This window comes from Oncorhynchus nerka, linkage group LG21, assembly GCF_034236695.1.
Source record: "Oncorhynchus nerka isolate Pitt River linkage group LG21, Oner_Uvic_2.0, whole genome shotgun sequence".
In the NCBI taxonomy this organism is placed as follows: Eukaryota; Metazoa; Chordata; class Actinopteri; order Salmoniformes; family Salmonidae; genus Oncorhynchus; species Oncorhynchus nerka.
Genome location: NC_088416.1, coordinates 14,412,692 through 14,484,780, shown reverse-complemented (window position 1 = coordinate 14,484,780; position 72,089 = coordinate 14,412,692). Strand labels below are relative to the sequence as shown.

The 72,089-nt window shown below is 41.0% G+C and overlaps 2 protein-coding genes across 2 annotated transcripts; both read left to right on the top strand.

Moving 5' to 3' along the window:
- The first annotated feature begins 21,302 nt into the window (after window positions 1-21,302).
- On the top strand, window positions 21,303-27,331 carry LOC115115870 (zinc finger protein 501-like). Its single transcript, XM_029644351.2, has 2 exons — window positions 21,303-21,857; window positions 23,885-27,331. The coding sequence occupies exons 1-2, from the start codon at window positions 21,527-21,529 to the stop codon at window positions 25,087-25,089; spliced, it is 1,536 nt and encodes a 511-aa protein (XP_029500211.2). The 5' UTR covers window positions 21,303-21,526; the 3' UTR covers window positions 25,090-27,331.
- An 8,633-nt stretch (window positions 27,332-35,964) lies between these two features.
- Window positions 35,965-70,431, top strand: LOC135563559 (zinc finger protein 572-like). Its single transcript, XM_065006354.1, has 2 exons — window positions 35,965-36,518; window positions 66,930-70,431. Exons 1-2 carry the CDS (start codon window positions 36,233-36,235, stop codon window positions 67,994-67,996), a joined length of 1,353 nt encoding a protein of 450 aa, XP_064862426.1. The 5' UTR covers window positions 35,965-36,232; the 3' UTR covers window positions 67,997-70,431.
- The last annotated feature ends 1,658 nt before the right edge of the window (window positions 70,432-72,089 follow it).

The window sequence follows — 72,089 nt, the reverse complement described above, 5'->3', positions numbered from 1 at the left end:
CATTGTTCATGGGCAGAAGAACATTTTTACCTTGTCAGCTCTAACCACTAGGCTACCTGCCACCCTCTTGCAAAACCAATGAGCACATATCTTGGTCCATCTTAGTATGAAAAACAGTATCAATTCAGTATATCCTCTACTATGTCAAAATAGTGCCTGGTATGTATCACTTCAGTTCTGAAATCAACAATTCTTTAAAGGATTCGACAACTGAAAACTGAAACAAACAATTGGATCAAACAGATCAATCCCATTGGACATTAGGTTTGATTCAGACCTTGCAGGGCTTAGATTAAGCCAGGACTAGTTAAACTAGGACATTTAAGTAGCTTTCCTGAACATGGCTTAAATTTGTCTTAGTTAGTCGGAGACTGGAGTCAGGTAAGTAAGCCTAAATGATAACACCTGGGTTAATCCTGATTAGGTTCAGTATGAACACCTGGGTTAATCCTGATTAGGTTCAGTATGAACACCTGGGTTAATCCTGACTAGGTTCAGTATGAACACCTGGGTTAAAACTTGTTGGGGATAGGGGGCAGTATTTTCACTTTGGATGAATTGCGTGCCCATAGTGAACTGCATCCTACTCTGTCCTAGATTGCTAATATATGCATATTATTATTACTATTGGATAGAAAACACTCTGAAGTTTCTAAAACTGTTTGAATTATGTCTGAGTACAACAGAACTCATAGGGCAGGCAATCTTCCAAACATGAAGTGAAATTCTGAATGTGTGTCTAATTTCAAGTCATCACCTATTCACTTCCAAATAAGATATGGATCTGGTAGCACTTCCTACGCCTTCCACTAGATGTCCTCGTTCAGTAGAACGTGGAATGGAGCTTTTGGTGTGAACTTTGACCGAATGGGAGGGGAAACTGTCTTGGCAGAATGCAATTTCCCTGTGGAGCATTTGTCTGTGGATGTCACCATCGTTCCATTTGGCTGCAGATGAAAACGTATGCTCCGGTTGGAACATTATTGGATATATATGAAAATAACATCCTGAAGATTGATTCTCTACTTAGTTTGACCAGTTTATTCGACCTGGAATATATATTTTTGAAGTTTTCGTCCGAGTTCTCCTGGAACAAAAAAATATATATAAAATGACAAAAGCATGATTTTTTTTTAAATCAATCACTAACCTCTTGAAAATCTTCATCAGATGACAGTCATATGACATGTTACACAGTACATTTATGTTTTGTTCGATAATATGCATTTTATATCCATAAATCTCGGTTTACATTGACGCCATGTTCAGAAAATACTCCAAAATATCCGGAGGAATTATAGAAAGCTACGCCAGATAACAGAAATACTCATCATAAACTTTGACTAAAGATACATGTTCTACATATAATTAAAGATACACAGGTTCTTAATGCAACCGCTGTGTCACATTTGTTTTTTACGTTACGGAAAAAGCCTAACATTGCAATAATCTGAGACGGCGCTCAGACAGTAACAATATTTCTCTGTCATGTTGGAGTCAACAGAAATACAAATTACAACATAAATATTCCCTTACCTTTGATGATCTTCCATCAGAATGTAGTAAAAGGAGTCCTAGTTCAACAATGTTGTTTCATAATGTTCAATTCTAGTGTCCAAGTAGCAGCATTTGCTACCACGTTCAGCTCAAATGCCGAAAAAATGACTTCTGGTCCAGGATAACTTTGCATCAAAACTTCCAAATTACATATTACAGGTCGACGAAACTGGTCAAACTAAGTACAGAATCAATCTTCAGGATGTTATAATCATATAGAACCAATAGCATTCCAACCGGACCATTCATTTTCATCTGGGGCTGATTGGAACAGCCGAAGCACTCAAAACGCAAACACGCCTCAAGCACATGGAAATCTTTTGCAACACTTACTACTTTCCTTCCCATTAGGTCAAAGTTCACAGCAAATGCTCCATTACACTTTCTACTGAACAAGGACCTCTATGGGAAGTGTTTCCAGATCCATAACTTGTTGGGAAGGGAGGGGGCGATGACGTCAAAGTTGCCCCAACTTTCAGGATTTCAAAACTAGTTTGGAAGATTGCCTGCCCTGTGAGTTCTGTTATACTCACAGACATAATTCAAACGGGTTTAGAAACATCAGAGTGTTTTCTATCCAATATTAATAATAATATGCATATATTAGCAATTTAGGACAGATTTTGATGCAGTTCACTATGGGCACACAATTCATCCAAAGGGGAAATACTGCCCCCTATCTCTATCTCTTGTAATTACTTCGCTACTATGACCTATTTATTGCCTTACCTCTGTACTCCATTTGCACACACTGTATATAGATTTTTCTATTATGTTATTGACTATATGTTTGTTCACAGTTGTAAATGAGAATTTGTTCTCAACTGGCCTACCTGGTTAATTAAATAAAGGTGAAATAAAAAATAAAATAATAAACTAACACCGAAATGGATACTGTCATTAACGCGGATCTTCAATAATTACACATAATTCTTAATACTGTAGTTGTTTTGTTATAGTCACATGTTCAACTATCATCAGCTGATCCAGGAAATCATTTTCTGAATGACAGTCAAATGACAAACATCACGACATGCAAAAACAACCAAAGTGCTTCTTCATTCATTACTCTGGTAAAGACAGTTATGCCATGTTCCGCGTTGGATGCAACGTCCCAAACAAATTGATGTTTATAATGTTATTGTCTGCTTGATTTACTGTAGGGTCTCGTTATGATACTTAGCTCATAATGTGTAGAGAACTGTTTCTTGATGGATAGACTATTGAACAACACACACACAGCTATTTTCCTATATTTGTTCTTAGGTGAAGTTATGGGTCCTACAGTAGGTCTATGTTGTTGTTAGGTGAAGTTATGGGTCCTACAGTAGGTCTATGTTATTGTTAGGTGAAGTTATGAGTCCTACAGTAGGTCTATGTTGTTGTAAGGTGAAGTTATGGTTCCTACAGTAGGTCTATGTTGTTATGGGTCCTAGAGTACACTATGTATGTCATGCAACAACAACCGAAGTGCTTCTTCGTTCATTACAGGTATTGTGCTGCCATCCTGTTAGAAGGTAACAGATTATTTTATTACAACGGTTAAAATGTATTTTCATTGTGTTCCATGGTGTTATTTGCCCCCTAGTGGAGCTTTCTGGAATTTAGAAAGACTACGCAAACAGGAAGTAGAGAATTTGTTCTGCACGCAAAGAAGCAGCTAAAAACAACGCTATGGTGCAGGTCTTTCAGTGTAGTTATTTCTCGTCACGCTTCAGCCTTGGAAAATATTTGTTTGTAAATTCGATTCAAGTATTTAGCTAATGATGATAATCTTGTTATTGATAGTTGCTTACATATCAATGTTGGTTGGTTGCATTTACTCACACAAATTGCAATGCCTTTCATGTATATCGTTAGCTGTATTACTTTACTCGTGCGTCAATGCAAACGAATTGTAAAATATACAATACTGTAGTTTTGTTACTGTTTCTATTGTATTATGCTTTGTTATTCTACATAGATGGTTGTACATTATTAGAGTAATGAAAGGAATTTCAATTACCATATGAGTAACAATTAGCTATATGGTTTGGCATCATGCCAAATGCATGGTACCTTAGCACGTGCTTTGTATTTATGCAACTTCAAATGTATAATGTACAGCTACAGGATGTCGGTGTGAATTGAATACTAAAGTATATTCTTTTCTGTATTTTGCAGTTTCACAACATAAACGTTTTCAATATATTCATTCAAGAAAAGTCACGGCCTTGGGAGTTTTATTGAAGACTTAGTTGTTAGCTATCTGTCTAGTTTTGCATGAGAACGCAACTCAAGGGCAGAATAGGTATATTTGTTGTTAGGTGAAGTTATGGGCCAAACAGTGTACAAACCCTCATTGTCATGTTGATGGAAAAGCTAGACAAAGAGCCTTTTACTGGTTGAAGTGTTTTTTAAATACAAAGCGGTTGATTTGCGATGATGAACACAAACATTATATTAAGCAGGACATTCAAACTATCCTTATAATGATAATCCAAAGTAGTGTGAAATGCATTCATAAGCAACCTGGAAATGGAGGTTACTCCCCTGAGTTTCCCCTTTCACATTCAGAATACATTGTGAAAAACTAAAATCTTTGCTCACCATTTTTGCTCCTGGCAGATATACTACCTCCATAACTAGTGGTTTCATCATTAGCAGATATACTACATCCATAACTAGTGGTTTCCTCATTACCAGATATACTACATCCATAACTAGTGGTTTCATCATTAGCATGGAGGAGTTTCTGCAATCAAATTGCCCTCGTGCCGCAATTTTATTAAACACTGAAAAGGGGCCTGTATTGGAGACCAAAAATCTTCTGGCACACTGCTTAGAGTTTCAACAACATGAATAACTTATTCATAGTCTACAATCTTAGATGTTACTACTAATGTTAAAACAAGGCAAAATATGACTTCTTGCTCATTTTAAGACAATTGTCAAATCATTTTAACATTCATTACAGACATCAATTGTTGTACAACATCATGGCTATGCTGTTGGCATCACCTTTTACACTGGATTACCGCTGTTGTGGGCGTTTAATCATCTGTCTGACTTTGTTGTTCACACAGGAGAGATGCGGGACTACCGTGGATCCTGTGGGGAGCCTCAACAACCTAATGATGCTGATGAGGCAGAGAAGTCTCTCCAGATCAGAACACCTGCAGAGATCCACAGGGAAGAGAACTCACTGCTGCTCTGACTGTGGGAAGAGATTAATCTCCTCAGCAGGCATTAAAATTCATCAGAGAATCCATACAGGAGAGAAACCTTATAGCTGTGTTCAATGTGGGACGAGTTTTACTCAGTCAACCATCCTGGTGTCACACCAGAGAACACACACAGGAGAGAAATCTTATAGCTGTGGTCAATGTGGGAAGAGTTTTGGTCAATTTGGCCATCTGACTCAACACCAGAGAATACACACAGGAGAGAGACCTTGTAGCTGTGGTCAATGTGGGAAGAGTTTTACTACATCTAAAACTCTGACTCTATACCAGAGAATACACACAGGAGAGAGACCTTATAGCTGTGTTCAATGTGGGAAGAGTTTTGGTCAATCTGGCCATCTGACTCTACACCAGAGAATACACACAGGAGATAAATCTTATAGCTGTGGTCAATGTGGGAAGAGTTTTGGTCGATCTGGCTCCCTGACATCACACCAGAGAACACACACAGGAGAGAAACAGTATATAGCTGTGTTCAGTGTGACAAGAGATACTCTGATCAAAGATATCTGATCAAACATCAGAAAATACATACATGAAGGAGTTGTTTCGTGATATCAATGAAATAATGTCACAATGTAGAATGTTTTAACATTGTAGAAGGAGTATTTTATGGAATTTCACAATGTAGAACCCGAAACGTTTGCCCCATTCAATTGATTTCAGCGTGATATGGATATTAGCCTCTGGAAAAATCCAGGCTCTGAATTGAAAGAGTACTATTTATGAGATTTAACAAAAAAGTGACTCACACAAAAACAGCTGTGTTACACTTACCACGTTGGTGACCCACTTGAATCAAAATGCAACACTTATCTGGCTTCTCCAAATTGTCCTCTAACCAGGGATGTACACATTACTCCCAGATTCCGTGTGGTTTTTGACCTGTTAGTTTTAACAGGAGGTGCAACCTCATCTCCATCCGCTCGGCACAATTAATTTCAACATGATATCGATGAGTTATGACAAATAAGTGTTGTGTTCCTTTGTTTAGCGACCCCTAAATTGAAATGCATCACTCCCAAATGTAGCTGACTGTCTTCTGCAGGTTGTCCTCTAACCAGTGAGGTGAAAGATATCTCCCATTTCCATGTTTTTTTTTAGTTGTGTTAGTTTCAACAGCATGTACAACCTGATTTCCCCCCTAATCGATATCAGTGATTTATTGCTACTTGTCAAAACAACAGTGTTTCTGGTGTTTGTGTAACAGTACAACTTTAGACCGTCCCCTCGCGAACCAGGGACCCTCTGCACACATCAACAACTGACACCTACGAAGCATCGTTACCCATCGCTCCACAAAAGCTGCGGCCCTTGCACAGCAAGGGGAACTACTACTTCAAGGTCTCAGAGCAAGTGACGTCACCGATTGAAACACTATTTAGCGCGCACCACCGCTAACTAAGCTAGCGTTTCACATCCGTTACACTTGTGCAGTTTATAAGGAGCTTGTTTAAAAAATACAAGTAATATGATTATTGTGGCAGATGTTTGTGTAGATAGTACATTTTACGTTTAGGTTTTCAATTTATCACAAACTGTTTCTGCATTTGGACTATTGATTTGGACACGTTTAAACTGTGACCCGACGTACAATATAAGTTTGGTTTTAGTTGAAAGTTGAAAAGAAAACTAATTTCAACGTACTTGACCTGGAATGCTTTTCCAACAGTCTTGAACAAGTTCCCACATATGCTGAGCACTTGTTGCCCGCATTTCCTTCCGTTCCGATTCATCCCAAACCATCTCATAGGCATAGTTGTGTTGTCTTCACAGTTAACTCTAATGAACTTTTTTTTCTGCAGCAGAGGTAACTCTGTGTCTTCCTTTCCTGTGGCAATCCTCATGAGAGCCAGCAGAGAGAGAGAGATAGGATACGGCATGGGTCAAAATGATTGATTGATGACCTTACGTCATGATGACGTGTACATGTCTGAATATGGGCCTCCGGCCCGTCCCCCCTGTTCCTGTGTTCACGTGTTAGAGGGTGTGTGTTATTTTATAGCTTTATGTTATGCTTTGAAGTAGGCCTGTTGTTTGATGTCTAGGGGGGCTGGTTGAACTGGGGAGGGTGTTGTTTGAGTGTTTGAACTTTTGGGACCGTACACCCAGTTTTTATCTCCCTTATGGTTGTTATCTATGAAGCAGGAATGTCCAGGCTTATGTATCTGGGGCCTAGGCTTTATAAATGTCCAGAACAAGCCATTTTTTAAGACCTGAATATTAAACATCTAAAATATGTCTACAAGGGGAATTCTCGGAGTGCTCTGTAGCTCATGTCATGAACCCAACGCCAAAAGCCTGGATGCTATTTTGTTTGAGGCTCCCGAATGTTTTAAAGGATTTCTGTGTACAAGCGAGGGACATATTTCGTACATATTCAACCCGGAGGAATCTACGGTTAAGATATTCACAGACAGCGTGTCCCAACCCTTTTATCGTGCAGAACCCGAGCCTTTTTTTCCAGCGCTAAGGATGCGAGAATGGCTTAAAATAAGGCTAGCTTTGTGTCAAATGGAACGCGTCCTGAGTGCTTCAAGGCTGCCGGGGTATACCCCGGACTACCCCTACGTCATGATGACGCGTGCATGTTTAAATATGTGCCCCCGCCCTGTCCCCCCTGTTCGTGTGGTCAAACATACGGCCCGCGGGCCGGAACCGGCCCCCAAGGAGGTTCGATCAGGCCCGCAGGATAATTTGAAAGTGGAAAAAATGCATAAAAGACATGGAATTAATATTTTTAATTCGCTGCAATTCATGGATTATCCGCTAAGGGGCGCACTCTTTCCATCAGAGTAGAAGACAAGCCGCATCACTGAGACAGACTGAAAACAGCAGACGGTATCAATGCGCCATCTGCTGCTTGTTACGACGTTGTTAATACCTTGGTCTCTACCTCTCCGCTACACCCTCATTAGCCAAAATGTCGTTATCCAAACGGAGAAAAGTAGATAAGGAGTGTAGAATTTTCAAAGAAAAATGGACCACGTCCTATTTATTTACAGAGATGCACGGAAAACCTTCGTGCTTGGTGTGTTTGCAACAAGTTTCGGTATTGAAGGAATATAATATTCGACGCCACTACGAGACTCATCACAGCGAAAAATATGACGGCTTGCAAGGACAACTGAGAAGAGATAAGATTAACGAATTGCTGGCGGGTCTGAGGAAACAGCAGTCAACTTTCATCCAGAGCCGAGAAGTCAGTGAAGCAGCGGTAAAAGCCAGCTACCTAATTGCTAGCGAAATAACATTAGCATCGAAGCCGTATTCCGACGGTGACTTTGTTAAACGATGCATGATGAAGGCGGCTGAACTTGTATGTCCCGAGAAGCGACAAGCTTTTGCCAATATTAGCCTGACGAGGAATACTATAGCAGAGAGGATTTCGGAACTATCGGCAGATTTAGACAGTCAATTGAAACAGAGAGTCAAGTCATTTATTGCATTTTCCGTGGCAATTGACGAGAGCACTGACATCACAGACGTGGCCCAACTGGCCATATTTATTCGAGGAGTCGATGAGACATTGACTGTTACTGAAGAGTTTCTTGAGTTGGTGCCAATGATGGACACCACAACAGCCGAGGACATTTTCGGCTCTTGGTGCATTGGACAGAGTTGGAGTGGACTGGTCCCGCGCTGTCAGCCTGGCTGCCATCCATGGTCGGAAAGAAAGCAGGTGTCGCGACAAAGTTCAAAGACAAAGTACAAGCCCTTAATGGAGGAGATCGTTTCTGGACATTTCACTGTATTTTGCACCAGGAGGCATTGTGTTGCAAGTCGCTGAAAATGGACCACGTCATGGAGGTGGTTGTTCGCACTGTAAATTTCATCCGGTCCAGAGGTCTGAACCATCGTCAGTTTGACAAACTTCTCAGCGACAGCAACATTACCCACAGCCTGCCATACCACACTGAAGTGAGATGGTTAAGCCGAGGCGCTGTGCTGAGGCATTTCTTTGATCTACGAGAGGAAATCGGACAGTTCATGGAGAAAAAGGAAAACCGGTGTTGGAATTACAATCTCAGGAATGGCTACGGGACCTTGCATTCTTGGTTGATATTACTGAACACTTGAACAATCTGAACAAAATGTTGCAAGGCCGCAAAAAAAAGTTGTCACACAGTTTTCTGACAACATACATGCATTTAAGTTGAAGCTGACTTTGTGGGAGATGCAACTGGCAAATGGCAACCCTGCTCATTTCCCTGTCTGAGAGATGTGTGTGTGACCAGACCTGATGCGGACATGAAACGGTACAAAGACAAAATTGCAGGACTACTGCGGGAGTTTGAGAAACATTTTCAGGTATTTGGTGAACTTGAGACAGAATTTTCAGTTTTTCGCTCACCTTTCACAGTTAAAGCTTCTGATCTGCCGGTCGAAATTCAGCTAGAGATAATTGATTTGCAGTGTGATGCAGATTTGAAGGGCAAATTTGCCTCTGTAGGTCTGGACAGATTTTATCAGTATCTACTACCAGGGTACCCCAAATTAACAGCCCTGGCTGCTAAAATTTTGTGCATGTTTGGGACAACCTACCTTTGTGAACAAATTTTCTCAGTGATGAATATCAATAAAACAAAAATGCGTTCAAGGCTCACAAACAAGCACTTAAATGACATTCTGAAAGTGACAGCTAGTCAGGACATGACACCTGGTGTTGATGCACTTGTACAGGCCAAAAGATGCCAAGTTTCAGGAACAAATACAAGTCCAGACTAGACTAACACCTTTAAAATGCTGCCTTAGATACTGTTTGCATTGAAAGAATACAGCTCTGTGAAGATGAATCCTTACTGTGGTGATTTAAAAAATGTGCACTTTAATGTTAGTCAGCAGCTTCAAAACAAAAGTTGTGTGATGGAATTCTACTGTTCATACAACTCCATAAATTTTCAATTTCGTGGAGCAGTGTAGCAGAGTATGGTATAATTTTAATGGTCCGGCCCACTTGACATCTCCCTAGGCCGTATGTGGCCCACGATGCGAAATGAGTTTGACACCCCTGTGTTAGAGGGTGTTTGTTATTTTATATCTATATGTCATGCCTTGAAGTATTCAAGGTGTTTGATGAGTAGGGGGGTCTGGTTGTGTGGGGGTGTTTGAGTGTTTGAACTTTTGGGAGCGTACACCCAGTTTTTTATCTCCCTTATGGTTGTTATCTATGAAGCAGGAATGTCCAGGCTTATGTATCTGGGGCCTAGGCTTTATAAATGTCCAGAACAAGGTTTGCGAACCCAGAACCGTAAACCCTATTTTTTAAACATGGATTTTGCGATCAGTGGCAAAGCTGTGATGACTGTAGCCTCGGAGGCAGGACCGCGTCTGAAACATCGAGAAAGGGCAAAGTATACAGCCGCAATATACGATGCACCAAAAAAGCGGTTTCTAAACGTGTATAGAACACAGATACCTCCCGCAACTGCGCTGAAAGATGAAGTGCCGATGTCTAACGGACAGCAGTGGGGGTATCTGTTTGATTACTTGGCCTGTAGCGTGAAACTCTATACGTTAGCCGAAGGAGAAGAATATACCGACCAGAAATTAGGCGTGACTTATGATGTTGAAGACTGGACGGTTTTTCGACAGGTTTTGTGTCCCGAACTGAGCCGTATCACCAAGGGTTACAGCTTGTTCACAGGCTACGAGACCCGTTGGGAAGGTACCCCGGACACCTCAGGAAGAGTATTTCACAGGGTTAAAATACAACGAAAAAATGGACTCCCCTGCGGCGGCGTGGAGTTCTACGTCAGCACCGCAGAAATCCGAAACCAAAACATTCGGGATGGCGGTTCGGACGGGGATTTCCGGCTTCGAATGCTTATCCCCTTTAAAAGCTGGCCTTTAATGGAATTGAAAATGTTGGAGATGTTGGACGCTCTGTTTGTACAGAGCCAAAAGCGCCAGAGCATTATTCGGCTAAAGAAGTGCATAATATATACGAATCCTGAGGATTACGACTCAAAGCATCCCCAAGAAGATACAACGTCAGGAGAGGCACCCCCCAAAGAAAACGAGGTTCTACTCCCCCCTGGCAAGACCCTGGACACCCCCTACATGTACACAACCTGAGGACGTGTTTGATGGGGTGGTCAGTACTATTTTTGTGGACACAATCAAGGCCTCAGTAGCCATGCTTTTAGACGTGGTGATTGGAGAATATATACGAGAAAAATGCATCGGTTGTGAGATTAATCACCCCAGCCAGCGAAGGCATCCCTGCCTATACGATCCCCCAAGATACTACTTCTTCAACAATTTTGAGGCGCTGGTGAAGAGACTTTGGTCCTGCCGGTTTATACCATCGCTGGTCAGAGCCCTGGAGGCTATGGGCCTTGTGCCGTCTATCCCCAGAGTTTACGGGGTAACCGAGGCGTTCCTACATGAACTGAAGGAGGCAATTCACATACACGAGAAACTCAAAGAAATCCGACACACCCTGGTGGAGGATAACAAATACCGGGAGGCTGTGGTGTCTGATGTGATGACTTTCTGGCTCATTAAACCCCAAGAGCCCGAGTGACATTTTTGTTATTTAGATGTAGAGCAATGGGTAACTATGTGTATACGATGTTAGATAGAATAAATAAAAAAAATCTTTTGAGAGAACTTACAGGTGTTATGCATCAAATTATTGAAAATAAAGTGAACAATGTCTCGTTCTACAAAACCCCCAATTCCGGGGCTAATGTAGAGCGTGTTTTGAAAATGGACCAAATCATGAATCATGTACGCCATGCTGGCGAGGTTCTACAATGGACACACATGGTAACCCGGCTTGGTGTTGATTCTGAAGAACTAGAAACAACCTTGTCTAAGATTTTATTTTATTTGTTTGAAACACCCTTTAATTGTAACATGTATCATATTTGTTGTTTATATACTTTTATAGCTGATGTGTCTGTTGTAAAAATTCAGCGAAACAAACCTGTTAATCTAACCCAAATATACAAGGTTTTACATGATTCGATCATAGAGAAAGGGGGGGCATGTATCCTGCAACGAATTAGGGATTGTCTGTATACGTAATACCTAATATTTTCATGAAAATAAAAATCCCAAAAATGAAAATTAAATGTTGTTGTTATTTGAAAGTGGCTCATTAACGTTATTGTACCTCAGAGAGGCAAGAAGGATGGCAGAGCAGATTTTGAAAAACATTTATTATAATCCCTCTAACCCGGGGTCTTATGGTGGTAAGGAGCGTTTACAGCGCGCTTTAGCCGAAGAAACAGGTCGCAGGTTAAGCGATGCTAAAGTCAATGAGTGGCTATCCGAACAAGATGCGCACATAAACCTGTGAGAAAACATTTTCCTAGAAATATAGTTTTTTCTACACACCCATTGTCCCAATTTCAGGCTGATCTATGTGACATGCAGGCCCTTGCAGATAAAAATGAAGGAAACCGCTACATGCTAACGGTCATAGATATTTTCTCTAAAATAGCTTTTGTCCGGGTCTTAAAGAATAAGAGTGGCGCTGAGGTGACCCGGGCATTTGCCTCTATCTTGAAGGAAGGAGGCGCCCCCAAGAAAGTGCAGACCGATGGCGGAAAATAATTTTTTAATAAGACCTTTCAGAAACTCATGAAAAAGCACAATATAGTACATTTTGCTACAGGATCGGATTTGAAAGCTTCTGTGGTTGAACGCTTTAACCGAACTCTGAAGGAGCGGATGTGGCGCTATTTTACAGCGCACAACATGTATAGATATATCGATATAGTTCAAGATTTAGTAATTGGGTATAACAATAGTTATCATAAAAGTATAAGGATGAAACCCTCCGAGGTCTCTTCGGAAAACTCTTTTCAAGTCTTTAAAAATCTGTATGGTTTGCTCCCTCTTCGCCGTAAGAAAAAAATACATTATAAATTTATTGTGGGGGACTTGGTTCGTATATCCAAGTTGAGGGGTGTTTTCGATAAAAAATACGTGCAAGGATACAGTGATGAGCTTTTCACGGTTACAGAATGTCTGCCGCGCATACCCCCGGTCTACATATTAAAAGATTATGACGGGGAACTTATAACGGGATCTTTTTATGAGCAGGAATTACAGAAGGTAAAGGTTGGTAAAGACAAGGTGTTTCACGTAGAGGAGATTCTAGATCAAAAGAGAGAGAACGGTCAAAAATGGGTGCTGGTCCGCTGGAAAAACTGGCCGCTAAAATTCAACAGCTGGGTATTAGAGAAGGATGTACTGGAGGCATCAGGGGTTAATTTAAACCCCCATGCATGATAAAATACATCCTCATTCGGGTGTACACCGGAGGGCATAATGGAACACAGCGGCTTCTACCTGACTCTCCCCAGTAATGTGTCCGCACATATATATCGTAATAATCAGAGTTCTAATTATACAACCAATTTTCCAAAGCCTATAGAGTTATCAGAGGCCTGGGAAGTAGGGCTCAGCGAGATTACATACCCCCATAGCTGGTATAATATCAAAGATAAGGACCGGGAATTTTATTTCAAAAAGTTAACGGAACCTGCAAAATTTATTAAGGTTAAAAAAGGGTTCTATAGAACCGTCGAAAGGCTCGTCTCCGAGTTGAATGAACGTCTATCGCAGAACAGTATGGAAATATTCCTGATGTACAACCCAATACATAAAAGGGTACAAATCTCAGGAGATGCTTCCGGGGGGATAAAGACCGGAGGTAATTTAGCATACATGTTAGGGATGGGGCCCAATAAATGGACGTATGTGAGAGATAAATTATTCCCATTCCCCGCGGATATACATGCAGGATTTTACAACATATTTGTGTATACCGACATCATATCCTATCAAAGGGTCGGAGACAGCTGTGTGCCCCTCCTGAGAACAGTTCATATAGACGGAAAGGACGGCGACATAGTCACTGTCACCTACGACAAGCCACACTACGTACCTGTAAGCAAGAAATATATTGAAAACATTCTTGTTGAGCTTAAAACAGATCAGAACGAAAACATTGAATTTACTTATGGTAAAACGATTGTAAAACTCCACTTTAGACCCACCAAAACCTCTCTACATATATAATATTAGTATTATATATTTTATATACATAATACATCTAAATTAAAATTATGGAACACCGACATCTCGACCCTAACCGGTATGTCACATACTATGTGGATCAAGTGGGTAATGGGTTACCCGGCTATTATGGGTCGCCCACCATGTATGGTTCGGGGATCGGCGGGATATTTCGTAACCTCTTTAGGATGGTTTTACCGTTTATGAAGAGAGGCTTCAGCATAGCCAAACCGCATTTAAAATCAGCAGCAAAAAATATAGTAAGTGAGGTTGTCGCCAATGCGATAACCAGAAGGGCGTCACCAGATGTCGAGAGTCAAGAAGGCTCGGGGTTGATGATGTTGTCTCGAAGACCGAAAAAGAGACCTCCCGGTAGAAGGCGAAGACTTGCGCCTAAAAAACGAAGGTTAACGGTTAAAAGAAACTCAGTTAGTCAAAGACGGGGTAAAGTGAGGAGGTCTGGACCAAAAACGGTAAAAAGAATACTCGGAAGTATTTTCTAAAAGAACAAGCACCATGGCTCTTTTACACCGCATGTCCTCTGAAGCTATAAAAACAGAGCTCGATCTTTTCACGGCCCCCTTAACCCAACATTCAGTAGAGAGGTCCAGTTATGTGGAGATAGCCCCACTCTCTGCCATTACAGACAACGGCCCCATAGAGTTTTTCATACCAGGCCACGGTGACAACTATCTGGACCTCAACAACACCTTGGTGCATTTGCGTCTAAAAGTGACCAAAAGAGACGGTACTGATATTGCAAACGATGCCAAAGTGAGTCTCATTAATTACCCAGTGGCCACCATCTTCTCCCAAGTGGATGTGACTTTGGGGGAACGTCTAATCAGTCAAAGCAGTGCCACATATCCCTACCGTGCCATCATGGAATGCTTACTCAACTACTCTGAAGACACTCTCAAGACCCAATTCAGCGCAGGGCTTTTTAGCAAGGATACTGCAGGAGGCTCTATGGAATCGACAGACCCATCCACAGGTGCAAATAAAGGCCTGGCCGCCCGGGCTCGCTACTGTGCAGAATCTCGAGAGTTTCATCTGCTAGGCCCTATACACTCTGACATTTTCTTTCAAGAACGTTTACTCTTAAATGCGGTTGATTTAAGACTAAAATTAACCAGGGCCAAGGATGAGTTTTGCCTAATGTCTGCAACGGATGGGGACTTTAGCTTAAAAGTGTTGGGGGCCACGCTTTTTATTAAAAAAGTATCGGTATCTCCGGCAGTTCGTCTGGGTCACTCACAGGCTTTGCTGAAAGGAAATGCCCTTTACCCTCTCCAAAGAATTACCATGAAAACCTTTAGCATACCTGTGGGCAGCAGAATCTGCAGTCAAGAAAACCTATTTCCAGGCCCTTTACCGCGATACGTGGTTATAGGTTTGGTTGATCACGCCTCCAATACGGGCAGCTTAAATAAAAACCCATTTAATTTTCAACACTTCAATGCAGAGTATGTCGCTCTGTGTCAGGACGGACGTCAGGTCCCTGCTAAGGCTTTCCAACCGCAATTTAATAACAACATATCTTTGCGAGAATTTTACAATCTATTCCTGGCTACCGGGAGGCATCTAAAAGATCTCTCTTTACCTATTGACAGAAATGATTTTGCAGAGGGTTACACAATGTATGCTTTCAATTTATCCCCAGATGATGACACCTCAGGAAATCTTTCTGTGGTGTCCCAAGGTAACCTCAGGCTGGAAATGCGTTTCCGTACACCTTTAGCCTGTACCGTTAGCATGATTGTTTATGCCTGCTCTGATTCAATCTTGGAGGTGAATAGCCGAAGACAGGTTTTAGTAGATTATTATTAAGGATCGTTGAGCAAAGACATGAATACCCAAGAGTTGGAAGGGCTGATGAGCCGACTGATTGGAAAACAATTTTGCGGAGTGTTGGCTTGTGATGAATTACCTATGGAGAAATGGAAGGTGCGGCCTGCAATGTTTATTGTCAATACCCATCCTAAAAACATGCCGGGTGAACATTGGCTAGCTGTGACATTAGAAGAGGAAGGAGGAAGAAAAATCTAAACTTTTTTTTGATTCCTATGGCTTTCCCCCCGGTTTTTCACATTTCCCCAAATCTATGAAAGAATTTCTGACCAAAAACGGCTCAAAGATATACTACAACATCAAACAGGTGCAAGATACCCATTCAACGACATGCGGTCAACACTGTGTATTCTACCTATGCCAAAGAGCCCGGGAGTTTCTTTTGAAGATGTTATGTCTCTTTATAAGGATGATTTAAGAAGTAATGATAAAGTTGTAGCTTGTTTTGTTAGAAAATATCAAAAGTGTTCAAATGTGTATCCTCTAAGAAAATGTAATCAAGGCGTATGCTCACGCCTAATGTTTCAAGAATGCCACAAATGTTAAATTGCTTATTTTTTCAAATAAAATGTATTGAATTTAATCATAGTCATTCAAAAGTCATTCAAAAGGCTAACCACCCAGAGAGATCGGGATTAGGGAAAGGTCCAGAGGCGTTCAGTGGGGTAAATGGGTTATCGTCATTCATTTCATAAGGATGCGAGGGTTTTGGGGCATCTTTAGGGGTGCTGTATCTCGGTGAAGGTTTGTGTTTTAAAGAGTGAATCTGTTGCCGAATCTTATAGTTGGGTACACCCGAGAGGGGTATGTTGAGGATGGCCAGGGCCTTAAGAAACTGAAGCCACCCTGGAGGTCTGCGGTTATCAGCAACCTTGTGGGCAGATGTGGTACTTTTAAGCAAGTCAAGTATATGTGAACCCTTGACAACCGCACCCTGAAGGATAAACTCTCCTTTGTCGTTCCAAGTAACTGCCCCATTTGAGTCTTTTAGCTTGTTCATAATGTAGCTAACATTTTCCTGTTACGTGCCGGAACATGGGTTAACAAGTCATGCATAACTTTATCTTCAACAGGCATTTGATCTTCAGACGGTAAGCTCGCAGGTACAGGCATTACAGGGGCGTGGCTCTCGCGAGGCTCGTCATCTTTTAAAGGGTCCTGTAGGGAAATAGTTAAATGGCCTGTCTCTCTCTCCCCTTGTTTCACCAAGGACAAATACCTTTGCAAGAGGTTTGTGTATTTTTGGACCTTATCGTAGGGGTTCAATCCTTTTTGATTCAAAATATCCTTCATGGCCGTATCCAAATCATTTTCCGCTGTTTGTCTGATATTTTCGGGGGCCCCTGCACTTGTTTTTTTAAGTCTATCCAACTCTTGTTGTGGCACCAGATACATTTTATTGGCCATCACCCTATGTGTTCAACCACCACGTCGGGCTGCAATAAGGCTGGTGATGAAGGGCACGGCTATACTTAGTAAAGGTAGAATAAAACCGCCAGACTGTTGTATGCTATGTCGTTTCTTTTGAAGACTGACCCTTTTATTGGCAAAGAGCTTGATCGAGGTCTTTTGTCTCTTTAATTTTTCAATTGTGTCAGGGTGAGTGGAATGCGTCCTTTGAGAAGATTCAAAGCAATCTCACATAGGGATAATATGAGATCTGAAGAACAGTGACCCAAGATGGCCTTCCGTTCATTAGATGTAGCCCCAACTATGCTTCTCAAGAGGGGCAAGTTTCTTTTTAAACGCAGAGACATAGCGGCTTTTTTTTTTTTTTTTTTAGGAATGTACGCAGCCGGCCACTCCCACGGGAACAGACCGGTTCGTAGCCTCAGGTGTTCTGGAGTATTTGCTTTTAAATCCACGATTAAATAAGAAAATGGCGCTTGGGTAGCGTCCTCGTAGCTCTCCATAAAGTAGGATTTCCTTCCCGGGTACATCTGCTGAGCTAGAGTGTTAATTTGTAGTTTGTCTCTAGGATTTTTGAACAAAACCATGTAATTGGCGTTCAAACTGATAGTGCGGCTATTTTTACCTTGGTGAAACACATTCTGCACCAAGTAAAGCACGGACAGGTTTCTATGATGAGTATATTGGTTAAACGCTCGGGCAATTTCGGGATGTTCGCTACCTGCAAATAGCATATCGTCCAAACCCAACAGATTGTTTTTATGAGGAGGTAAAAGTTCATCATCAGACAGGGTATCAGGTATTCCTTCAACAAACTTGATTTTTATTGTCTTCAACAATTCATCATACAGAGGTTGATAACATGAATAACACCACACAACATTATCAGGCTTTTGAGATAACACATGTTCAGAATTCTCTAAAATACTTTTTACAAAACAAGTTTTACCACTATTCGAAGGCCCTGCGATTAAGGCCGAAAATGGTAGTTGCAACCGGGGGTCAAAACCTTCTACAGCAGTCATTATATCTTAAGCTTTAAGACCCCTGTAGCTTGTAGCATAAGTCAACACCCAAAGGGGTAATGTGGTCCAGTCAGGCAAAAGCAGTCTCTTGTCATAGACAACCCTGAATCTTTTAGTAAGTGGGGCCTTCCTCAGATGGAAGCCCTTTATTATAACCAACAATCTTTTTTGTAGGAGCTCCTAAATCTCAAAGTCACTATACCTGTCATTTAGGAACCCACCTCAAACAAGCGTGTGATTGATTCCTAGTTTTTACACGAGGGGTATTTTTTTTCCATAGTTTTTGAGTCACGCCTGACACTGCGGCCTGTAGCATAAGTCAGTAGCCATAGGGCAATGTAGTCCCGTCAGGCAGAAGCACTCTCTTGTCATAGACAACCCTGAATCTTTTAATGAGTGGGGCATTCCTCAGATGGAAGCCCTTTTTATCCCTAACAATCTTTTTGTAGGAGCTCAAAATCTCCAAGTCACTATTCCTGTCATTTAAGAACCCCTCGACCAAGCGTGTGATTGATTCCAAGTTTACACGCTGGGCATTTTCATAGTTTTGAGTCACTCCTTTGGCTTTCAATACCACGTGATTCTTTAGCGTTCTAAAAGTTTCAGCAAATATGGCTATCTCCTGTATACCGCCCCTACCTTGTCACAACACAACTGATTGGCTCAAATACATTAAGAAAGAAAGAAATTCCGCAAATTAACATTTAACAAGGCACACCTGTAAATTGAAATGCATTCCAGGTGACTACCTCATGATAGATAGATGATAGGAGATATAATGATGGTCAACAGATAAAAGTCAAAATAAAACATAATAAAAAGTAAATTTGAATGACACTAAATGGCGGTGTTTTTACAACTAATGCCGGTTTGCCTGAGGCTGGTGCCGTGCAGGTGTTGGTACACATGCATATACACTCACTCACTCACTCACTCACTCACTCACTCACTCACTCACTCACTCACTCACTCACTCACTCACTCACTCACTCACTCACTCACTCACTCAAATAAACACATTCAAGAACATACACATACATGTAATAGTGCCAGACATGCACACAAACATATACAGTTGGCATTGCTGTTATGATTTTAGTTGTCATTGATGTCCTTTGTTTTAAATGTATTATTTTGTTTTATTATTATTTTGCATTGTTGTTTGCTGTTTTCTTCTGTCTTTTCCTTTTTTCTCTTTAGTTCATTCTTTTGGTTGTTGGTACATTGGGGGGTTCTTGGGGTTGGGGAATGGAATTAATTGTTTTTTCTTCCTGAGGGGGGACAGTGGGATGGGTCTCGAATGGTTGAGGGACAGCTAGGGGGGTTCACGTTTTTTGAGGGTTCACGTTTTTTGGCCTGGTGGTAGATCGGTGAGCAGGGCATTGACCCTGGATGCTTCTGTGTGTTGCTCTGAATGGGAGTCTGTTGGGTGACTGGTGTGATGTAGTTGTTGAGTGGCTTCACTGCAAGTATATTGTATGTTAATAATATTAAATAAATAAACATTTAATCGAAGAAAAAAAAACTTTTGCAAGCTTGAGCTAGATATCGAGCTAGGGTGACCTTCCTGGTCCCGTCTCTCAAGTCAGTGAGTCAACACAGGAAGGAGCAATGGTTGGATAATTCATTTATTTCCAAAGCTGCAATTATGGGACACACACAGTATGGATGAATGATCAGTAGTGACGGAATATAAATAGCACTCCCACAGCAATTCTCTATAAATCTGTCCAAAAATATACTAACAAAAAAACAGTTGAAATGTCGATCAAAGTTATTGTGATCGTATAGTGGATTTAACAATTCCTACTAATTCATAATTTACTATATTAAATGAATCAATTGTTTCCATGTGTCTCATATTCACTACATCAGAATCAACTGTCATCCATTTTAGTATCAAAATATATCAAATTAACCTGGAAAATTAGCCAATGTCCGAAGAAGTATAATACACCTAAACGAACAAAACCGGGCTATTAAAATGGCTGGTGTTCATGTTTTATTTATTTATTTCACCTTTATCTAACCAGGTAGGCTAGTTGAGAACAAGTTCTCATTTACAACTGCGACCTGGCCAAGATAAAGCATAGCAGTGTGAACAGACAACAACACAGAGTTACACATGGAGTAAAAGATAAACAAGTCAATAACACAGTAGAAAAAAAGAAAGAGTCTATATACATTGTGTGCAAAAAGGCATGAGGAGGTAGGCGAATTTAGCAGATTAACACTGGAGTGATAAATTATCAGATGGTCATGTGCAGGTAGAGATACTGGTGTGCAAAAGAGCAGAAAAGTAAATAAATAAAAACAGTATGGGGATGAGGTAGTTAAACTGGGTGGGCTATTTACCGATGGACTATGTACATCTGCAGCGATCGGTTAGCTGCTCAGATAGCAGATGTTTAAAGTTGGTGAGGGAGATAAAACATATACATTTGTCATAAATTACCAGCATTGACGGGACACACAGTGTGGATGAATGATCAGTGGTCGACAGGGTAAAAATAGCACTCCTAAAGAATATGCATTTTCCCGTTAGATACCAATTTGAAAGAGGGATCTTTAGCATAAAACCCACATGGAAAACTGAGATTTGGCAAATAACATATAAAGAGAGGCTTACTTGACACCAAACCAACAACAGTAGTTACTAAAACATAAATTGCTAATGTATGATTTAAAACGTGGATTTTATGATGTAATGTCAACTTTATACATTTTTATCCCAGGACCACTCAATTTTCAAATTCTCCCAAAATCTGCTGTGGATTACACAGAATCCCTTACCTTTATCACTGAGTGTATTTAGAACGAGTGTAATGTCAACACACGAGCAGCGCAGCGGTCTAAGGTTCGGCATCTCAGTGCAAGAGGTGTCACTACAGACCCTGGTTCAAATCCAGGCTGTATCATAACAGGCCGTGATTGGGAGTCCATTAGGACAGAGCACAATTGGCCCAGTATCGTCTGTGTTAGGGTTTGGCCGGGGTAGGACGTCAATGTAAATAAGAATTTGTTCTGAACTAACTTGCCTAGTTAAATAAAGGTTAAATATATTTAAAACATGTAGCTTCACTACACCGTTACACTGGCATACAAACTCAGTAGCACAGAGTAGATAATCCATATGACCTTGTCAATCGTGCATTGTGGGTATTGTTATTGTGACGTATAATCTAGTGTACGGAACGCTTCTTTCAGCAGCTGCAACAGTTAGTCAGACACCTCGATAGCTTGCTAGACAAAAAAAGGCAGAACCAATAAGCTCTTTAGACGCTTTAGTGTTTATTAGCCACTGCTTTAAACCCTATTCTGCCGTCTAGTTAGTTATCCGATTTAATTTCATATTTACGGTGTTGTTATTAGTCAGCTAGCGGGCTGGTTAAGTTAGCATTAGCCTAGCTAACATCCCCGACCATGCGGTCACTAAGCTACTCCCCTGCTAAAGAAGAGGTGGATATCACAGTAAAACAAGAAGTAGAGGGTGAGGCTGTTACTGTGAAAGAAGAGGAAGACGCGTTCAGAGTGAAAGAGGAGGATGTTACAGTTAAAGGAGAGGATGATGCAGTTTATGGAGTGAAAGAGGAGGGAGAGATGACTGTTACATCGAAAAAGGAGGAGGAGGGAGAAGAGGAGGAACCTGGATATCTGGGCCCGGTTTCCCAAACGCATCTTAAGGCATCCAATGGTTCTAACGATGAATTTAGCCATAAGACTGTTTTGAGAAACCGTTCCGTGATTAACACTAGTAAGTACTGTCTTAAAAACAGAGGCACAAACTCTGCAGTTGTTGATTTGATGTTTGGTGTTAAAGCGGAAATCTGCAATTGCTACATCCATATTGTGACTTTTTAATTATTTATTTCTAGCCATTGATTATTGAAGAATATAACACATGCCTCATGAGCTTATTTCAACTGTTGTACCCCATCAGAACCCAGAAAAACTTTTTTTAAACCCTAATGTTTAGAAACGATGTGCATCAACACTGTATAGCCTCAACATGGTTAAAACTATAATGTTGATATCATGGATGGTCAGTCCTTACATCCATATGTCTGTCTATGAATTTTGAAAGTAGTTACATTTCTCCAACCCCATCATCATCTTATTACCAAAATAGTGGTGGAATGACAGATTTGTTATTGTTTTAACTGCAGATTGCTGGTTTGTGTGTTTTTTAAACAACAGCAAAATGGCTGCCCAGAGGCTTGTTTTGGTAAACATGTGAGGGATGGGGGAAGGAGAAGTGTGACCATTCTCACATTCATAGAGAGAGCTATTGTAGCAACTGTGACCTAACACCTAGCGACCTCCTCAAGAAGTTCAGAAATCTTGGCTTAACAGTTATAAGGTGTTGGCTTGACAGTCACTGGACCCAAGTTTGAGTTCAGCTCAGGGCTACCCCCTGAATTCATTACACTATGAGTACAACGACTGGCCATGCATGAGGTCATAATGATAGTTTAACCAGGTTTCTTGGCTATATAGTATATTCTAGAATGAGGTCATACTGATAGTTTAACCAGGTTTCTAGGATATTAGTATATTCTAGAATTCATCCATGATGTCAAAATTATAGTTTAACCAGGTTTCTAGGCTATATAGTATATTATAGAATTGCCAGTGAAGATTTCCTGTGGGGGTCAAATTGTTAGAGCTGTCGATAAGTCATTGTATAATATTCAGCCAATTTATTTTCATGCCATTTCGTCAATATAGCCCAACCAGAAAAGAGAGAAACTCTTCCTGAACCACCTTCTCCTGCTGGCCTTTGTAAATTCTGACGTTGCTGGTAATAGGCTACACAAGCAGTCGGCAACCTGCATTTGGAGTGCAAATTATCTTACCTTTTTACCTATCTGCTTGCCAGTTATGGTTGTCATATGCACATTTTCATGGAACAGTTTAATTTAATTGATAATAGTATCTCAAAATCATTGTCTGTGATTAATCTACATTCTATCTAAATTCGAATGAAATCTAAAAGTAACTTTTATTGCCATTGACAACTATGTAAAAAAATCCCTACATAAAGCCTACAAATAAAAACATTGCAAATAAATATCCTATAAATCACATGGCCTGTCTACAACGAACTTGAAACATTGTATAAAATATTCTGGGCCCTCAGGTTCCCGCGCCAGTGAGTTTGGGATAGACACAGTTGTCGGCTATTTGTGTAAGGGATAAGAAGTAATCAGGTATTTTCCACTGGATCAGCGCATTGCATTTTTCCCTTTCGTGCCGAATGGTTATCGAAAGGGCGAGAGCTGGAAATATTTTTCAAATGCTTTATAGATCTATTCTCATTTGCAATTGATTTTGATTAGACTTTGTTTACTTGCTGTTTGAGGTGAAGATAAATTAGCTTTGCGAAGCTACTCCGCTCATTAGTGGTGGTGCGTTAAGACAATCAGAAATACTATCAGACATCCCCAAATAGGCACATTTATAGGCCTACATTTGCGCTCAGGCCAGGTAGACTAGTCCTACTTCTATATGCCTAGTAGGTCTATGTTGTTGTTAGGTGAAGTTTATGGGTCCTACAGTAGGTCTATGTTGTTGTTAGGTTAAGTTAGGGGTTCTACCATAGGTGTATGTTGTTGTTAGGTTAAGTTTTGTGCCAATTTGGCAAGCACTTAGTGTACAAACCATCATTAATATTTAACCTTAAACCTAATTAATAATTAACCTTAATAATTTGAATAACTCAATCATCGATGTTACTACTATGGGCCTTTAACCATCTGTCTGAATTTGTTGTTCACACAGGAGAGAGACGTGACTATCGTGGATCTTCTTTGGAGCCTCAACAACCTCATGATGCTGATGAGGCAGAGAAGAGTCTCTCCACATTAGAACACCTCAAGAAACACCAGCAGAGACCCACAGGGAAGAGAACTCACTGCTGCTCTGACTGTGGGAAGAGATTCACCTCATCAGCGGGCATTAAAATGCATCAGAGAATCCACACAGGAGAGAAACCTTTTAGCTGTACTCAATGTGGGAAGAGTTTTACTCAATCATCCAGCCTGATGTCACACCAGAGAACACACACGGGAGAGAAACCATTTAACTGTGATGAATGTGGGAAAAGTTTTACTCGGTCAACTGGCCTGTTGACACACCAGAGAACACACACAGGAGAGAAACCTTATAGCTGTGATGAATGTGGGAGGAGATTTGTTACATCTAACAGTCTGACTAAACACCGGAGAACACACACAGGAGAGAAACCATATAGCTGTGCTCAATGTAGGAAGAGCTTTACTGAGTCTAGCAGTCTGACTAAACATCGGAGAACACACACAGGAGAGAAGCCTTATAGCTGTGATGAATGTGGGAAGAGATTTACTGAGTCTGGTTGTCTGACTAAACACCAGAGAACACACACAGGAGAGAAGCCTTTTAGCTGTAATCAATGTGGGAAGAGTTTTACTCAGTCAACTGGCCTGATATCACACCAGAGAACACACACAGGAGAGAAACCTTATAGCTGTGATGAATGTGGGAAGAGATTTGTTGCATCTAACAGTCTGACTAGACACCGGAGAACACACACAGGAGAGAAATCATATAGCTGTGCTCAATGTAGGAAGAGCTTTACTGAGTCTAGCAGTCTGACTAAACATCAGAGAACACACACAGGAGAGAAGCCTTTTAGCTGTTATGAATGTGGGAAGAGATTTACTGAGTCTGGCCGTCTGGCTAAACACCAGAGAACACACACAGGAGAGAAGCCTTTTAGCTGTAATCACTGTGGGAAGAGTTTTACTCAGTCAACCAGCCTGAAATCACACCGTAGAACGCACAGAGGAGATAAATCTTATAGCTGTGCTCAATGTGGAAAGAGTTTTACTCAGTCAACCAGCCTGATATCACATCAGAGAAAACACACACAGGAGAGGAATCTTATAGCTGTGCTAAATGCGGGAAGAGTTTTACTACGTCTAGCAAGCGGACTACACACCATATAACACACACGGGAGAGAAATCTCAGTTGTGAGCAGTGTGACCAGAGATAATGTGATAAAATACCTATGATCAAACATCAGAAAATACATACATGAAGGAATTGTTTCATGGTATCAATGAAATAATGTCTCAATGTAGAATGTTTTAACATTGTAGTAGGAGTATTTTAATAATGTCACAATGTAGAACTCTAATCGTTTGCCCCTTGTTCTATTGATTTCAACATGATCTGGATATTAGCCTCAGGGGGGAAATCCAGGCTCTGAATTGAAAGAGTACTATTTATGTGAGGTAACAAAAATTGACTCTCAAAAAAAGAGTTGTGTTACACTTACCACGTTGGTGACCCACTTGAATCAAAATGCAACACTTAAATGTAACTAGCTGTTTTCTACAAATTGTACTCTAATCAGGGATGTACACATTATTCCCAGATTCCGTATGGTTTTTGAGCTGTTAGTTTTAACAGGACGTGCAACCTCGTCTCCCTCCTCTCGCACAAATGATTTTAGCGATGAGTTATGACAAATAAGTGTTGTGTTCCTTTGTTTAGCGACCCCTACATTTAAATGCATCACTCCAAAATGTAGCTGACTGTCTTCTGCGGGTTGTCCTCTAACCAGTGAGGTAAAAGATATCTCCCATTTCCATGTGTTTTGTTTAGTTGTGTTAAGTTTCAACAACACGTACAACCTGATTTCCCCCCTAATCGATATCAGTGATTTATTGCTGCTTGTCAAAACAACAGCGTTTCTGGTGCTTGTGCAGTTTATAAGGTGCTTGTTTTAAAAAATACAAGTAATATGGTTATTGTGTCAGATGTTTGTGTATACAGTACATTTTATGTTTAGGTTTTTAATATATCACAAACTGTTTCTGCATATTGGTTATTGATTAAACTGTGTACAAACTGTGTTTTATAGCACATTTTATGTTTAGGTTTTGGTTATTGATTTTGACACGTTAAAACTGTGTTTTGACATTGGGGATATCCCACCTAGCAAAATGTAATTAAAAATAAGACTATACAACCAAATATTTCATATTTACATTTCATGTAACATTTAGTAATCATAATTATTTATGTCTGACAGTTTTTGGGTACACTTATATTGACATTGTTTCCATGCTTTTAGAATATCAGCATTCATTCTCAGATGTGCCAACCCATATGTACGAGAGCATGTGGTAAGGACAACTTGGTTGCTGATTGTCTCAAGGGTGAGCAGTCAAAATATTTGTGTTGTGCATTTAACCAGTGTGTTACCATGGATCACAATTTATTTTGACACGTTTTTCTGTGTTGGAGATTAGTTTTATCTCTTATTCTTATCTGTATTTTTTTTTTTTTAATTGCACTGTTGGTTAGGGGCTCTTAAGTTAGCATTTCACTGTTAGGTCTACCTGTTGTATTCAGCGCATGTGACTAATATAATTTGATTTGAGTTTTGTTTGAACCAAGTGGACGAGAGTTCTCGAAGCTAGTGAGTTTTAGGATTCTATAGAAAGAAAAAGGAGAAAAAATATATACGATTGTATATTATTATTTAGAAATATGTTTTTTTTTCTTGTTTTAATTGTTGACAGCCAGTAGACATCATGTTTATATTATAGAAGGTGAAGCATTGTAGTTGATTATGTGAAATGGAAGTTGTTTTCTAGTCAGTTGTTCAACTGAAATGTGTCTTGGGCACACTGGTTGGTGTTACCTCGTTAGTCAGTATGTGTTACACCTGTGCTGGCTTGTCCATCTTGTTAGTGGGAAGGTGGTCCAGGTTCTATTTAAGAGTGTCTGGCCCAGTGCTCCAGTCGTCTTGATAGATGTGGAGAGTCAACACCTTTTTGGTTTGCTTCCTGTCTTTAAGTTTGCTGTGGGTTTTTATCTAGTTTGACTCTTGGACAGATTTAGTGGGTCTCATGGTGGGTGTCTTTTAGGTCCAAGTTTTTACTTGTCAATTTTCAGTGGACACCCCCATAGTGTCTTTCAGAACCCCTCCTAAAAACAATCTTATATTTTGGGTCGGATGTTGCATCCAATTAATATTGTAATCAATGGCATTTCCTTAGAATGCTCATTAGTCTTTCAGTTATTATTCTGTTTTTTTTATCCTCTTATGTATGTTGTGTACTAAATATTTATGTTTATTTTGATTGTTTTTTAATGTGAAGCTATTGTGTTGCATCCATGTCTGAAATGTGCTGTATAAATAAAGCTTGATTTGATTTCAACAAATGAACGACCAATCAACAGACTCTTGGTCCCTCTTAGTATGAAAATCGATTCAACTACTGAAAACAAACAAATGGATCAACCAGATCAATCCCACTTTTCAAGCCTGCTGAAGGAGTGGTAAACACCACCCCCATCTCTACCAGGGGCTTGAGGTGGTCTCCCACAGCTCTGCTAATGTCATGTTCTGTGGCCTTGCCATTCCATTTCTTGACTGCCCCTGCAACACATTTAGTCATATTATATAAAACTCTCAAAGTAATGGATATGAAGCATCTACAGGCTGTTACACATGGCACATATATGTGACTTCTGTCATCTGATCACTCCAAGCTACATTAGGTCTGGATGCACAAAAGTCACAATGTGCTACATTAGGTTTAGATCTGCCAGGATGGGCATTGTGTTCGGAATTTGAGTCTGGCCACCGAATATGCATAAGCAACGTAAAGAGATGGGGTGAATGAGTGGGGAAAGTACATTTGACACAAATTACCTTCATAATATCAAAGAACAAATATGTGTGCCTGAGGGGAAATGAACTTTCACAGAAAACCATCATTGTCTTCGTTATTCATTATTAGTATGTTATATTATTATTTTATACATTATTTCGAGACATATTCAGAGCCAAACATCAACCCAACTTTTTATTTTTTTATTTACCCCCTTTTTCTCCCCAATTTCGTGGTATCCAATTGTTAGTAGCTACTATCTTGCCTCATCGCTACAACTCCCGTACAGGCTCGGGAGAGACAAAGGTCGAAAGTCCTGCGTCCTCCGATACACAACCCAACCAGCCGCACTGCTTCTTAACACAGCGCGCATCCAACCCGGAAGCCAGCCGCACCAATGTGTCGGAGGAAACACGGTGCACCTGGCAATCTTGGTTAGCGCACACTGCGCCCGGCCCGCCACAGGTGTCGCTGGTGTGCGATGAGACAAGGATATCCCTACCGGCCAAACCCTCCGTGACCCGGACGACGCTAGGCCAATTGTGTGTCGCCCCATGGACCTCCCGGTCGCGGCCCGTTACGACAGAGCCTGGGTGCGAACCCAGACATCAACCCAACTTAACCTTAACTGTTGTTGCATCCAAACTTGTCACCATCGTTTTCAATTGAAATTGCGAAGTTCCCGGAAGAAGTCCAGCAACAGCCGAAAGGGGTGAGAAATTACACCAATATCAGTGGCCAAATTTACACTAATGTAAATAAACATAGATGATGGAACATATTCCCTTTTGCTTACGTGATGAACCGCTAAGGGGACATAAATATTTACCATCTAAACCATGTGTGACCTCTCACCTCTCTGGCTGTAGAAGTGTTCTTCCTACCCAGTCCCTCAACAGCTCTCTGACTGAGCTCCACCCTCACTGGGTCTTCAGGAGGGATGGAAGGAGGAATGGATCAGTCAGTCAATAAAGTGTAGAGCTGATGTCTATGCTGTCTGACAGAATCACTATTTTAGTAGTTCATTAAAGTAAATAAGGCTTTATGACTGCTGAATACCAACTATCAATCACTTAGATAATGTATTTTCAGGTAGAGATACATCCTTGGGACGTCCCTAGCCCATTGAAGTTTACATTTAAAATGGTTAACGTTAGGGTTTAGGGTAGGGATCTCCCAAGGATCCCAGATAGCATTGACCATCGTGCATTCTTCTGTCTCTTTTACATAGCAGGTGTAAAATAAACAGACCAGACAAGTAGGCATGCAATGCATTATGGCCATTGTAGTTCAATTATACCAATGGCTGATAAAACATATTCCCTTTTTTTTCTTCCTTTATTTAAATTGACAAGTCAGTTAAGAACAAATTCTTATTTACAATGACGGCCTAGGAACAGTACCTTCCTAGACAATGTGCTGGATGGTAATTATTTATGTGGCCCATGGACCCTGTGTAACTTTATGAGAAAAAAAAGTAACTTTTCTCCACAGACTGCAGGCGACAGGCTCAGGACACGGTTGATTAGCTGTCAGACAAGGTTCCTTACACTGCTAGCTGGTAGGACTGCTTTTCTGGATTATACTATAGCTGAGATCCCAATACCCATGTAAACGTAGCTTATTGATAGATCAATGAGGTCAGATCCAAATACCCAATGTAAACATAGCTTACTGGAAGATCAATGAGGCTAGATCCCAATACCTATGTAGACATAGCTTATTGGCAGTTGTCTGACTATTATATTATTATTTAATGAAAGAAATGTAAAAATTCACTTTTTGTCTGGAAATAAAATAAACATGTATCTGCTTTACCCACTCCAGTCAACAGAATGCGATGTGCGTCTTTCAGGCGATGCTATCAGCGTGACATATGATGTTGGAAAGTCTACACATTCTAGTTATTGTGGAATTCTTGTGCAATTTAAATGTTTAAATATGAAATGTAATTTTAGCTTCTAAATGAGAGAATTGTTTTCATTAAGTGAACTGGGCTCAATCAGTGGCCACGCCCAAGTGAACAGACATTGGTTGAGAACTATGAAACACGCCCTTCTCCCCTACTACAAAAGTCCGTTGACGGAAGTCAACCTTATGTTCCAGATGAGGTGTCCATACGTTTAAAAGGGCTAATTTCAACCCTGGACCATTATTTGTGTATGTATGAAAATTATGAGTTGTAAAGAATGAATGGTATTGAAGATAATAAATTATTTTTTATAAAAATTTAAAAAAATAGGCTGTAATTAGGTTTTCACGTTCCGTTTGTTGTTTTGAATTTATTTAGTTATTTCATGTATCGCTATATCTTTCATTAAAGAAACATGAGTAACCACCAAAAAAATTAATAATAATTCAACCCTGGCGGTGACGATCACCACGCTGGAAGGATGAATTTCGACTACACCAGCCAGAATATAGTACGAGCTGCGTTGAGGCAACTTGGTAAGAACTTTGAACTCTTATTCACTGAAGAAGAAGTGACATCCTAGATGTCGAGTTATCAGCTGCAGCTGTAAACGTACGTGGCCTAGGAAAGGACAGACAATCTCCTGAGAACGACAGGGTACAACATATCCATTCTACGACACTACGACCAGACAGATTTTACAAGGGACGAGGGCGATCTCTGCTGGGCAAACCAGTCTTCCATCTTCGACCCGTCATGACACAGGTACAAGAATGTCAATATACTTGTATAATATTCTACAGGAAGGCCGTCCAGACCAGGTGATTTCCCTGCTTTCATAGATAAAATGGCGTCTCTAACCTCCTCTTCTGTCCAGTCCAGGTCCTCTACCTGGCTATCTGATAATCTAGGTAATTCTATACCAGACAAAGAAGTGTCCATATATATGGGGCTGAACAGGAGGATATATATACATCTTAATAATAACATTAAAACACACTGTCAATCTCTTTGGATGAGGTCAACATCTTAGTGTCCTTCTCAATGGCTGGAGTTACGTTCCAAGTGTTCTGCAGTTTTAGTTGTCTTGCTAGTAGCCTGCCTGTCTTCTCACCTCCCTCATTAAATTGGTTCTAGGTCTAAACAGAGCATATTCTGCCTTTTTTTGTTATACGTTTCCTGCATCTGAAATGTGAGTTTGCAGGCAGTTTTGAAATGTGCGATCTGTGAAATGTCCAAATCCCTTTCCAGACCACATCTCTGTTTCTAGTCTTTTCACTGCTTCAGACCTTCTCTCTTTCTGGAGGCATGTCATTTCCCATCTAATACACCAAGAGCCATAATACACGTTGTTATTTCCCCTCTAATACACCAGAGCCCACCGTAATACATGCTTTAGAGGTTCCCCACACTGTGGAAATCCTTTCAGTTGAGCCCATCTGCTAGTGACTGGCTAAATATCTCATCTTGTAATAGCATGGTGTTGAGTCTAAATATATGTTTTATCATGTGGAGGTTTCATTCATGTCTCTATTTAATTCAATAATTGGTTTGTTTTTGACCGGATAGAAACCAGACTCTCCTTCTGACAGCAGGAAGAGTCCTTCAGGGGAACCAGACCCTGAGACGTCCAAACCAGCAGGACGACATCACTGCTCCCAGTGTGGAAAGAGTTTTACTCAGTTAGGGAGCCTGAGAACACATAATAGAACACACACTGGAGAGAAGCCTTACCACTGTTCTTACACCGTCTGGTGTTCAACCTTCCCAAGTTCTCTCACGTCACCCCGCTCCTCCGCTCTCTCCACTGGCTTCCAGTTGAAGCTCGCATCCGCTACAAGACCATGGTGCTTGCCTACGGAGCTGTGAGGGGAACGGCACCTCAGTACCTCCAGGCTCTGATCAGGCCCTACACCCAAACAAGGGCACTGCGTTCATCCACCTCTGGCCTGCTCGCCTCCCTACCACTGAGGAAGTACAGTTCCCGCGCAGCCCAGTCAAAACTGTTCGCTGCTCTGGCCCCCCAATGGTGGAACAAACTCCCTCACGACGCCAGGACAGCGGAGTCAATCACCACCTTCCGGAGACACCTGAAACCCCACCTCTTTCAGGAATACCTAGGATAGGATAAAGTAATCCTTCTCACCCCCCTTAAAAGATTTAGATGCACTATTGTAAAGTGGCTGTTCCACTGGATGTCTTAAGGTGAACGCACCAATTTGTAAGTCGCTCTGGATAAGAGCGTCTGCTAAATGACTTAAATGTAATGTAATGTAAATGTTCTCAATGTGGAATGATGTTTACCCAGTTAGGGAGCCTGCAAATGCATGAAATCAAATTGATTTGTCACATACACATGGTTAGCAGATGTTAATGCGAGTGTAGCGAAATGCTTGTGCTTCTAGCTCTGACAATGCAGGGGCGGAAGGGTAGCCTAGTGGTTAGAGCATTGGACTAGTAACCGAAAGGTTGCAAGTTCAAATCCCCAAGCTGACAAGGTACAGGTCGTTCTTCCCCTGAACAGGCAGTTAACGGGCCGTCATTGAAAATAAGAATTTGTTCTTAACTGACTTGCCTAGTAAAATAAAGGTAAAATAAAATAACCAACAAGTAATCTAACTAACATATATGAATGAGTGATGGTACAGAGCAGCATAGGCAAGATGCAGTAGATGGTATCGAGTATCAAATCAAATTTTATTTGTCACATACACATGGTTAGCAGATGTTAATACGAGTGTAGCGAAATGCTTGTGCTTCTAGTTCCGACAATGCAGTGATAACCAACAAATGCAGTGATAACCAACAAACACAGTATATACAGTATATACATTTGAGATGAGTAATGTAGGGTATGTAAACAAAGTGGCATAGTTTAAAGTGGCTAGTGATACATGTATTACATAAAGATGCAGTAGATGATATAGAGTACAGTATACACATGAGATTAATAATGTAGGGTATGTAAATATTATATTAAGTAGCATTGTTTAAAGTGGCTAGTGATATATTTTACATCAATTTCCATCAATTCCCATTATTAAAGTGGCTGGAGTTGAGTCAGTGTGTTGGCAGCAGCCACTCAATGTTAGTGGTGGCTGTTTAACAGTCTGATGGCCTTGAGATGGAAGCTGTTTTTCAGTCTCCCGGTCCCAGCTTTGATGCACCTGTACTGTCCTTGCCTTCTGGATGATAGCGGGGTGAACAGGCAGTGGCTCGGGTGGTTGTTGTCCTTGATGATCTTTATGGCCTTCCTGTGACATCGGGTGGTGTAGGTGTCCTGGAGGGCAGGTAGTTTGCCCCCGGTGATGCGTTGTGCAGACCTCACTACTCTCTGGAGAGCCTTACGGTTGTGGGCGGAGCAGTTGCCGTACCAGGCGGTGATACAGCCCGACAGGATGCTCTCGATTGTGCATCTGTAGAGGTTTGTGAGTGCTTTTGGTGACAAGCTGAATTTCTTCAGCCTCCTGAGGTTGAAGAGGCGCTGCTGCGCCTTCTTCACGATGCTGTCTGTGTGGGTGGACCAATTCAGTTTGTCTGTGATGTGTACGCCAAGGAACTTAAAACTTACTACCCTCTCCACTACTGTCCCATCAATGTGGATAGGGGGGGTGCTCCCTCTGCTGTTTCCTGAAGTCCACAATCATCTCCTTAGTTTGGTTGACATTGAGTGTGAGGTTATTTTCTCTGAGGGCCCTCACCTCCTCCCTGTAGGCCGTCTCGTCGTTGTTGGTAATCAAGCCTACCACTGTAGTGTCGTCCGCAAACTTGATGATTGAGTTGGAGGCGTGCGTGGCCACGCAGTCGTGGGTGAACAGGGAGTACAGGAGAGGGCTCAGAACGCACCCTTGTGGGGCCCCAGTTTTGAGGATCAGCGGGGTGGAGATGTTGTTACCTACCCTCACCACCTGGGGGCGGCCCGTCAGGAAGTCCAGTACCCAGTTGCACAGGGCGGGGTCTCGAGCTTGATGACGAGTTTAGAGGGCACTATGGTGTTAAATGCTGAGCTGTTGTCGATGAACAGCATTCTCACATAGGTATTCCTCTTGTCCAGATGGGTAAGGGCAGTGTGGTTGAGATTGCATCGTCTGTGGACCACACAGGGGAAAAACTTTTCCAATGTTCCCATTGTGGAAAGAGTTGTACCCAGTTAAGAAACCTGTATGAGAGGACACACACAGAAAAAAAGACCACTGCTCCCACTGTGGAAAGAGATTTACCCAGTCAGAGGACCTGAAAACACATGAGAATAGAGAGGCTGTGTTCTGACTTGTGTTTTTGACTGAGAATGTGTGTTTTTGTTTGGGCTGTCAGACTTGAGATAACTTTGTGTAATGTTAGTGCACTATTTTTTTAATTGCGATTAATCCATTGTCTGAAAGCGTTGAAAATACACTGAAAGCATCCAAAATACATCCTATATACCGTTAAAATCTACAATGCCATGTAAAAACAAGATGACATGGAGGTTAAATAAAGTGTGCTTTATCAATGTAACATATTTTGACACGTCCACTGTGGGTCGCTGTAGAGTCATAATATCCATAACAACTACAGGTCAAACAGGGAAATCGTTCACATCGTTTTTCCACCATTAATTTTTCCCCACGGGGCTGTGTTTTGTTTAGGCTCACCCTGGTGTGACGTTTTGATAATCATGTAAATCTCTCTAGGACAAGGTGACTGAGGGCACACCGTGTGTTGTGAATGTATTTTAATGTTTTTAATATTGTATAACTGCCTTTATTTTGCTGGACCCCAGGAAGAGTAGCTGCTGCCTTGTCAGGAACTAATGGGGATCCTTTATTCACCGATTCGAAAATGCTAATTAGCATCAAAGTAGACGACATGCAAGACTACAAATAATAATAATAATAACAATTCTTCCATTAACGTTGATGGAGGCCACTAAGACTACAAATCCCTGCAGCTCCACGGATTCAGACTACACATAATAATAATAATAATAATAATAATAATAATAACAAACTTCTTCCAATAAGTATGATGGAGGTCACTGTGTTCTTGGGGACCTTCAATGCTGCAGAAATGTTTTGGTACCCGTCCCCAGATCTGTGCCTTGACACAATCCTGTCTTGGAGCTCTACGGACAATTCCTTTGACCTCATGGCTTGGTTACCTGTGGGGCCATATATAGACAGGTGTGTGCCTTTCCAAATCATGTCCAATCAATTGAATTTACCACAGGTGGACTCCAATCAAGTTGTAGAAACATCTCAAGGATGATCAATGGAATCGGGGTGCATGTGAGCTCAATTTCGAGTCTCATAGCAAAGGGTCTGAATACGTGCATAAATGTAAAACATTTTTTTGGGGGGGTTTGTCATTATGGGGTATTGTGATGTCATAATGGGGTATTGTGTGTAGATTGATGAAAAAAAATCTTCCATTTTAGAATAAGGCTGTAATGTAACAAAATGTGGAAAAAGTGAAGGGGTCTGAATACATTACGAATGCACTGTATACTCCTGGTAGACTTTTCTACCACTGGCAGAGTTTTCTACCATTGATAGTTTTGAACAGTCATGTGATACGTGGTATAGAAAAATCAAATCTTAGGAGAGTTCATGGGAGGCACTATACTGTGTGTCTGTAGGTGTCTATCTGGTCAAAACCACTGATATAGGTGCCCCTCCACCCTCTGGTGGGATGGATCATGTCTACAGAGAAACCTAGATTTGAATACTTAGATTTGTGTATATTGGGTATATGTTGTGAAATTGTTAGATATTACTTGTTAGATATTACTGCACTGTCGGAGCTAAAACCACAAGCATTTCACAACACCCGCAATAACATGCTAAACATGTGTATGTGACCTTAAAATGTGATTTTGATTTTAAATTAACATCCTATTTATCAAAGGTACTTTTGCCTGGGGTCAAAATGAAAGTTGATATTGATACAGAAACACTGAACCATATTTATATTTATTAAGAACAAGTTGATTGACAAAGTCATGAAAAATTGGAAGAATTGAATAAACCACATGTTGGCTACGATAAAAGATATGCCTCTGGGGTCAAAATGATCCATGTCAGATGTATGGTTCAATAAAAATATGTAGTTGGTGTAAAGTTGGTTTTAAATTCTCATTAAAAACGAATCAATCAACACATGCCTCTTTGAACAACTCAATATAATAATCAACTTTTATGAAATAAATGAAAAAAAAAACGTTTGGTTGCTCAACTGCGTTGCCCACTCCAGTCAGCAGATGGCAATGTGCGTATTTTAGGTTCAGGCGACGCTGCCAGTGTGACGTATAATCTAGTGGACGGGACGCTCCTTCAACAACAACAGCTTGTCAGACACCTCCGTAGCTTTCTAGCAAACACAGCTACAACATTCACGCTCTTTACACTGTTTTTGGTGTATATTAGTCGCTGTGTATTAAACACACTTCTGTCTTACGTACTTGTTGACCCATTTAATTATATATTTACGTTGTTTGTCAGCTAGCTGGTTTGCTAAGGTAGCTTAGAACTAGGCTAGTCGCTAATGCTAGCTGGCTAACATCTCCGACCATGAGTTCACTAAGCTACTCTCTTCCTGATAGAGAAGAGGAGGTTTGCTGGACGGAGAAAGAAGCTCTCATCAAAGAGGAGGAGGAAGAGAAATATGTTACTATACAAAAACAAGTAGAGGGTGAGGCTGTTACTGTGAAAGAAGAGAAAGATGTTTCAGTGAAAGAAGAGGAAGACACGTTCAGAGTGAAAGAGGAGGGTGCATTTTTTGGAGTGAAAGAGGAGGAGGGGGAGATTACTGTCACATTGGAGGAAGAAGAGGAGGTTGGAGATCTGTTTAACACCAGTAAGTACCGTCTCTGCAGTCGTTGAACCAATATGTAGTAAAGGGGAACCAATATGCAGTAAAGGTGTTCTACCATTGGTGGGCCGTCAGGGCCAGCAAGGCCTGCTCTAGCTAGCTGGCCTAAACCTCAGAATATATATATATTTTTTAAAATATATTTTCCCAGAAATATGTATTCAATTATTTCCCCAGAGTAAGAGTTATACTCTTCATTTCATAGCTTTCCTCTTGGTTGCACTGCTTCCAGCCCCAGGTTGAGATTTGGAGGGCTGGTCTTTATGTTAGATCTTTTATCCAGTCATATTCAGCCATCATGTGTTGCCAGGGGTCTAAAATCTGCCCTCAGGCCTTCAGAATCAACAGTGCGGGCGCTTGTAGCTTAAAGTGAATGGAAATTAAAATTTAGTGTCAACCAATCAGCTTTAGAGTTGGCTATTGTACGCCTGCTGGCTGGCTCCAGTGTTACACAGGAGCCAGCTAGCAGGTGTGGTGCGTGCACGTTTTTTGATTGGATTACCAATATTGAGAGGCAGGTCCTATGGGCACCTCAGAACTAGGAAACTGTGTACTACTAAGGAATTTGCGTACTACTAAGCTGTTTTTTCAACCCACAATGGCGGAAGGAGGAGAAGATATCATTTTGGTCGCGGATATAAATATAACGCCATTCTCGAGACTAACTTTTCAAGAAAATTTGGACATTGTAAGGAGAGGACGCCGATGCTACAAAGCCTGTCACAGGCGGGAAAGGGGTTCGTTCGCCACTTTCAAAGTTCCAACTGCGAGCGCTATCAATGGCTCACAGGCTCCGAGAAGCACTGCAAACTGTACTGCTGGGAATGCCTGATATTTGCAAGTGATCGATTTGGTGTTTGGAGCCACACTGGCTTTGCAAACTTGAGTTGTCTAACCAAGGCAGCAACGAGACACCAAAGTACGGCTGGGCACTTACAAGCAATGGTGCTTTTGAAAACTTTTGGGGACACCCGTGTGGATCTACAGCTCAACGAACAAGCGCGCAGGGCAATGGAGCTGCACAATGAAAAGGTGAAGAAAAATAGGGAAATATTGAAAATACTCATTGATTGTGTCATGTTTTTGGGTAAACAGGAACTTTCATTTAGGGGACACGATGAAAGTGCTGACTCCAAAAAAAAGGGAACTATGTGGAGCTTCTTTCTTTTCTTTCTGAAAGCAACACAGATGTACAATACCACCTGTCCACTAACAAAGTGTTCAAGAGACAACAGATGTGGGAAATGCAGCACAGCTCTCACTCGTCCTGCGTTATGTGACGGACACAGGAGCCAAGGAGCGATTTATCCGATTTGAAGATGTGACAAGCGGCAAGCGAGCTGATGACATTGCCGCTCTTATTTTCCGTTTCTTGGAGGAAAATGAATGTGGTCTGGATAAAGTTGTGGCACAATGTTTTGATGGCGCGGCAGTCATGGCATCTGGACTCAATGGGGTGCAGGCTAAAGTTAAGGAGAGGGCACCGATGGCCTTATTCATTCACTGCTATGCACATCGACTAAATTTAGTACTGACTCAAGGAGCCTCAAAGCTTAAAGAATGCAAGGTCTTCTTTGCCAACCTCAATGGCCTTGCAGCATTTTTCTCACGATCCCCTAAGCACACGCAACTGCTGGATGGCATCTGCAAGCGTTGTCTTCCTAAGGTTGCACCAACGAGGTGGCAATATACATCTAGATTGGTCAATGCAGTCTTTGAAAAGAGAGTTGCCCTAAAGGAGCTGATTAACCACTTACTGGAACATCATGATGACCATGACGGGGATACTGTGCTTATGGCTGATGGATTTAATGCACGTTTGGATGATTTTGAGTGTTGTTTTTTGCTTGAAATATTCAATGGGATTTTTAATTATTCGGATGGGCTTTTTGGAATTCTACAGAAACAAACTTTGGATGTACAATTCTGCCTGACAAGGGTGAACGAGTTTTGTGACACAATTGAGCGAGAGAGGCGCAGGTTCAGTCAAATCTACGATGACACAGCGCGCATCTCAAGTTCACCCAGCGCACGCAGAGGCCCAGCACAAGGAGACCCTCACACATACTACCAACAACTCCACAGCAATATTCTGGACAACATTCTTTGCCAGATACGAAACATGTTTCAAGACCACGAAAAATGTATGTTTCTCTCCCTCCTGGACCCCCAGCACTTTCAGACCTGCCGGAAAAAATTCCCGCAAACAGCCTTCTCCAGCTTAACAAGAGAGTCACGGAACACTGTTCGACCTATCCAAGCTAAAAACAGAACTGACTGTAATGTATGCTGTGACTGATTTTGAAGGGAAAAGTCCCTCTGATCTCCTTGATTTCCTTAAGCAGAAAAATCTGAATGAGGACATGGGACAACTTTACACATTGGCATGTGTGACAGTGACTATCCCTGTGTCCACGGCTTCTGTAGAGCGGTCATTCTCGGCCTTAAAGCGAATCAAAACGTATTCCAGAAATGCTACTGGACAGACTCGGCTTTCAGCATTAGCCTCCATGTCGATAGAAAATGACTTATTGATGGAACTAAAACGCACAGATAGACTGTACAACAGAGTCATTGAAGTCTTCTTGAAGAAGAAAGGAGGAAGGCTTTTGTGTTCAAATAATCAGCCTTTGGTGAGTAGGCATAGAATGCATTTTATTTTTTATTAAATGTGTATTTATGTTTCGCATTTTATTTTGTTAATATTAAATAGCCTATATATTAACAAAATAAAATTGCAAATAGCCTATGTTGCAAATTATTTGTTTTCTTTCTTTTATTTTCAGTGAATAGTTATGTCTTTATCATCAGGGTGAAACTGCTTTGGGTGCGACAATGCGCTGTTTACTGAACACACTGTATTTTTTTTATTTTTTTTTAACTTAAAGCTCAAAGTTTGTGGACCAGAAATGGATGGAAGAAGAATATTAATATAACTCTGTTGCACTCGACTATGTTCTTGCCTATTAGTTGAACTGTACTCTTCCCCTGTAATTCTCTGAATAAAAATGTCATTTTCAAGGTGACACAACGCCTGGTTATACTGCGTTTCTGTCTAAATGTATAGTGTCTAGAGCCATGGCATCATAATGATGGTAATAAGAGGTGGATTCATTCGGGTGGGACTGTGTAGGACCTCACTGAAGGCCCAGGCCCACGGCACGCCGCTGGGTTCTCCACTTTAATGTTGTTCTGAAGGAATGGCTGAAGCTACACTGTAACGTGTAGAACATCAAGAGTGGACCATCAACAAAACGTAAACAATTGATCAAATGCATCCAATGACAATGCCTGAAATATTGTATTCCTCAATCGCTCCTATTAGCTTAGCCCAAGATGTACTCTTAAAGGTGCAATCAGCAGTTGTTACATCCATTTTGGGAATTATACATTAATGATATGTACCCATTTGTTTCTTTAAGAATTCACTTCTAAATAAATACCTCATGAGCTTAGTTCAGCTGTTGTACACCATCAGAACCCAGAATATAAGCCTTTATTTTCTCCAATGTTTGTCAGTAAATATAAACAAACACAGTATATCCTCAAAACATGGTTAAAACTATCATGTTGATATCATGGATGGTTGCATTTCTCCAGCCCCATCCCTCAGCTTTTACCGAAACGGGAGGGGAGTACGCTTTGTTATTGTTTCTACTGCTGATTGCTGCCCCCGTTACTCCTCAAGGTCCAAGGACTGTATGTTATTTTCAGAGGTAGACTGGCTCTGGCAGCTAAAATAGTCAAATATTCCATCTAAATGTGAATCGATTCTCAATTGCAATATGTTTCTAGAAACATAAATCGCTGTACTTTCATATCACCTCAAAATAATTTCACACAATACTTTCATATCACATCAAAATTATTTCAAATACTTTGACATCAAAATAGGTAACCAGTTGCGATCCCCCAAAAGGTAATCCCAATTAGTTTCTCGCCTTCCTTCGGGCTTCTTTTTCTTCTTTGGACTTTATATGGCGGTTGGCAACCAACTTTAAGGTGCATTACCACCATCAACTGGACTGGAGTGTGGACCTCAGTTCATCTTTCAATCACCCACGTGGGTATATACCAAGACAGTCGTGAAGAGGGCACAGCAAAACCTTTTCCCCCTCAGGAGACTGAAAAGATTTGACATGGGTCCCCAGATCCTCAAAAGGTAATACAGCTGCACCATTGAGAGCATTCTGACCGGTTGCATCACCGCCTGGTATGGCATCTGCTCGGCATCTGACCGTAAGGCTCTACAGAGGGTAGTGCGAACAGCCCATTACATCACTGTGGCCAAGCTTCCTGCCATCCAGGACCTATATAGTAGGCTGTGTCAGAGGGAAGCCTTCAATGCAGCATAATTATTTTTGGTACCCTTCCCCAGATCTGTGCCTTGACGCAATCCTGTCTCTGAGCTTTACGGACAATTCTTTCGACCTCATTGCTTGGTTTTTGCTCTGACATGCACATGCACTGTCAACTGTGGGACCATATATAGACAGGTGTGTGCCTTCCAAATCATGCCCAATCAATTGAATTTACCACAGGTGGACTCCGAACAAGTTGTAGATACATCTCAAGGATGATTAAACCTCTTATGGCTGCATCCCTTGTTCTCAATTTCCACCTGAAGACATACCCTAATCTAATTGCCTGTAGCTCAGCCCCAGAGGCAAGGATATGCATATTCTTGGTATCATTTGAATGGAAACATTCTGAAGTTTGTGGAAATGTTAATTGAATGTAGGAGAATATAACACAGTAGATCTGGTGGAAGAAAAGAGAAAGAAAGAGCATACGTTTTCTGTTTTTTATTGTTGTAGTATCTTTCACATGTACTAGAATAGCCACACAGTCAGAGAGGATGCTGGAGATAATTTTGATGGATAACACAAGAGGGCAACTGTAGGTGTGCAAAGTTTCAGACTAACTTCAGGAATGGGTGAGCTACATGACATTTAGCATGAAGTCACCCAGGTGTCCCACACAAGTTGCCCAAATGTACCCAAGTGGCCAAATTGGTGAAATGACCTATAACTATATACAACTGTGCAAATAACTATATACAACATATCAAAAAGCAATTCTAACACACAATTATTTTTCTAAATATGTTTTTTAAAAATATTAGAAAAAAAATATTTAAAAAAACCAGTAGACCCTTTGGAAGTCCTCTACACAATATTTTGCTGCCTGTGCGATGTCCCATAGCAGTCTCTTTCTGATGTAAAGCAGAGGCAAACTGAACAAGTGGTGCAGGTCATGCGACACAGAACACAATGACGCCTCCATGCTGTGCCCTTTTCGCACCTAGGCACAGTCATGCCTGCAGGAATGAACTATGGCATATGAACACCACTGGAGGCAGGAGTAGAGGGGGCAGAGGTAGAGCGGGCAGCTTGGCAGTCGAAGTCGCTATCACTGTGAAAGAAAACATTTTTAAAAATATTTGTATTGTATGAGCCTTTTATCATCACATTAAATAAACAGATATGTATTGTATAGAGCAGAGGGAACAGTCACTAAGGTGAAGTGCTGTTCCATTCAACTCCGGCCATTGTTGCGGGCCTGCACCCAATGGCTATTTCATATGGAAATGGAGAGGAGTAGCAGGCGCAGTGGCCATGTGTGTGTGTTTGCTGTTCTACTCCATTCCATTTGAATAAAAAATTGAAAATATATATATCTGACATGGAATATATATATACATACATACATATATACAGTGCCTTGCGAAAGTATTCGGCCCCCTTGAACTTTGCGACCTTTTGCCACATTTCAGGCTTCAAGCAAAGATATAAAACTGTATTTTTTTGTGAAGAATCAACACCAAGTGGGACACAATCATGAAGTGGAACGACATTTATTGGATATTTCAAACTTTTTTAACAAATCAAAAACTGAAAAATTGGGCGTGCAAAATTATTCAGCCCCGCTACTTTGTAGCGCCACCTTTTGCTGCGATTACAGCTGTAAGTCGCTTGGGGTATGTCTATCAGTTTTGCACATCGAGAGACTGAAATTTTTCCCCATTCCTCCTTGCAAAATAGCAAGAGCATGGATGGAGAGCATTTGTGAACAGCAGTTTTCAGTTCTTTCCACAGATTCTCGATTGGATTCAGGTCTGGACTTTGACTTGGCCATTCTAACACCTGGATATGTTTATTTTTGAACCATTCCATTGTAGATTTTGCTTTATGTTTTGGATCATTGTCTTGTTGGAAGACAAATCTCCGTCCCAGTCTCAGGTCTTTTGCAGACTCCATCAGGTTTTCTTCCAGAATGGTCCTGTATTTGGCTCCATCCATCTTCCCATCAATTTTAACCATCTTCCCTGTCCCTGCTGAAGAAAAGCAGGCCCAAACATGATGCTGCCACCACCATGTTTGACAGTGGGGATGGTGTGTTCAGGGTGATGAGCTGTGTTGCTTTTACGCCAAACATAACGTTTTGCATTGTTGCCCAAAAGTTCAATTTTGGTTTCATCTGACCAGAGCACCTTCTTCCACATGTTTGGTGTGTCTCCCAGGTGGCTTGTGGCAAACTTTAAACAACACTTTTTATGGATATCTTTAAGAAATGGCTTTCTTCTTGCCACTATTCCATAAAGGCCAGATTTGTGCAATATACGACTGATTGTTGTCCTATGGACAGAGTCTCCCACCTCAGCTGTAGATCTCTGCAGTTCATCCAGAGTGATCATGGGCCTCTTGGCTGCATCTCTGATCAGTCTTCTCCTTGTATGAGCTGAAAGTTTAGAGGGACGGCCAGGTCTTGGTAGATTTGCAGTGGTCTGATACTCCTTCCATTTCAATATTATCGCTTGCACAGTGCTCCTTGGGATGTTTAAAGCTTGGGAAATCTTTTTGTATCCAAATCCGGCTTTAAACTTCTTCACAACAGTATCTCGGACCTGCCTGGTGTGTTCCTTGTTCTTCATGATGCTCTCTGCGCTTTTAACGGACCTCTGAGACTATCACAGTGCAGGTGCATTTATACGGAGACTTGATTACACACAGGTGGATTGTATTTATCATCATTAGTCATTTAGGTCAACATTGGATCATTCAGAGATCCTCACTGAACTTCTGGAGAGAGTTTGCTGCACTGAAAGTAAAGGGGCTGAATAATTTTGCACGCCCAATTTTTCAGTTTTTGATTTGTTAAAGTTTGAAATATCCAATAAATGTCGTTCCACTTCATGATTGTGTCCCACTTGTTGTTGATTCTTCACAAAAAAATACAGTTTTATATCTTTATGTTTGAAGCCTGAAATGTGGCAAAAGGTCGCAAAGTTCAAGGGGGGCGAATACTTTCGCAAGGCACTGTATATATATATATATATATATATATATACACACACACACACACCCAAACAAACCAACAAACACACACCCAAACAAACCAATTTTTTTTTGCAAAAAAAAAAATATATATATATTTATATTTCATAAAACGGCATTAGCACTTACCCGTCCAGAAGTACGTCCTGTCCTTGCAGAAACAGCTCCTCAGCTCCTGTTTGAATCATAACACTTAAAGATTCCTCAAACAAAATATCTGTCTCACTTTCCCGATCAATCTCTTCTATAATCTGGTGTATATCTGTATACTTAGACTTGGACTTCGCTTTTCCTGATTTATTCGCCATGATGTCTTCAATGAAATCATTGAAAATACTACTTTCCAAAATACTGCTGTGCGTAACATGCGTCACTGAAACTACTCTGATGGTCAAGGCGAGAATGGAGTTCGTTATGCGTGCGTTTACAAACAAGGAATGGTGGTCCAACCCATAACCATCACATACTGGCATTTACCTCAGCTCATTGGCTATCGACCCAGCTAGATATTCATGAAGATCCGTGGTCATTGGGCAGAAATACAGTCAAATCAACGATGCTTGATTGGTGCGCAAGGAAGTCATTGCTCGTTGTCTTCAAATCAGTTCACTTCGGGCAATACTCCCCGCAAAAAAACCACTGACTTTTGGCTGTGTTGCAAACATCCAGAGGAATGCACTGAAACCAACCATGACTAGATAAACTATTGTTTACTGTGTGTAATTACGTTGAATGCTCCGTAAAAAAATTGATAGAGATGGAATTCACGGCACAAATGGTTGACAAAATGTTTCGATTTAGGCTATAAAAATGGATTTTATCAAAGAAAACGGCACTTCATTTGATCACTGGGACCCTCAGGAAGAGAAATAAGAGCACAATATCAGAATGTTAGTCATAATTTTACCTTCAGATGTGAATGTGTAAAAACTCATGACGAAAAATGTTTCTGTTGTTGATTGCTCTTCTCAAACAAAAGCGTGGTATTTGTTCTCTGTAATAGCTATTTTAAATTGGAAAGTGTAGTTTGATTACCAAGATTCTAATCTTTTGAAGGGTGTAAGACGCTTGTATTTTCAAGAATGTTTAATGTTACGACGTTGTATTTTTAGTTATCACTCTGAAATTTCCCCTGATGTTGATCCCTGTACGGGGATCGCAGCCATAAGAGGTTCATGGAAACAGGATGCACCTGAAAGCAATTGTGAGTCTCATAGCAAAGGGTCTGAATACTTAAGTAAATAAGGTATTTCTGTTTTTTACCTGTTTTCACTTTGTCATAAATGTGTGTAGATTAATGAGGATTCTGTTTTTTATAAATACATTTTAAAATAAATCTGTAACGTAACAAAATGTGGAAAAAGGGAAGGGGTCTGAACTATGTTTTATATTATTGAAAAAAAATGTAAACCTTTGTTTAATTCAAAATAACAGCCGGTTTGAAACACAGCCTGGACTCGAACCGGGGTGTCTGTAGTGACGCCTCAAGCACTGAGATGCAGTGTCTTAGACCGCTGCGTCACTCAGGAGCCCCAAAATCATGTTCTAGTGCTGTCCCCACCTAAAATAAGTCTTGGTCAACCAAGAGTCATCTGTTCATTCTACCAATCGATTAGTTGAAATATTGTTTGTATTTATCCATATAAAAACACACCTTTTAATAAAATCAACTATATGTACAGAACTGGTCTGATGCTTTAAAACTTCTTAGGGCTGCAATCCCATTAACAGGTTCGATATGACAACAGCCAGTGAAAGTGCAAGGCGCCAAATTCAAAACATCAGAAATCTCATAATTAAAATTCCTCAAACATAGGATCTAATACCGTTTTAAAGGTAATCTTGTTGTTAATCCCACCACAGAGTCCGATTTCAAATAGGCTTTACAGCGAAAGCACCACAAACGATTATGTTAGGTCACCACCAAGCCACAGAAAAACATTTTTCCAGCCAAAGAGAGTCACAAAAAGCACAAAGAGAGAAAATGAATCACTAACCTGTGATGATCTTCATCAGATGACACTCATAGGACTTCATGTTATTTATTTTTTAATGTTTTATTTCACCTTTATTTAACCAGGTAGGATATTTGAGAACAGGTTCTCATTTGCAACTGCGACCTGGCCAAGATAAAGCATAGCAGTGTGAACAGACAACACAGAGTTACACATGGAGTAAACAATTAACAAGTCAATAACACAGTAGAGAAAAAAGGGGAGTCTATATACAATGTGTGCAAAAGGCATGAGGAGGTAGGCGAATAATTACAATATTGCAGATTAACACTGGAGTGATAAATGATCAGATGATCATGTACAGGTAGAGATATTGGTGTGCAAAAGAGCAGAAAAGTAAATAAATAAAAACTGTGGGGATGAGGTAGGTGAAAATGGGTGGGCTATTTACCAATAGATTATGTACAGCTGCAGCGATCGGTTAGCTGCTCAGATAGCTGATGTTTGAAGTTGGTGAGGGAGATAAAAGTCTCCAACTTCAGCGATTTTTGCAATTCGTTCCAGTCACAGGCAGCAGAGTACTGGAACGAAAGGCGGCCGAATGAGGTGTTGGCTTTAGGGATGATCAATGAGATACACCTGCTGGAGCGCGTGCTACGGATGGGTGTTGCCATCGTGACCAGTGAGCTGAGATAAAGCGGAGCTTTGCCTAGCATGGCCTTGTAGATGACCTGGAGCCAGTGGGTCTGGCGAGGAATATGTAGCGAGGGCCAGCCGACTAGAGCATACAAGTCGCAGTGGTGGGTAGTATAAGGTGCTTTAGTGACAAAACGGATGGCACTGTGATAAACTGCATCCAGTTTGCTGAGAAGAGTGTTGGAAGCAATTTTGTAGATGACATCGCCGAAGTCGAGGATCGGTAGGATAGTCACTTTTACTAGGGTAAGCTTGGCAGCGTGAGTGTTACACAATACATGTACAGTGAGGGGGGAAAAGTATTTGATCCCCTGCCGATTTTGAACGTTTGCCCACTGACAAAGAAATGATCAGTGTATAATTTTAATGGTAGGTTTATTTGAACAGTGAGAGACAGAATAACAAATGGAAGAAACACAAAATAATCTCAATCTCCCTCGGCCTGGGAGTCCATGCAAGATCTCACCTCGTGGAGTTGCAATGATCATGAGAACGGTGAGTAATCAGCTCAGAACTACACAGGAGGATCTTGTCAACGATCTCAAGGCAGCCGGGACCATAGTCGCCAAGAAAACAATTGGTAACACACTACGCCGTGAAGGACTGAAATCCTGCAGCGCCCGCAAGGTCCCCCTGCTCAAGAAAGCACATATAAATGCCCGTCTGAAGTTTGCCAATGAACATCTGAATGATTCAGAGGACAACTGGGTGAAAGTGTTGTGGTCAGATGAGACCAAAATGGAGTTCTTTGGCATCAACTCGACTTGCCGTGTTTGGAGGAGGAGGAATGCTGCCTATGACCCCAAGAAACCATCCCCACCGTCAAACATGGAGGTGGAAACATTATGCTTTGGGGGTGTTTTTCTGCTAAGGGGACAGGACAACTTTACTGCATCAAAGGGACGATGGGCGGGGCCATGTACCGTCAAATCTTGGGTGAAAATCTTCTTCCCTCAGCCAGGGTATTGAAAATGGGTCGTGGATGGGTATTCCAGCATGACAATGACCCAAAACACACGGCCAAGGGAACAAAGGAGTGGCTCAAGAAGAAGCACATTAAGGTCCTGGAGTGGCCTAGCCAGTCTCCAGACCTTAATCCCATAGAAAATCTTTGGAGGGGGCTGAAGGTTCGAGTTGCCAAACGTCAGCCTCAAACCTTAATGACTTGGAGAAGATCTGCAAAGAGGAGTGGGAAAAAATCCCTCCTGAGATGTGTGCAAACCTGGTGGCCAACTACAAGAAATATCTGACCTCTGTGATTGCCAACAAGGGTTTTGCCACCAAGTACTAAGTCATGTTTTGCAGAGGGGTCAAATACTTATTTTCCTCATTAAAATGCAAATCATTCAAACCAATCAACATTTTTGACATGTGTTTTTCTGGATTTTTTTGTTGATATTCTGTCTCTCACTGTTCAAATAAACCTACCATTAAAATTACAGACGGATCATTTCTTTGTCAGTAGGCAAACCTCCAAAATCTGCAGGGGATCAAATACTTGTTTCCCTCACTATATGTTTTGTTTGATAAAGTTCACATTTATATAAAATAATCTGAGTTTACATTGGCGCGTTACGTTCAGTAGTTCGAAAAACATCCTGTGATTTTGCATCGCCACATCAATTCAACAGAAATACTTATCATAAATGTAGATGAAAATACAAGTTATCCATGTGGAATTATAGGTATATCTCTCCTTAACTTCTTGCGTCGAGCCATCCCGGATCCGGGATCATGAATACAGCCTCAAGCTCATTACCATAACGCAACGTTAACTATTCATGAAAATCGCAAATGAAATAAATATGCTATCTCTCAAGCTTAGCCTTTTGTTAACAACACTGTCATCTCAGATTTAAAAAAAATATGCTTCTCAACCATAGCAAAACTAGCATTTGTGTAACACTATTGATAGCTAGCATTAGCATTTAGCGTTAGCATCAGCAGGCAACATTTTCACAAAAACCAGAAAAACATTAAAATAAATAATTTACCTTTGAAGAACTTAGGATGTTTTCAATGAGGAGACTCTCAGTTAGATAGCAAATGTTCCGTTTTTCCTGAAAGATTATTTGTGCAGGAGAAATCGGTCCATTTTGTGCGTCACGTTTAGCTACTAAAAAAACCTGTATCCAGGATTGTGTAAATCTATCCGCAAGCTCATTAGCATAACACAACGTTAACTATTCATGAAAATCGCAAATGAAATGAAATCAATATGCTAGCTCTCAAGCTTAACCTTTTGTTAACCTGTTGCTTCTACTCGGGACGCTTGCGTCCCAACTAGAGCTCTGGAAATGCAAATGCGCTACGCTAAATGCTAATAGTATTAGTTAAAACTCAAAAGTTCATTAAAATACACATGCAGGGTATCGAATTAAAGCTACACTCGTTGTGAATCCAGGCAACAAGTCAGATTTTTAAAATGCTTTTCGGCGAAAGCATGAGAAGCTATTATCTGATAGCATGTAACACCCAAAAAGACCCACAGGGGACGTAAACAAAATAATTAGCATTTCGGCGTTACACAAACCGCACAATAAAATAGAAAACTTTCATTACCTTTCACCATCTTCTTTGTTGGCACTCCTAGATGTCCCATAAACACTATTTGGGTCTTTATTTCGATTAAATCGGTCCATATAAAGCCTAGATATCGTTATATGTAGACTGTGTGATAAACGAAAAAAACATTGTTTCAAAACGTAACGTCATTTTTTAAAATTAAAAAAGTTGACGATAAACTTTCACAAAACACTTCGAAATACATTTGTAATGCAACTTTAGGTATTAGTAAACGTTAATATGCGATAAAATTCATCAGGAGGCGATGTAAAGATCATTAGCTGTCCGTCTGGAAAAATGTCCGGCTAGAAACTCAACGAAAATATCCGGTCCTAGACCATAGGAGATACGGTGCCCTGCATGTGTTTGACCAAGAAAAAACTCGAAGGGAAATGACAAGACTCTAGACACCGTGTGGAAGCTGTAGGTACTGCAACCTCAGTCAATTAATTGTGGTTCACCTTTATCAATGGGTTCAAGTAGCGCATGGATATATTTTCCCATTTTCAGTGATCAGTTTTTCCTGTGCTTTTCGATGTAAATGCCGTTCTGGTAAAGCCACAGCAGTGATTTAACCAGTTTTATAAACATCTGAGTGTTTTCTATCCACACAGACTAAGCAAATGCATATACTATATTCCTGGCATGAGTAGCAGGGCGCTGAAATGTTGCGCGATTTTTAACAGAATGTTCAAAAAAGTAGAGGGTCGACTTAAGAGGTTAACAACACTGTCATCTCAGATTTTCAAAAATATGCTTCTCAACCATAGCAAAACTAGCATTTGTGTAACAGTATTGATAGCTAGCATTAGCATTTAGCGTTAGCATCAGCAGGCAACATTTTCACAAAAACCAGAAAAACATTCAAATAAATAATTTACCTTTGAAGAACTTTGGATGTTTTCAATGAGGAGACTCTCAGTTAGATAGCAAATGTTCCGTTTTTCCTGAAAGATTATTTGTGCAGGAGAAATCGGTCCGTTTTCTGCGTCATGTTTGGCTACCAAAAAAAAACGAAAATTCAGTTATAAAACGCAGAACTTTTTCCAAAATAACTCCATAATATCGACTGAAACATGGCAAACGTTGTTTAGAATCAATCCTCAAGGTGTTTTTCTACATGTCTCTTCGATGATATATCGTTCCTGGAAGTGTGCTTTCCCCTCTGAATCGCATGGGAAAATGCTTGCAGCTGAGAATTACGCACCAATTTAGACAAAGGACACCGGGCGGACCCCTGGCAAATGTAGTCTCTTATGGCCAATCTTCCAATGATATGCCTACAAATACGTCACAATGCTGCAGACATCTTGGACGAACGGCAGAGAGCCTAAGCTCGTTCATGGCACATTCACAGCCATATAAGGAGACGATGGAAAAACAGAGCCTCAAAAATTCTGCTCATTTCCTGTTTGAGGTTTCATCTTGGTTTCGCCTGTAGCATGAGTTCTGTGGCACTCACAGATAATATCTTTACAGTTTTGAAAACGTCAGTGTTTTCTTTCCAAAGCTGCCAATTATATGCATAGTCGAGCATCTTTTCGTGACAAAATATTGCGCTTAAAACGGGAATGTTTTTTTATCCAATAATGAAATAGCGCCCCTATAGCTTCAACCGGTTAATGCAACCGCTGTGTCAGATTTTAAAAAATCTTTACGGAAAAAGCAAATCATGCAATAATCTCAGACAGCGCTCAGAAAAAGAAAAAAAATATCCGAAGTCAACAGAAATCAGGAATAACATTATAAATATTCCCTTACCTTTGATGATCTTCATCAGAATGCACTCCCAGGAATCCTAGTTCCACAATAAATGCTTGATTTGTTCGATAATGTCCATTATTTATTTATGTCCAAGTAGCTACTTTTGTTATTGCGTTAGGTACACATATCCAAACGCTCGTGCAGGTCAGGCATAACGTCGGACAAAAACTTCCAAAAGTTTATATTACAGAAACATTTCAAACTAAGTATCGAATCATGTTTTTATCATAAATCTTCAATAACTTTCCAACCTTTGTGTGTAGAGAAGCAATGGAATGCAGGTCGCTATTATGTGAAATGCGCGTGACCAGGAAATGGCTCTCTGCCAGAAACCTGACTCATTCAGCTGTTATTCAGCCCCCACATCACAGTAGAAGCCTCATTCAAGTTTCTAGAGACGGTTGACATCTAGTGGAAGCCATAGGAAGTGCAACTTCATCCATATCCCACTGTGAATTAATTAGGGTCTGGGTTGAAAATCGACCAACCTCAGATTTCTCACTTCCTGTTTGGATTTCTTCTCAGGTTTTTGCCTGCCATATGAGTTATGTTATACTCACAGACATCATTCAAACAGTTTTAGAAACTTCCGAGTGTTTTCTATCCAATACCAATAATAATATGCATGTATTAGCAACTGGGACTGAGGAGCAGGCCGTTTACTCTGGGCACCTCTGGACACCTTTCATCCAAGCTACTCAATACTGCCCCTGCAGCCATAAGAAGTTTTAAGCATGCTGTTTGATCAAATAATGAAGACACACAAATGATTTGAGGGAGCCAGAGATCAAGATAACCTAACCAGAAGGAGAAAAATTCTGCCGTTATGCTCCTGAAGTTTCCTGTAGTGGGCTACACCAGCGGTCGGCAACCTTTTCCATTTGGAGTGCCAAGTTATCTTACCATTTCTACCACTCTGCGTGCCAGTAAGGATTTTCATATGCATATTTTCGTGGAACAGTTTAATTTAATTTATAATAGTATCTCAAATTAATTGTCTGTGATTAATATACATTCTATCTAAATTAAAATTATACAAATATAAAAGTAACTTTTATTGCCATTGCCAACTATGTAAAAATTGCCTACATAAAGCCAAAAAAAAAACATTGCATCCTGCAGGTAGAAAATAGCCTAAATATCACATTTTCTGCACATGGGCCTGTCTACAACGATCTTGAAACATTGTATCAACTTGGTCCTCCGAAACTTAAAATATTATAGGCCCTCATAAAATATTAACATAAAATATTCTAGGCCCTCAGTTTCCATGCACCAGTGAGTTCTGGACAGACACAGCTGTCGGCTATTTGTGCAAAGGATAAGAAGTAATCAGGTATTTTATGACATTTCCACTGGATCAGAGCATGACTTTTTTCCCTTTCATGCCGAGTGGTTATCGAAAGGGTGAGAGCTGGAAATGTTTTACGAAAATACTTTGAAGAGCTATTGTCATACGCAATTGATTTTGATTATACTTTGTTTACTTGCTGTTTGAGGTGAAGAAAAATGTTTTGGAGAAGCTCCACAACTCATTAGTGGTGGTGCGTTAACTTGTTGAGGACGTGGTACCGAAGTGGGGACCACAATCAGCAGAAATGCTCAAGAGCGCCACCATAGAGGTTGATAAACCTCAAACTTTCATTAAAATTGACATACAATATACTGAATTAAAGCTACACTCGTTGTGAATCTATCGACCAAGTCAGATTTGTAAAATGCTTTTCGGGGAAAGCATGAGAAGCTATTATCTGATACCATGCACCCTCAAAATACTGCACCGTCACCTAAAACTACAGATTTTGCGTTAGCCGTCGCAAACGAAAACGCTGAAATAAAATATAAAACATTCATTACCTTTGACGAGCTTCTTTCTTGGCACTCCTAGATGTCCCATAAACATCATTTAGGGTCTTTTTTCGATTAAATCGGTCCATATATAGCCTAGATATCGAACTACGACTCCGTCGCGAGTAAAGAAAAAAAATTAGCATTTCATAACGTAACGTAATTTTTTTAAATTCAAAAAGTCGACGATAAACTTTCACAAAACACTTCGAAATACTTTTGTAATGCAACTTTAGGTATTAGTACACGTTAATAAGCGATAAAATTCCTCAGGAGGCGATGTGGAATGATTAGCTTGTCTGTGGAGAAATTGCTGTCTTGAAAAGGTCGAACCAAAATCTGGGCGGGGACAGTAGGAAAGGAGTTCCCTTGTTTCGGTTAGACCAAGAATCAATTGCGCAACAAATGACGTGACTCTAGACAACCTGGGGGAAGCTGTAGCCAATGAAAACTCTATGTAATTCTGTTCGCTTTTAACAATTGCCTGTAGTCGCGGAAGAATATATTTTTCCATTTTCAGTGAACAGATTTTCATGCACTATTCGATGAAACGCACGTTCTGTAAATGCCACAGGCGTGATTTAAACAGTTTTGGAAACGTCTGAGTGTTTTCTATCCACACACACTAATCATATGCATATACTATATTCCTGGCATGAATAGCAGGGCGCTGAAATGTTGCGCGATTTTTAATAAAAAGCTGCGAAAATCTGCTTGAATTCTGAACTTCCCTAAGAGGTTTTAAGACAATCAGAAATACTATCAGACATCCCCAAATGGGCACATTTATAGGCCTACATTTGTGTGCAAACCAGGTAGACTAGTCCTACTTCTATATGCGTAATTAAGTGTGCGCCCTTACTCTGGACCATTACACCGGATAATCGCAGCTAGCTAGCTGCCACAGAGTTGCCCATCTCCTGGCCTGCTCAGTGGAACCTATGATCACTCAGCTACACAGCTGATGCCTCCCAGACTCTTCACTAAGATTACTAGAAGCCACGACATCACCGGATTCCTGCCGTAAGCTCTGGACCTTTGGCTACAGTGGCTAACACCCTTGTCCCGAAGCTTGCACCAGTTAGCCTCGAGCCAGGCGCATCTAGTAGTAAAGACTACCATATAGGCTTCCCTGGTTCATATTTTGCTGTTCACTGGACCCTATGATCACTTGGCTATGTAGCTGATGCCTGCTGGACTGTTCATTAATCACGGTACTCCATTTTGTTTATCTGTCGGTCCCAGCCTCAACTCAGGCCCTGTGTGTAGTTAACTGACCCTCTCTGCCCATTCATCTCCATTTTACCTGTTGTTGTTGTTGTCTTAGCTGATTAACTGTTGTCTTACCCTGTTGTTGTCTTAGCTAGCTCTCCCAATCAACACCTGCGATTGCTTTATGCCTCGCTTTATGTCTGTCTAATGTCAATATTCCTTGTATACTGTTGTTTAGGGTTGTTATCATTGTTTTATTTTACTGCAGAGCCCCAAGTCCCACTCAACATGCCTCAGAGAACTCTTTTGTCCCACCTCCCACACATGCAGTGACCTCACCTAGCATTACTGGTGCCTCCAGAGATGCAACCTCTCTTATCGTCACTTAATGCCTAGGTTTACCTCTACTGTATCCGCACTCTACCATACCCCTGTCTCTACATTATGCCTTGAGTCTATCCTACCACCCCCAGAAATCTGCTCCTTTTACTTTCTGTTCCCGATGCACTAGACAACCAGTTCTGATAGCCTTTAGCCGTACCCTCATCCTACTCCTCTGTTCCTCTGGTGATGTAGAGGTTAACCCAGGCCCTGTGTGTCCCCAGGTGTCTTGGTTTCATGCATGTTAACATCAGAAGCCTCCTCCTTAAGTTTGTTTTACTCACTGCTTTAGCACACTCCGCCAACCTTGGTGTCCTTGTCGTGTCTGAATCCTGGCTTTGGAAGGCCACCAAAAATTCTGAAGTTTCCATCCCCAACTACAACCGTCAAAATGAGAGGAGTTGCAATCTACTGCAGAGATTACCTACAAAGTTCTGTCATACTTTCCAGGTCTAAACCCAAACAGTTTGAGCTTCTAATTTTAAATATTAATCTCTCCAGAAATAAGTCTCTCTCTGTTGCCACCTGTTACAGACCCCCCTCAGCTCCCAGCTGTGCCCTGGACACCATATGTCAATTGATTGCCCCCCATCTATCTTCAGAGTTTGTTCTGTTAGGTGACCTAAACTGGGATATGATTAACACCCCGGCCGTCCTACAATCTAAGCTAGATGCCCTCAATCTCACACACATTATCAAGGAACCCACCAGGTACAACCCTAGATCCGTACACATGGGCACCCTCATAGATATTATCCTGACCAACTTGCCCTCCAAATACACCTCTGCTGTTTTCAATCAGGATCTCTGCGATCACTGCCTCATTGCCTGCATCCGTTATGGGTCCGCGGTCAAACGACCACCACTCATCACTGTCAAGCGCTCCCTAAAACACTTCTGCAAGCAGGCCTTTCTAGTCGACCTGGCCTGGGTATCCTGGAAGGATATTGACCTCATCCCGTCAATAGAGGATGCCTGGTTGTTCTATAAAAGTAATTTCCTCACCACCTTAAATAAGCATGCCCCTTTCACGAAATGTGTAACTAAGAACAGATATAGCCCTTGATTCACTCCAGACCTGACTGCCCTCGACCAGCACAAAAACATCCTGTGGCGTACTGCACTAGCATCGAATAATCCCCGCGATATGCAACTTTTCAGAGAAGTCAGGAACCAATACACACAGTCAGTTAGGAAAGCAAAGGCTAGCTTTTTCAAACAGAAATTTGCATCCTGTAGCTCTAACTCCAAAAACATTCTCCTTCTGGAAGAGTTGCAAAAGCTGGACCCGTACAAATCAGTTGGGCTAGACCCTCTGGACCCTCTCTTTCTAAAATTATCCGCCGCCATTGTGGCAACCCCTATTACTAGTCTGTTCAACCTCTCTTTTGTCTCTTTCGAGATTCCTAAAGATTGGAACGCTTCCGCGGTCATCCCCCTCTTCAAAGGGAGTGACACTCTAGACCCAAACTGTTACAGACCTATATCCATCCTGCCCTGCCTTTCTAAAGTATTTGAAAGCCAAGTTAACAAACAGATCACTGACCATTTTGAATCTCACTGTATCTTCTCCGCTGTGCAATCCGGTTTCCGAGCTGGTCATAGGTGCACCTCAGCCACACTCAAGGTACTAAATGATATCATAACCGCCATCGATAAAAGACAGTACTGTGCAGCAGTCTTCATCGACCTGGCCAAGGCTTTCGACTCTGTCAATCACCGTATTCTTATCGGCAGACTCAACAGCCTTGGTTTCTCAAATGACTGACTCGCCTGGTTCACCAACTACTTCTCAGATTGAGTTCAGTGTGTCAAATCGGAGGGCCTGTTGTCCGGACGTCTGGCAGTCTCTATGGGGGTACCACAGGGTTCAATTCTCAGACCGACTCTTTTCTCTGTATATACCAACGATGTTGCTCTTGCTGTGGGTGATTTGTTGATCCACCTCTATGCAGGCGACACCATTCTGTATACTTCTGTCCCTTCTTTGTACACTGTGTTAACAAACCTCCACACGTGCTTCAGTGCCATATAACTTCTTCTGTGGCCTCCAACTGCTCTTAAACGCAAGTAAAACTAAATGCATGCTCTTCAACCGCTCGCTGCCTGCACCTGCCCGCCTCACTACTCTGGACGGTTCTGACTTAGAATATGTGGACAACTACAAATACATAGGTATCTGGTTAGACTGTAAACTCTCCTTCCAGACTCATATTAATCATCTCCAATCCAAAATTAAATCTAGAATCGGCTTCCTATTTCGCAACAAAGCCTCCTTCACTCACTGTATACATCAATAATGTTGCTCTTGCTGCGGGTGATTACTTGATCCACCTCTACGCAGACGACACCATTCTGTATACATCTGGACCTTCTTTGGACACTGTGTTAACAAACCTCCAAACGAGCTTCAATGCCATTCAATGCAATACCAAAATCCTTCTGTTGGCACCAACTGCTCTTAAACGCTAGTCAAATTAAATGCATGCTCTTCAACCGATCTTGCCTGCACCCGCCGCCTAACTAGCATCACTACTCTGGACGATTCTGACTTAGGTATTTGTTGTTGTCCACATATTCTAAGTGTCTGGTTAGACTGTAAACTCTCATTCCAGACTCATATTAAGCATCTCTAACCCAAAATTAAGTCTAGAATTGGCATCCTATTTCGCAACAAAGCCTCCTTCACTCACGCTGCCAAACATACCCTCGAAAATAATTAGCATTTCGGCGTTACACAAACCGCACAATAAAATAGAAAACTTTCATTACCTTTCACCATCTACTTTGTTGGCACTCCTAGATGTCCCATAAACACTATTTGGGTCTTTATTTCGATTAAATCGGTCCATATAAAGCCTAGATATCGTTATATGTAGACTGTGTGATAAACGAAAAAAACATTGTTTCAAAACGTAACGTCATTTTTTAAAATTCAAAAAGTTGACGATAAACTTTCACAAAACACTTCGAAATACATTTGTAATGCAACTTTAGGTATTAGTAAACGTTAATATGCGATAAAATTCATCAGGAGGCGATGTAAAGATCATTAGCTGTCCGTCTGGAAAAATGTCCGGCTAGAAACTCAACGAAAATATCCGGTCCTAGACCATAGGAGATACGGTGCCCTGCATGTGTTTGACCAAGAAAAAACTCGAAGGGAAATGACAAGACTCTAGACACCGTGTGGAAGCTGTAGGTACTGCAACCTCAGTCAATTAATTGTGGTTCACCTTTATCAATGGGTTCAAGTAGCGCATGGATATATTTTCCCATTTTCAGTGATCAGTTTTTCCTGTGCTTTTCGATGTAAATGCCGTTCTGGTAAAGCCACAGCAGTGATTTAACCAGTTTTATAAACATCTGAGTGTTTTCTATCCACACAGACTAAGCAAATGCATATACTATATTCCTGGCATGAGTAGCAGGGCGCTGAAATGTTGCGCGATTTTTAACAGAATGTTCAAAAAAGTAGAGGGTCGACTTAAGAGGTTAACAACACTGTCATCTCAGATTTTCAAAAATATGCTTCTCAACCATAGCAAAACTAGCATTTGTGTAACAGTATTGATAGCTAGCATTAGCATTTAGCGTTAGCATCAGCAGGCAACATTTTCACAAAAACCAGAAAAACATTCAAATAAATAATTTACCTTTGAAGAACTTTGGATGTTTTCAATGAGGAGACTCTCAGTTAGATAGCAAATGTTCCGTTTTTCCTGAAAGATTATTTGTGCAGGAGAAATCGGTCCGTTTTCTGCGTCATGTTTGGCTACCAAAAAAAAACGAAAATTCAGTTATAAAAACGCAGAACTTTTTCCAAAATAACTCCATAATATCGACTGAAACATGGCAAACGTTGTTTAGAATCAATCCTCAAGGTGTTTTTCTACATGTCTCTTCGATGATATATCGTTCCTGGAAGTGTGCTTTCCCCTCTGAATCGCATGGGAAAATGCTTGCAGCTGAGAATTACGCACCAATTTAGACAAAGGACACCGGGCGGACCCCTGGCAAATGTAGTCTCTTATGGCCAATCTTCCAATGATATGCCTACAAATACGTCACAATGCTGCAGACATCTTGGACGAACGGCAGAGAGCCTAAGCTCGTTCATGGCACATTCACAAGCCATATAAGGAGACGATGGAAAAACAGAGCCTCAAAAATTCTGCTCATTTCCTGTTTGAGGTTTCATCTTGGTTTCGCCTGTAGCATGAGTTCTGTGGCACTCACAGATAATATCTTTACAGTTTTGAAAACGTCAGTGTTTTCTTTCCAAAGCTGCCAATTATATGCATAGTCGAGCATCTTTTCGTGACAAAATATTGCGCTTAAAACGGGAATGTTTTTTTATCCAATAATGAAATAGCGCCCTATAGCTTCAACCGGTTAATGCAACCGCTGTGTCAGATTTTAAAAATCTTTACGGAAAAAGCAAATCATGCAATAATCTCAGACAGCGCTCAGAAAAAGAAAAAAAATATCCGAAGTCAACAGAAATCAGGAATAACATTATAAATATTCCCTTACCTTTGATGATCTTCATCAGAATGCACTCCCAGGAATCCTAGTTCCACAATAAATGCTTGATTTGTTCGATAATGTCCATTATTTATTTATGTCCAAGTAGCTACTTTTGTTATTGCGTTAGGTACACATATCCAAACGCTCGTGCAGGTCAGGCATAACGTCGGACAAAAACTTCCAAAAGTTTATATTACAGAAACATTTCAAACTAAGTATCGAATCATGTTTTTATCATAAATCTTCAATAACTTTCCAACCTTTGTGTGTAGAGAAGCAATGGAATGCAGGTCGCTATTATGTGAAATGCGCGTGACCAGGAAATGGCTCTCTGCCAGAAACCTGACTCATTCAGCTGTTATTCAGCCCCCACATCACAGTAGAAGCCTCATTCAAGTTTCTAGAGACGGTTGACATCTAGTGGAAGCCATAGGAAGTGCAACTTCATCCATATCCCACTGTGAATTAATTAGGGTCTGGGTTGAAAATCGACCAACCTCAGATTTCTCACTTCCTGTTTGATTTCTTCTCAGGTTTTTGCCTGCCATATGAGTTATGTTATACTCACAGACATCATTCAAACAGTTTTAGAAACTTCCGAGTGTTTTCTATCCAATACCAATAATAATATGCATGTATTAGCAACTGGGACTGAGGAGCAGGCCGTTTACTCTGGGCACCTCTGGACACCTTTCATCCAAGCTACTCAATACTGCCCCTGCAGCCATAAGAAGTTTTAAGCATGCTGTTTGATCAAATAATGAAGACACACAAATGATTTGAGGGAGCCAGAGATCAAGATAACCTAACCAGAAGGAGAACAATTCTGCCGTTATGCTCCTGAAGTTTCCTGTAGTGGGCTACACCAGCGGTCGGCAACCTTTTCCATTTGGAGTGCCAAGTTATCTTACCATTTCTACCACTCTGCGTGCCAGTAAGGATTTTCATATGCATATTTTCGTGGAACAGTTTAATTTAATTTATAATAGTATCTCAAATTAATTGTCTGTGATTAATATACATTCTATCTAAATTAAAATTATACAAATATAAAAGTAACTTTTATTGCCATTGCCAACTATGTAAAAATTGCCTACATAAAGCCAAAAAAAAAACATTGCATCCTGCAGGTAGAAAATAGCCTAAATATCACATTTTCTGCACATGGGCCTGTCTACAACGATCTTGAAACATTGTATCAACTTGGTCCTCCGAAACTTAAAATATTATAGGCCCTCATAAAATATTAACATAAAATATTCTAGGCCCTCAGTTTCCATGCACCAGTGAGTTCTGGACAGACACAGCTGTCGGCTATTTGTGCAAAGGATAAGAAGTAATCAGGTATTTTATGACATTTCCACTGGATCAGAGCATGACTTTTTTCCCTTTCATGCCGAGTGGTTATCGAAAGGGTGAGAGCTGGAAATGTTTTACGAAAATACTTTGAAGAGCTATTGTCATACGCAATTGATTTTGATTATACTTTGTTTACTTGCTGTTTGAGGTGAAGAAAAATGTTTTGGAGAAGCTCCACAACTCATTAGTGGTGGTGCGTTAACTTGTTGAGGACGTGGTACCGAAGTGGGGACCACAATCAGCAGAAATGCTCAAGAGCGCCACCATAGAGGTTGATAAACCTCAAACTTTCATTAAAATTGACATACAATATACTGAATTAAAGCTACACTCGTTGTGAATCTATCGACCAAGTCAGATTTGTAAAATGCTTTTCGGGGAAAGCATGAGAAGCTATTATCTGATACCATGCACCCTCAAAATACTGCACCGTCACCTAAAACTACAGATTTTGCGTTAGCCGTCGCAAACGAAAACGCTGAAATAAAATATAAAACATTCATTACCTTTGACGAGCTTCTTTCTTGGCACTCCTAGATGTCCCATAAACATCATTTAGGGTCTTTTTTCGATTAAATCGGTCCATATATAGCCTAGATATCGAACTACGACTCCGTCGCGAGTAAAGAAAAAAAATTAGCATTTCATAACGTAACGTAATTTTTTTAAATTCAAAAAGTCGACGATAAACTTTCACAAAACACTTCGAAATACTTTTGTAATGCAACTTTAGGTATTAGTACACGTTAATAAGCGATAAAATTCCTCAGGAGGCGATGTGGAATGATTAGCTTGTCTGTGGAGAAATTGCTGTCTTGAAAAGGTCGAACCAAAATCTGGGCGGGGACAGTAGGAAAGGAGTTCCCTTGTTTCGGTTAGACCAAGAATCAATTGCGCAACAAATGACGTGACTCTAGACAACCTGGGGAAGCTGTAGCCAATGAAAACTCTATGTAATTCTGTTCGCTTTTAACAATTGCCTGTAGTCGCGGAAGAATATATTTTTCCATTTTCAGTGAACAGATTTTCATGCACTATTCGATGAAACGCACGTTCTGTAAATGCCACAGGCGTGATTTAAACAGTTTTGGAAACGTCTGAGTGTTTTCTATCCACACACACTAATCATATGCATATACTATATTCCTGGCATGAATAGCAGGGCGCTGAAATGTTGCGCGATTTTTAATAAAAAGCTGCGAAAATCTGCTTGAATTCTGAACTTCCCTAAGAGGTTTTAAGACAATCAGAAATACTATCAGACATCCCCAAATGGGCACATTTATAGGCCTACATTTGTGTGCAAACCAGGTAGACTAGTCCTACTTCTATATGCGTAATTAAGTGTGCGCCCTTACTCTGGACCATTACACCGGATAATCGCAGCTAGCTAGCTGCCACAGAGTTGCCCATCTCCTGGCCTGCTCAGTGGAACCTATGATCACTCAGCTACACAGCTGATGCCTCCCAGACTCTTCACTAAGATTACTAGAAGCCACGACATCACCGGATTCCTGCCGTAAGCTCTGGACCTTTGGCTACAGTGGCTAACACCCTTGTCCCGAAGCTTGCACCAGTTAGCCTCGAGCCAGGCGCATCTAGTAGTAAAGACTACCATATAGGCTTCCCTGGTTCATATTTTGCTGTTCACTGGACCCTATGATCACTTGGCTATGTAGCTGATGCCTGCTGGACTGTTCATTAATCACGGTACTCCATTTTGTTTATCTGTCGGTCCCAGCCTCAACTCAGGCCCTGTGTGTAGTTAACTGACCCTCTCTGCCCATTCATCTCCATTTTACCTGTTGTTGTTGTTGTCTTAGCTGATTAACTGTTGTCTTACCCTGTTGTTGTCTTAGCTAGCTCTCCCAATCAACACCTGCGATTGCTTTATGCCTCGCTTTATGTCTGTCTAATGTCAATATTCCTTGTATACTGTTGTTTAGGGTTGTTATCATTGTTTTATTTTACTGCAGAGCCCCAAGTCCCACTCAACATGCCTCAGAGAACTCTTTTGTCCCACCTCCCACACATGCAGTGACCTCACCTAGCATTACTGGTGCCTCCAGAGATGCAACCTCTCTTATCGTCACTCAATGCCTAGGTTTACCTCTACTGTATCCGCACTCTACCATACCCCTGTCTCTACATTATGCCTTGAGTCTATCCTACCACCCCCAGAAATCTGCTCCTTTTACTTTCTGTTCCCGATGCACTAGACAACCAGTTCTGATAGCCTTTAGCCGTACCCTCATCCTACTCCTCTGTTCCTCTGGTGATGTAGAGGTTAACCCAGGCCCTGTGTGTCCCCAGGTGTCTTGGTTTCATGCATGTTAACATCAGAAGCCTCCTCCTTAAGTTTGTTTTACTCACTGCTTTAGCACACTCCGCCAACCTTGGTGTCCTTGTCGTGTCTGAATCCTGGCTTTGGAAGGCCACCACAAATTCTGAAGTTTCCATCCCCAACTACAACCGTCAAAATGAGAGGAGTTGCAATCTACTGCAGAGATTACCTACAAAGTTCTGTCATACTTTCCAGGTCTAAACCCAAACAGTTTGAGCTTCTAATTTTAAATATTAATCTCTCCAGAAATAAGTCTCTCTCTGTTGCCACCTGTTACAGACCCCCCTCAGCTCCCAGCTGTGCCCTGGACACCATATGTCAATTGATTGCCCCCCATCTATCTTCAGAGTTTGTTCTGTTAGGTGACCTAAACTGGGATATGATTAACACCCCGGCCGTCCTACAATCTAAGCTAGATGCCCTCAATCTCACACACATTATCAAGGAACCCACCAGGTACAACCCTAGATCCGTACACATGGGCACCCTCATAGATATTATCCTGACCAACTTGCCCTCCAAATACACCTCTGCTGTTTTCAATCAGGATCTCTGCGATCACTGCCTCATTGCCTGCATCCGTTATGGGTCCGCGGTCAAACGACCACCACTCATCACTGTCAAGCGCTCCCTAAAACACTTCTGCAAGCAGGCCTTTCTAGTCGACCTGGCCTGGGTATCCTGGAAGGATATTGACCTCATCCCGTCAATAGAGGATGCCTGGTTGTTCTATAAAAGTAATTTCCTCACCACCTTAAATAAGCATGCCCCTTTCACGAAATGTGTAACTAAGAACAGATATAGCCCTTGATTCACTCCAGACCTGACTGCCTCGACCAGCACAAAAACATCCTGTGGCGTACTGCACTAGCATCGAATAATCCCCGCGATATGCAACTTTTCAGAGAAGTCAGGAACCAATACACACAGTCAGTTAGGAAAGCAAAGGCTAGCTTTTTCAAACAGAAATTTGCATCCTGTAGCTCTAACTCCAAAAACATTCTCCTTCTGGAAGAGTTGCAAAAGCTGGACCCGTACAAATCAGTTGGGCTAGACCCTCTGGACCCTCTCTTTCTAAAATTATCCGCCGCCATTGTGGCAACCCCTATTACTAGTCTGTTCAACCTCTCTTTTGTCTCTTTCGAGATTCCTAAAGATTGAACGCTTCCGCGGTCATCCCCTCTTCAAAGGGAGTGACACTCTAGACCCAAACTGTTACAGACCTATATCCATCCTGCCCTGCCTTTCTAAAGTATTTGAAAGCCAAGTTAACAAACAGATCACTGACCATTTTGAATCTCACTGTATCTTCTCCGCTGTGCAATCCGGTTTCGAGCTGGTCATAGGTGCACCTCAGCCACACTCAAGGTACTAAATGATATCATAACCGCCATCGATAAAAGACAGTACTGTGCAGCAGTCTTCATCGACCTGGCCAAGGCTTTCGACTCTGTCAATCACCGTATTCTTATCGGCAGACTCAACAGCCTTGGTTTCTCAAATGACTGACTCGCCTGGTTCACCAACTACTTCTCAGATTGAGTTCAGTGTGTCAAATCGGAGGGCCTGTTGTCCGGACGTCTGGCAGTCTCTATGGGGGTACCACAGGGTTCAATTCTCAGACCGACTCTTTTCTCTGTATATACCAACGATGTTGCTCTTGCTGTGGGTGATTTGTTGATCCACCTCTATGCAGGCGACACCATTCTGTATACTTCTGTCCCTTCTTTGTACACTGTGTTAACAAACCTCCACACGTGCTTCAGTGCCATATAACTTCTTCTGTGGCCTCCAACTGCTCTTAAACGCCAGTAAAACTAAATGCATGCTCTTCAACCGCTCGCTGCCTGCACCTGCCCGCCTCACTACTCTGGACGGTTCTGACTTAGAATATGTGGACAACTACAAATACATAGGTATCTGGTTAGACTGTAAACTCTCCTTCCAGACTCATATTAATCATCTCCAATCCAAAATTAAATCTAGAATCGGCTTCCTATTTCGCAACAAAGCCTCCTTCACTCACTGTATACATCAATAATGTTGCTCTTGCTGCGGGTGATTACTTGATCCACCTCTACGCAGACGACACCATTCTGTATACATCTGGACCTTCTTTGGACACTGTGTTAACAAACCTCCAAACGAGCTTCAATGCCATTCAATGCAATACCAAAATCCTTCTGTTGGCACCAACTGCTCTTAAACGCTAGTCAAATTAAATGCATGCTCTTCAACCGATCTTGCCTGCACCCGCCGCCTAACTAGCATCACTACTCTGGACGATTCTGACTTAGGTATTTGTTGTTGTCCACATATTCTAAGTGTCTGGTTAGACTGTAAACTCTCATTCCAGACTCATATTAAGCATCTCTAACCCAAAATTAAGTCTAGAATTGGCATCCTATTTCGCAACAAAGCCTCCTTCACTCACGCTGCCAAACATACCCTCGTAAAACTGACTATCCTACCGATCCTTGACTTCGGTGATGTCATTTTCAAAATAGCCTCCAACACTCTACTCAATAAACTGGATGCAGTCTATCACAGTGCCATCGGTTTTGTCACTAAAGCCCCATATACCACCCACCACTGCGACCTGTATGCTCTCGTCGGCTGGCCCTCGCTACATATTCGTCGCCAAACCCACTGGCTCCAGGTCATCTATAAGTCTTTGCTAGGCCGCCATAACTCGGCTCACTGGTCACCGTAACAACACCCACCCATAGCACACGCTTCAGGAGGAATATCTCACTGGTCATCCCCAAAGCCAACACCTACTTTGGCCGCCTTTCCTTCCAGCTTTCTGCTGCCAATGACTGGAACGAATTGCAAAAATCGCTGAAGTTGTAGACTCATAAATCCCTTACTAACTTTAAGCATCAGCTATCTGAGCAGTGGATCGCTGCAGCTGTACACAGCCCATCTGTAAATAGCCCATCCAACTGCCTACCTCATCTCCATGTTTTTATTTTTTTTGCACCCCAATATTTCTACTTGCACATCATCATCTGCACATCTATCACTCCAGTGTTAATTTGCCAAATTGTAATTACTTCACTACTATGGCCTATTTATTGCCTTTCCTCCTTACTCCATTTGCACACTGTATATTGATTTTCCTATTGTGTTATTGACTGTACGTTTGTTTATCCCATGTGTAACTGTTTTTTTTTGTCGCACTGCTTTGTAAATGAGAACTTGTTCTCGACTGGCCTACCTGGTTAAATAAGGGTGAAATACAAAATAAAATCTTAACTTTATTGACAACCCCCAAATGGAGACTGTCATTAACTGGGTTCTTTAACCTTTTAGGGATAGGGGGCAGCATTTTCACTTTGGATGAATTGGGTGCCCATAGTGAACTGCCTCCTACTCTGTCCCAGATGCTAATATATGCATATTATTATTACTATTGGATAGAAAACAGTTTGAAGTTTCTAAAACTGTTTGAATTATGTCTGTGAGTATAACAGAACTCATAGGGCAGGCAAACTTCCAAACAGGAAGTGGAAATTCTGGGGCTGGTTGATTTTCAACTCATTGATTCTCTACTTAGTTTGACCAGTTTATTCGACCTGGAATATATCTTTTTGAAGTTTTCGTCCGAGTTCGCCTGGACCAGCGCCAGCTTTTGGACATGTGAACTAAACGTGCTAGCTAAAGTAGCTAATTGGCCACTAGTAATGGACATTATGGAACAAAACAACGATTTATTGTGGAACTAGGATTCCTTGCACTGTATTCTGATGAAGGATCATCAAAGGTAAGGGAATATTTATGATGTAATTTCGTATTTCTGTTGACTCCAACTTGGCGGAGAAATATATTTACGTCTGAGCGCCGTCTCAGATTATTGCATGGTATGCTTTTTTCATAACGTTTAAAAAAAATCTGACACAGCGGTTGCATTAAGAACCAGTATATCTTTAATTATATGTAAAACTTTTCTTTCGTCAAAGTTTATGATGAGTATTTCTGTTATTTGACGTGGCTTTACTCGCCATTTTTGCTCCAGGCAGATCTAGTACATCCATAACTATCAGTTTCCTCATTAGCAGGGAGGAGTTCCTGCAATCAAATCGCCCTCGTGCCCCAATTTTAGCAAACACAGAAAGGGGCCTATATTGGAGGCCAAAAGTTGTCTGGCACACTGTTTAGGGTTTCAACAACATGAATATCTTATTTCTATCCTACAATCATCGATGTTACTACTAATGTGAAAACAAGACAACCTATGACTATTCTTGCTCATTTTAAGACAATTGTCAAATAATTTTAACATTCATTACAGACATTACAATTGTTGTATAACATCATGGCTACGCTGTTGGCATCAACTTGTACAGGGGATTACCGCTGTTGTGGGCCTTTAATCATCTGTCTGACTTTGTTGTTCACACAGGAGAGAGACGGGACTATCGTGGATCCTCTGGGAAGCCTCAACAATCTTATGATGCTGAAGAGGCAGAGAAGAGTCTCTCCAGATCAGAACACCTCAACAAACACCTGCAGAGATCCACAGGGAGGAGAACTCATTGCTGTTCTGACTGTGGGAAGAGATTCACGTCATCAGGCATTAAAATGCACCAGAGAACACACACAGGAGAGAAATCGTATAGCTGTGTTCAATGTGGGAAGAGTTTTGGTGGTTCTGGCTCCCTGACAGTGCACCAGAGAACACACACAGGAGAGAACCCTTTCAGCTGTGGTCATTGTGGGAAGGGATGCACTACATCTGGCCATCTAACTATACACCAGAGAACACACACAGGAGAGAAATCTTATAGCTGTGGTCAATGTGGTAAGAGTTTTGGTCAATCTGGAGAGCTCACAGTGCACCAGAGAACACACACAGGAGAGAAACCTTATATCTGTGTTCAATGTGGGAAGAATTTTGGTCGATCTGGCTCTCTGACAGTGCACCAGAGAACACACACAGGAGAGAAACCTTACTGCTGTGATCAATGTGGGAAGAGATGTACTACATCTGGCAATCTAACTCTACACCAGAGAGCACATACAGGAGAGAAACCTTATACCTGTGGTGAATGTGGGAAGAGTTTTGCTGCATCTAGCACTCTGACTCAACACCAGAGAACACACACAGGAGAGAAACCTTACAGCTGTGTTCAATGTGGGAAGAGTTTTGCTGCATCTAGCACTCTGACTCTACACCAGAGAACACACACAGGAGAGAAATCCTACAGCTGTGTTCAATGTGGGAAGAGTTTTAGTCAATCTTGCCATCTGACTCTACACCAGAGAACACACACTGGAGAGAAACCGTATAGCTGTAATCAATGTGGGAAGAGCTTTACTCAGCTAAACAGCCTGATTTTGCACCAGAGAACACACACAGGAGAGAAACCTTACAGTTGTGTTCAATGTGGGAAGAGTTTTCGTCAATCTTGCCATCTGACTCTACACCAGAGAACGCACACAGGAGAGAACTCATCAGAAAATACATGAAGGAGTTGTTTCATGATATCAATGAAACAATTTCACAATGTAGAATGTTTTTAAACATTGTATTTGGAGTATTTTAAGGTATTTCACAATGTAGAATCCTAAACGTTTGCCCCCTGTTCTATTGATTTCACCATGATATGGATATTAGCATTGGGAAAAATCCAGGCTCTGAATTGAAAGAGTACTATTTATGTGATTTTAACAAAAAGTGACTAACACAAAAAGAGCTGTGTTACACTTCCCGTGTTGGTGACCCCCTTGAATCAAAATGTAACACTTCAAAATGTAGCTAGCTGTTTTCTACAAGTTGTCCTCTAACCAGTGATGTACACATTATTCTCTGATTCTGTGTGGTTTTTGAGCTGTTAGTTTTGACAGGACGTGCAACCTCATCTCCCTCTCGGCACAATTGATTTCAACATGATATCGTTGAGTGATGACAAATAAGTGTTGTGTTCCTTTGTTTAGCGACATCTAAATTTAAATGCATCACTCCAAAATGTAGTTGACTGTCTTCTGCAGGTTGTCCTATAATCAGTGAGGTAAAAGATATCTCCCATTTCAATGTGTTCTTTTAGTTGTGTTAGTTTCAACAGCACGTACAACCTGATTTCCCCCCTAATCGATATCAGTGATTTATTGCCACTTGTCAAAACAAGTGTTTCTGATGCTTGTGCCGTTTTATAAGGAGCTTGTTTAAAAAATACAAGTAATGTATTTATTGTGGCAGATGTTTGTGTACATAGCACATTTTATGTTTAGGTTTTCAATATATCACAAACTGCGTATTGGTTATTGATTTGAACACGTTAAAACTGTGTTTTTACTTTGGGGCTATCCCACCTAGCAAAATGTAATTGAAAAGAAGACTATGCCTGACGTCCAATATTTGTTCGGTTGTAGTTGAAAATATGTATTTTGGGGTTATTTTTTAAAATTACTTTAAAACAACGTAATTTCAACGTACTTTCAGTAGCCGAGTGGTTAGAGCGTTTGGCAGTAACCGAAAGGTTGCTGGATCGAATCCCCGAGCTGATAAACATTTTGAAAGGTGGATCTCTCTTCTGGCTCTTCACTGACTCCTTCCATCAGCTTCTCCCAGGATGACTTGCTCCTGGGTGGTGGGGGGCATTGGACAGAATTCCAAACTGGCAATGCTCTGTTGGCGCTCTCGGTTCACTTCCCAAATCCCATCCAAAATATGTTGTTCTCCCCCCAGTTAACCCACTGTTCCTAGGCTGTCACTGTCGATAAGAAGTTGTTCATAACTGACTTGCCTAGTTAAATAAAAAGTGGACTAGAGTTCTATTAGCTAGTGAGTTTTTGGGTTCTATTAAAAAAAAAAATACTAATGTATATTATTATTTCGATTTTTTTTTGTTGCTGTGTTCAATTGTTGCCAGCCAGCAGACACCATGTTTATATTGTAGAAGGTGAAGCATTGTAGTTGATTATAATGTGAAATGGAAGTTGTTTTCTGTTGGTGGTGAGCAAACTCGTCCATCAAAAATATAGGATATATTTGTTGTCTTAAAGGGGAATGTTTTACAGGCTTTGGTTTTTCCATTTATGTTGTGAGGTTGAACTTTTGCTCATTAGCATGTAGGACACACTGATTGGTGTCACCTCGTTAGTCAGTATGTGTTACACCTGTGCTGGCTTGTCCATCTCGTTAGTGGGAAGGTGTTTCACCTGAGCTGGTTCCAGGTTCTATTTAAGAGTGTCTGGCCCAGTGCTCCAGTTGTCTTGATAGATGTGGAGAGTCAACACCTTTAGTTGCGTCCCGTTTTTAAGTTTGTTGTTTTTTAAATTTTGTTTGTCGCTTCTTGGGCAGATTTAGGGGGTCTCATGGTGGGTGTCTTTTAGGTCCCCGTTGTTGTTACTAGTCAACTTTCAGTGGACATTGAGAGCAAAATTGCAAGCTTATGTTATAATATTTTTATTGTATCAAATGGTTGTTTTATGCAACAGAATAGAGAGTTCTTAGAACTATGGTGTCTGTGTGTTCTACTGAGGATGGGCCCCTGGGTGAAAACACTGACAGGAGATTTACAATGTATTTTAGGCGATAAAACCTAAAGAGACCGCATTCCAGAGCATGAGTTTCTGTTCGATATGGTACCAGGGAGAGATGACCCCAGGGCCAGACCCTGGTCTCTACACAGAGGACTGTTTTTACAGCAGATGCTGTCTGCTGTGAATTATAAGTATATTTCATACAAGTCTTAACCTTGTGACCTGTTCTATACATCTATTGTTTGTCATGTAGATTGAAAGGGGTGTATCTTGGCTGTAAAATAGTTTTGTCTCGTGGCTCTCAATGAATCATCATCATCGTAGAGCACTCAATTGATTCACTTTATATGTGTGCGTTGTATTGCCCTGATCCCATATGAAGTATATAAAGATTTAGTTTAAGAATAACTCTGACTTGATATGTTTGTTTCTCTTCATTTTATATTAGAGAAATTAACCACCACATTTGGCAATGGGGATATGCATCTTGACTTGGTGACCGCTCCTGACGACCTGGGTAAATCGTGCACGGGGGATCCCTCAAACTTGCAATCTCAGGGAGACCACACTTTGGGAACGGAGCAGATGAACCGACCTTTGATCTGAGAGGCAGCGAGCGAACCCCTTATCATGGTTCCTCAAAGAACCTTTTGGGGTTCATTTTTTAAACTCCCTGTCCACCCTCACTCCATTATAAAAACATATTTTAATAATAACAATATTGATTTAAATAAATATTTATTTATTTAATGGCACCACAAATGTGAATTAATATTTACAAAACAATTTACCAAACACAACGCATTACAAAATTGCAACATTTCTGCAGACATGTCACACCATAATAAATAATACATTTACTTTGTTTAGTGCTTTTCATGACATTTAAATATTTTTTAAATAATGATGTACAATATAAACAACATACATTAAAAATGAATCATAGGTAAACTAACAATATTGTAGACTTGATGCTAAATACAGATTTGTCAGCTTTAGTGTGTATATCATATTCACTTAGTTATGTTCGGAAGTTTGCCATCTTTATGACCGGCCCTGTTAACTTCACCCCAACTTCTCTTCTCCCCAGAACACAGTAACTTAAGAACATAAGTGTTTTTATGAAATTTTGGGGAAAATTAATGGAAAATAAAAAATCCAGCCGTAGCAGAGACCCAAGTCCCATGGGGACGTCCTCGGGGGCGTGGATGTTCTCCTCCCCATCAAAGGCCAGCGGGATTTCACTCTAATGGTGAAATGGATTTCCACCGATGTGCAGTAAAGGAATGAAGAGCGGTGAAATCTGTCAACAAAAGTAAGAAAAGATTAATACACATTCAAAGAACATAACAAATGTTCAGCTGTAGTTTTATATAAGCATGCACACCTATGTTTATGAAGAAACAGATGATTGGTGCATAGGCATACCTTGTCACAGACATAAAGGCCACTCGGGTCCTCATTGAAGAGGTTGGGCAAGAGCAGGATCGCTGCTGTGGTCTCCAGTCCAAGTAAAGTAAAGCAATGATCTTACTACACTTGATAATTTTATTACAAAATACATTAGAGAAAGGGAAGGAATAAGAGCAAATCCCTATTTTGTATTGTGCTTCAAGGACAGTCAAAATAGCAGAATGATGTCCTCACCCCTGCCTCGCCTCTCTACCTCTGATAGTCCTTCAATTCTCTTTTTGTCTATATCCATTCCATGGACTTGATTCATTTCTGAGAAGATCTGAAAAGATAATTTGCAAACATTTGTATGCTAATAGATGTCCGTTTGTTTTGACTGCTATGAAAGTTGAATGTACACTTCAAATGCAGCTGTCCTACAACAGATCTGTACCTTCTTGATCCCAATTGCATTGTGTCCATGTTCTGTCCTATAAGAATATCAAAGGAAGAGAAAATGTGTCAAAGAATCGTCTTACAAGCATTAAAAGATATATATTAAAACAATATTGAAAGATAAATGGCATCAACATACAATTGAATGTAAAATAGAAGAACATATTGGAGAAAGCACTAACCAATAGAGTACTGCCACACAGTAACAGTACTGCCATACAGGCCCAAT

Coding starts and splice junctions, on each gene's coding strand:
- LOC115115870 (XM_029644351.2), top strand. CDS start 21,527: ATGCGGTCACTAAGCTACTCCCCTGCTAAAGAAGAGGTGGATATCACA. Junction 21,858..23,884: donor CCGTTCCGTGATTAACACTA/GTAAGTACTGTC, acceptor TTGTTCACACAG/GAGAGAGACGTGACTATCGT.
- LOC135563559 (XM_065006354.1), top strand. CDS start 36,233: ATGAGTTCACTAAGCTACTCTCTTCCTGATAGAGAAGAGGAGGTTTGC. Junction 36,519..66,929: donor TGGAGATCTGTTTAACACCA/GTAAGTACCGTC, acceptor TTGTTCACACAG/GAGAGAGACGGGACTATCGT.